The 72089-nt window shown below is 36.1% G+C and overlaps 2 protein-coding genes across 2 annotated transcripts in view; one reads left to right on the top strand and one right to left on the bottom strand.

The window, feature by feature from the left end:
* LOC145044271 (uncharacterized) overlaps positions 1–4142 on the bottom strand; it is a 6192-nt gene extending 2050 nt beyond the window's left edge. The window contains exons 1-3 of the mRNA XM_078993151.1: positions 3965–4142; positions 3823–3903; positions 1–95 (exon numbers count right to left, since the gene is read on the bottom strand). The exon at positions 1–95 is cut by the window's left edge and continues 1088 nt beyond it. Of these exons, the coding sequence (XP_078849277.1) occupies positions 1–95; positions 3823–3903; positions 3965–4142 (354 nt within the window). The remainder of the gene's footprint in view (positions 96–3822; positions 3904–3964) is intronic.
* Positions 4143–36845: 32703 nt separating this feature from the next.
* Positions 36846–39790, top strand: LOC145041015 (hydroxyproline-rich glycoprotein family protein). Its single transcript, XM_078988902.1, has 8 exons — positions 36846–37193; positions 37564–37636; positions 37713–37787; positions 37850–37911; positions 37982–38050; positions 38130–38158; positions 38265–38739; positions 38851–39790. The coding sequence occupies exons 1-8, from the start codon at positions 37095–37097 to the stop codon at positions 39637–39639; spliced, it is 1671 nt and encodes a 556-aa protein (XP_078845028.1). The 5' UTR covers positions 36846–37094; the 3' UTR covers positions 39640–39790.
* The last annotated feature ends 32299 nt before the right edge of the window (positions 39791–72089 follow it).

Here is a 72089-nt window from a genome sequence, read left to right as displayed (position 1 = left end):
ATACATAGGCAATATAGAAGCATCTACAAGAAGCAACTTCCTACGTGATCGGCAAGAACCTGATGCACCATAAGTGGATTCCCCCCCTACGCTTACTAGGAAACATTGTATGAAAAACAATAGACACAACGAACACAACAGAAACCCAACATTCGACACAACAGAAATCCAACAACCGGAAAACAACTAACTTAAAAGTGAAATCGACAAATGCTTCGAAGAACAACAACAAGTATATACAATCACCTATGACAGAAAAATATTCCCACTTACCCACCTCTGTAATCGAAAATATACAATCACATATCACAGAAAAAATATTCCCACTTACTCACCTTTGTAATCGAAAATACACAAAATCAATAGTTCGAGACTAATGTCTGTTCCAGCGTACTCATGTCCCCCAAATCCTTAGAATGAAAGAAGAAGAACATAAGGAATAAGAAATTAAGAGGGACACAAAGCAAAACTTAAATAATGATGAAGTAACCGGTGACATAGACACATAATGGAGACGACGTCTGTCTGATTAACGGAGGAAAAATATAGAAATGTCAAAATATTATGATGACCTAAGATGTATGTAGGAAAAAAGGATACGGGGATACGGTGCCAATTTTAACAATTAAAAACTCATGAGGAGTCAACGTGTTAAACAGAAAAGTTAATTTGGCCATACTTGAAAAATGGGAAAAAAACACTGTTCACAGCTGCCTTAAGAATTAATATAGTATATAATTGGAGGAAATAATGTTCTCATAATTATAACATAGTGTTAAGAGGAGAGAGATATAGAAAGATATATATGTGCAACCAATGAGAGGAAAAGAAGATTCTCGTTGCAATATATTATCACTATAACATCTTTTAACATAACACTAAATAACATGAAAGGGGAGCGGTGTTCCTCATGTTATAACGTCGTTATTTGATGCCACATAAGCATAACGTCACATTCGCTCATATTGCCCAGTGCGTGCACTCTAAGCAAAAATGAGAAAGAGGATAATTTATGAATAAAAGAAAAAAAATAAAATAAAGGACCGTTGTTGTAACTTTTATATTTAAGAAACATATAATATCACTAGTCAAATATCAATTATCAAATTTGAACAAAACAACACCAAAATAAATAAATATTTTTTAAATAACTATCTTTTGTTTCAAGTCAAATATATAATCAATAGAAAACATAATTCAGTGGAGTTTTAAATATTGTGTTATAATATCTGGCGACGAATCATATTACGATATCCCTCTGTTAATCGTTTTGAAAAAAACAACTAATTTAATTTAAGAACTCGTATGAAACTAAATTAACATTACAAATTTTGTTAACATTTAAATACTCCAACATTATAAATTATATATTAAGAAATATATAAAAGTGTTGTGTAGTTTGAATCTTAATTTTTGCAAAATTAAATTAGTTAATATTTTAATTTGAAGTATATTTGTTATTGGGATATATATATATATATATATATATATATATATATATATATATATATATATATATATATATATATATATATATATATATATATATATATATATATATATATATATATATTAGTGGTGGACCCGCGCAAAGCTACAGGGGCGCATAATTTCTTTCGGCGATATGTTTCATTTACAAAAATATTATGTCCAAAAGAAAATACATGTCGAAGACAAATAGAATCCAACTTTGATTTTAGTAGTTGTAGGGAAAATGTTTCATTAGTGTATAATTCCTTAATATACATGTCTACAAATGAATTTTTATACCAAAAAATCTAATAGGAATTGAAACATAAACCTTTTATTTGGTGTGATTCTCAGTTCTTCCAAATCTATTATTTTTTATTTTCGGTTATTTTCTGGTTAGTAATTAAAACCGAGTAGGGGTATCTTGATTCTCCAAATTCATCGCTTTCGGTTATCAATTATTTCGGTCCGAGGGCGGTTTCAGAACTGAACATACGTCTAGAAATTTATTTGCATTTTGTTGTTAATTATCAAAATAATAAAAAAAAAACAATTGTGTCGTACAACTTTTAACATTTTTATTCAAATATTAATTATATTTGACAATTGTGAAGTAATCATATTTGTTAATTGTTGTAACATCCTAAAAATTCAAGCCAATTTAAAACTTTTTAAAACATTTAAAACCATTAAGTTATTAAAGTTTGTTTTCAAAATAGTTTAATTATCAGAGTATTTCCAGAATCAAATCATAAAATCATGAGATATGAGGATCTATACAATCACGTCTTCGTCTTCCCGCGATCATCAGAAGTACCTGAAACATAATCAACAACTGTAAGCCCGGAGCTTTGTGATTTTCCCCCAAAGTACCAACGCCATACAAATATAACCATATCATATAACAAATACAAAACAACATGCATAATGAGCCTTCAGCCTGATTGGACCGCCTCGCATGGCCTACAACCTATCTGGAGCGCTCCCGAGCCTTCGACATGACTGGACCGCCTTGCAGGGCCTACAGCCTGTCCGGGCCGCTCACCGGGTATGTTGGCCTACAACACAAAGCAGGACCACCTCAACCCAACCCCCAATCAAACAAACATGTGCACATAAATATCATACACTAACTCATATCATATAACAGTCAAACCGATCTTTACAGATCACTAATCATAGCAACATCCCAATAACCGGGATACAAACCTAACCGGTCACTAACATAGCATCATCCTATAACCAGGACACTGACCTAACCATGTCACTAAGCATAAGCATATCACCATCCTAACTACTAGGATGTAATCGTCAAACATATCATGCTATAATCTGAATACAAATTCATAAAGGGCCGACCTTGGTGCCTTAGACCCTATTGATATAGTGAGGATAACTCACCTGACACTGCTGAAGTCCCGCGGATGAAACTCCAGCTACTAGTTAACAGGTTTCCGAACTGCCAACATCAAACAATACCCAATTAATAATCGGGTTCCAAGCCCAAGGTCCATCTCACACTCCAAGGACCCAAAAGTCATGTAATGGGCCAAATCCCAACATATGGCCCAAATTTCCAAATTGGGCCCATACCTCTACATGGTCTTTCCTTAAGGCCCATTCAATTATACTAGTCCAAACTCTTGGTATTATCATGGCCCAATATCACATAATCATAAAGGTCCAGTTATGGCCCATCTATGGCTTAGTTTTCTAAATTGGGCACAAGTCCTTCACATGGGCCTTATCCTAAGGCCCATCTAATTATTTTAGTCTATTTACTTATTCTTGGAAAGCCCATAATAGTCCAATCACTAACACCCAATAGATAGGCCCAACTCAAGGCCCAAGTGAACTTAGGGTTTTCACATGAAATGACAATTAGGGTTAAGTGTTCCTACTTAACTCATTAAGGAATTAATCCATTAAGTCCATTATTGTCTTAGATTTATTTTCCAATGATTTTAATTTAATATTTCAAGTTTATTAATTAACTCTGATGCGGTCCCGATAAACCTCAAAATTAGGGTTTCATGGCATTAGGAGTTTCCAAACCCTAATTAGGGTTTCTAATCCAACACTAGCCCATTAACAAAATGGTTGAGATTTTAGGCCAATTAGGGCTTCATTGGGACCACTAGGGTCTCATTGGGCCCATTTGACCAAACATCCCAAACGAGTCCCAAAATGCAAAGGAGGCAAACTGCCACCCAACACGGCGACCGGTAGCGGTAGCCACCACCCTACGGTGGTGGTTTGAGTTTTAATTTCATTATTCTTATCTCTAATTACATGCTACAAGGCTTTAATCAAGAAAGTAACACACACACAAATTAATAATCACACACACACAACCACCCTTGTGGCGGCCGGTGGTGGTATACGGCGACAGCCACCACCTCACGGTGGTTCTTGGTTTTCCAGCCAAACAAACTACACACACAACACACACTATAGCAGAAACAAACACCTACACATTTTCTTTCTTGCAAACAGATCCAACCACCCTCCTGGTGGCGGTTGGCGATGACATTCATCGGAAATAGCGAATGATAGCGACTTTGATGGTGGCAGCCACCATGGCCGACCGCCATGGTGGTTTTTCGTGACTCTATATCGACAGAATCCATAACAACAACATTCCTCTTGCAAGCCACAAACACAGCCACCATTTCACGGTGGCATGTGGCAGGCGGCAACTAGAGGACATTGAATGAGACAGCCGCTCAGAACGGTGGTCTTCATCGGCTTCGTACGACGTGAAATAGCATCCAAAACACAGCCACCCCCGCAGTGACTCATGGCACTTGGAGGGAAGAAACGATGAAGCAGCCTCCTTAGTTGGTGGTTCAAGCGGCGGCGGCTGAGAGGAGTTCTCATGAGCAACGACGACTACAATGCAAGCAAGATTGATTTCCCGATGCTAGGATGGACAGGATGTGGTTGCTCCGGTGGTTGGGGCTTCGACCCATCGGAGAGACAAGAGAGAGTTGGGGTGGTGATGGTGGCTAGAGGGATAGTGGCATAAGGTGGCGGCTAGAGCTTACACCATTAGGGTTAGGGTTACCGGTTGTAACTGTTATATACCCACTTCACAAAACTTTGCCTCATAATACCATATTTGGTCCCCCCTTCTTCCTTTTCTTTCAAAATGAATCCAAACGTTACTAAAAGCCCCCTCCATGACAGATTCTTCTCAAATTAAGTCCACATTTACTCTTTAACCCCTGTTTCCACAAATTCTTTCCATAGTGAGTCCGAAAGTTACCAATTACACCCTTCCTTCTACAACCCTCTTCAAAATAAATCCTAAAATTACACTTTAACCCCCACAACTCTAAATCATGACATTTGGCTATAAAATAATAATAAATTTACATTTTAGGGTTCCAGATTTATTATTTACTTATTTTATTTTAAATGGGATGTTACAATTGTAAAGTAGGTAATGTTCTATGAAAACAAAATAACCAAATGCAAGATTGGTTTGTTCGAAGATTATAGTCAAGACCCACAATTTGTCATAAGTGTGGGGTGCATATTGATTTCAGTTTTATTTCGACGCAAGGAAGAAGTATCATCCCGACTGTCATGACATGGTTGACACTTTCCTATGTTGTGGGGGAGTTTTTCATCGCGAGAAGAGGATGTCATTATTGACGAGACAACGCGGTCGACATTTTCCCACGTCATGATTACTATACATTGCATTTGTTTGCAATATTTTGCACCACATTTTTGAAGACGGCGATCTTGATTTTATTTTTCGGCAAATTCTGAAGTAGCAGTTCCAGTTTTCAGTCTTTCAGCAATATTTGAAGCAACTTCTAGCAGCCCCATTCGATCTCGCCACAACTACCCAGGGGAGTCTGTTCCTTTTTTTCCCTTTTTATGTTCTTAATTTGTTTTAGCATACAATGAGGGCATTGTATGAAATAAGTGTGGGGTAGGGGGTCGGTAAAAGTAAATTATAAAAATGAAATAATAGTTTGGAAAGTGCTAGATTTAGAAAATTTAAAAATTAAAAAAAAAAACTTGAAATAATAGTTTAATTTAGAAAAATCTAGTGATAATTTAAAATTTTGCTAATATTGTATGAAATGATCCGATGAGAACTCAAATGTTTAGTTGAGCCAATACACATTATAGTGCATTTGTGGCCTCCCTTATTTTAGTGAAATCATGGAACAAAAACATAACCCCGCTTGGTTTGAGGGATGCAATATGTTTAGCAGCCTAAACCTGAAATGTATCAGGAAAATTATTATCATTAACCAATAAAGGTTGAGGTTGAGCGACTCTGCCTAAGCATGTAGGTTTTGAGTGAAAAAAGAGAGGTACATGTAATAAAAAAAAAGAGAGAGAATTGCAAGAAAAGTTTGAAGAATTTTGGAGCAAATAAAGTGAAGATCAAAAGATCAAAATTCCAAGAAATTCAAAAAAATTGAAGATACCAAGAAATTAAATCAAATAAGGTGGTGAATTCAAAGAAATAAAAGATCAAATTATCAAGAAAGTGAAGAATTCCTAAAAATCTCCATAGTGGTATCATAAATTGTAATCCTAGATTTTGTATGTTTAGGTTGCTCAACTAAAAATACCTTGAGGTTAGGAGGTTTTCTGCCGATGGATTCGGAGGGTTGCATAAAATGAGCATTGATCGGAAAAAGTGGGCAAATGTTTATGAAGATTGTGAGTATTTAAAGTATGGGGGGGTACTTTAGGAAAATTTTAGACACAAATGCATGCGTTGCGGTCTTGGCATAATGGCTGAGTTTTAAATGGATTGTTTAGTGTGATATTGGTAAAGTAAAAGTAAATTTGCTTGGGGGCAAGCAAAGGCTAAGTGTGGGGTATTTTGATATGTGTATTTTTATATATATTTTTATGCACTTTATCTTAATATTTTGGCCTTATTTATTCTCTTTTAGAACTAAAAAGCACTCATAATGCTTTTAATTATGTTTTGCAGCTATTCGTTGTCGATAAAGCACAAAAGAAAAGACTGAAGCGGAAACTGGGCATAGAAGCTAAAAGAAATTAAAAGTGCTGGAGGAACGATTACGCCCCGCGTAGCGACCAAAATCATATTACGCCCAGCGTAATTCTAGGGTACGCCCCGCGTAATGGCTGGCCTTGGATAAGTTCAATCACGTAGAAATCTTCAGTACGCCCAGCATAATCCGACTTACGCCCAGCGTACGTAAGTCAGCTACAAAGGTTATAAAAGTCGATTTTCAGCTAACCAGAAGGGGGGATTCGACTTACAACTTAATTTAGTCGATATTAAACTTCTGTTAAGCTGTTTTGGGGGTCTAGAAGGCGGCCGGAAGGCCGTTAAGCTAACGGGAGCGGAGATCGGAAGGGTTGGAGAACGGATACGTGTCGGTAATCATATGGGTTGTTATGTGACCATGTTTAGCATTCCATTGTGTTACTATTCTGTATTTAGTTTCTGATTTGGGTGTAAAAACCTTTTACTTTGTGTTTATGATTGAATGAAGCTTTGATTATTAGACTAATTGCTATATTAAATAGTTTGTTTGTGTTTAATTTATCTTGCCAAGCTTGTTAAAAGATCCTTACGTGTAATGATAATTATTTGCTGTTAATTGTTAAGTGAATTGAGCTGCATGAACATCTGCTTGATTGCTTGTCTCTTATGATTTTGATGACCATCAAGATTATAAGTCTAGAAATAACGAATGTGAAACTCGGATTAACTTGAGAATAAGTAAGTTAATGTGTGAGCCTTGTTTGATGACCATCAACAAGTGGTTAATTGAATGTCTAATTTGATTAACTATATTTACAAGTCTTGCTTGATACGAACTGAACACTAGGAAGCATGTTAGTTTAATCAACTGATCACTGTTTGAATTGACTTGTTTGCTAAAGGATTAGTTATAGTGGACGCGAATCTAATCATTTTAGGAATCAGTGAACATGAATAAATGAATTTGTGTATGCAATTGTCTATGTTTTTAAGGTGTAATTTGTCTAAACCAAAGTACCTGTAGAGATTTGCTATCCTGTTAGTTTATCGAGAGTTGTTAATTAATTGTTAGTTTGAGATTTATTAAACTATTTCTTTAATTCTTTTCGTGTGACCTATAACTGATAATCAAATATTTTAAATTAATTCACTACCGTTCCCTGTGATCGACACCCGACTTACCTAAGCTATACTGTAATCTGACTAGGTACACTGCCTATAAGTGCATAGTTATTCTAAGTTTGTTAGGTTATAAATATTAAAATTAGTGGGTACTTTCGTGCACATCAGCCCCTCTTCGTTACATTCGTAACACACCTTTTTGTTGAATATACATCCATCAGTGTAGTGCCCATGCTTTCCACACTTGAAACATGTCACCTCCACGCCACATTTTCCCGAGTGCTTATTCTTTCACTTATCGCACCACCTTGCTTCATCTCTTCCTCCTCCTCCAAACTTCAAGAATTTTGTTTTCTCATTAGAACCTGAAGTTCCTTCTAACTTTCTCTTCTCGCCAACTTTAACCTTGATGGCGGTCCTCCCCTTGATCATATTCTCAACAGACTTGGCAGCCCAAATAGCTGCCTCTATAGTAGGTGCCTAACGCACTGGCACCGCATACTCCCATGGGAGTCCCTTTGCGTATTGGTCGAATTTTGTCAGATCGTCTGGGACGATGCGCAAAGCAAACTCCATCTTGTCTGTGAAGGCATTAGTGTATTCATCCACTGACATGCTATCTTTCTTCAGTATCAGAAATTTGTTCTCCAACTCTAGTAGGTTTTGGGTCGAGCAGAACTTGCGCTTGAATTGCACAAGAACTCTGCCAAAGACAATTGCAGTGGCTCGTTAGGGCTTAGAGTATTCCCCAGAGTGTTCCAGCATCGAACAACACCACCTCTGAATTGACGCACTGTAAATATGGTTTGTAACTTGCCTTGCAACCACATGTCATAAAGGCTAATTCCATTTCCGAAATCCAATCCATGACTCCAATCGGATCCTCCTTCCCAGTGGGTCGATGGTTTGCAAGTCAAAAAGTCTTTGTACTTGTATCCAAGTCCATCAATTCTTCCCTCCTGATGGTTTTGTCTAACTAATGGTGGGTTGGCTTGACCAATAGTCCCACTAAAGTTACCTCCCTTCGAATGCCCTCCATTCACTTCGGGCTCTTCTATTTGAATTGACAGTTCTTCACGATTCTGCCTAAGCAAACGTCTTGTTTCTTCCATCTGACGATCCAACATTGTTTGAATCATCATTTTTACACCGGCCATTGTTATTGGCTCCGGTGTTGCTGCTACAATAGCCACTCGCTCAATCACAGGTGGTTGATTCCTGTTTTCATTTGCGTTTCTAGCTCCACTTCTGATTCTTGCCATTTTTGATCTATACACCGAATAAGGTGAATTTAGATCCTCATTCATAGTAGATATTTAAATCATCCTTATCACTCCGAAACGCTTACATGCTAGTTCTAATATCGTAATCATACGCTTAGAATCCTACACTCATAAAGTTTCCAGATCCGATTGGCAACAGACCATAGATCAGAACAAATAATATCATATATGGCAAACATATAACATTTAGCAGATAAAAGCATTTTAGGCATCATTCCTAAAATATACTAGTGCTTGTGTCAATTTAGGTGTACTACCTAACATATTTTAGACACACTCCTCACGATCATTACTTAGCATTCTAAGTTTAAATCTAGAAATAAATCCATATTCCTAGTTCTCTTAAACTAATGCTTTGATACCAACTGTGACATCCCCAATTTCACGCCCCACAAAAGACCGATTTGTTTATGCTTTGTTTTTAAAATCAGAGTAATCATTTAAAGAAAACTGATGCGAAATTTGTTCCCAAAACAAATATGATAAGAATTTATCAAAGCATTTCTTAAAGAAATGTATTTTCATTATATAACAAAATCTCGGGATGTCATGTTTCGATACAGACACATAAGCATAAAAAGAAACTTACATTTATTTACACTAATGATTTACATCTCCTTTAATCTCTTAGTGAAATATGTCTTCGTATTAATACCTGTGATACAAAGAAAACTGAGTGGGTCAGGCTTGGGATCCTGGTGAGCATATATGGTTTTCAACCTGTAACAGCCGAATTTTTATCAGGTATCTTGTTTATTATATTTTGTTGATTTGTGGGGGGACTCGGCGAGTTGGAGCTCAGACTCGCCGAGTAGGGACGCGGATCTGGATGCGGGATCGCGCCTGGACTCGACGAGTCCAGGATATGGACTCGACGATTCAGCGCTGTGTAATGAAACCCTAATTTCTCGGGTTTGAGACTTATTTAAAGGGCCTAATGGCCGTCATTTGTGTTCACCAGCCCCTTGAGTGAAACCCTAATCGAGTGTGAGCATTTGGAGCTAAGTAGGAGGCCATTATTGACCTTGGAGGTGCCATTGTTGCAAGGAAGGAGAAGAGCTAGCCAAGGGAAAGCAAGAGGAGCCACTTCTGTGGGTTTGGAGTCCAGAGCATCACTTTTGTGGTAATAAATCCGAGTTACCTTCTTGTTTGTTGTTTTTTATCTTGATTTAGGGTTTGTTGAACCCTTTTATGGCAAGATTTAGTGTCCTCTTGGTCCCTTATGAGGTTGGAACCATAGATCTGGACCCTTAGAGGTCCAGAGTGTCCCTTTACCCAAGCTTTTTGAGAATCAATGGAGGCTTTGGATTGGAATCCTCATGCCTTAGGTCAAAAACTCCATTTATGAGCTATAGGGTGTGTTATGAGCACCAAGATAGGAGCTTTACGTGATGAATCAGTCGAGGGAGGCCAGATCTATAGTTTTTGGAAGCAGATCTGACCTTAGAAGCGAGTTGGAGTGGTTGCATGGCATGGACTCGCCGAGTCTGTTCATCCGACTCGGCGAGTAGCTTGAAGATTGCCTTGGGACTGCTCAGCGAGTGGTCCAATCGAGTCATGGGTAGACTCAGTGAGTCAGGGTGAGTTGGAGAGGGATGACGAGTGGACTGAGTCAAACTTGGACTCGCCGAGTTGTCCTTGAGACTCGGCGAGTTGAGTCGGGGTGGCCCCGCGATTCATTCAGGTGAAACTCGTCCAGTAAAGGGGGGAATACTCGACGTGTAGTAAGGGGATTTCAGAGGGTTTGTGAAAACGTCTAGACTCGCCGAGTCGGGATGGTACTTGCCGAGTCCGGTCAGAGTTGACCGTTGACCGTTGACCAGAGTTGACCTGTGATTGACTTCTTATGGATAGTCAACCTTAGAGATATAAAGTGTTAATTAGAAACATATAATGTTATAGGAGGATTAGAGCTCGGAGGATCGAGCACGAGGGATTGCCAGGATTCGTGAGATACCGAGATACGCAAGGTGAGTCTTCTCACTATACTATATTACCTTGAGTAGGTAACTAGAGTTATGTGATAGAGTATTTGTATGCTATGTATGTTATGTGTTGTACTGCATTATTTCTATGTGATTTATGTAGTGCATGTTTATCAGAGCTAGAACCTGAGGGTTCACAGAGTTTGGGTGCACGGACCCACAGAGTTATAGCCTCGAGTCGCTAAGATGTGTTATATGTGGTATTTTGGGGAACTCACTAAGCCTTGTGCTTACAGTGTTTGATGTTATTGTTTCAGGTACTAGTGACGACCGCGGGAAGGCGCCGGCTTGATCTGTACACACACACTCGAAGTTTTTACATTGTGATCTTGGGATTTTGTATTAACCTATATTGGATAATTAATATGGTTGTTTGATGAATATTAATCGAATTATGTTTTATCAGAAAATTGAAAAAATTTGTTATGAAATTTACGGTGTTACACAACCCACAATAATATAATTATTATATTCAACCATCAAACAATCAACCCAATTAACCATCCCCATTATCTTCTTTATTTCTTAGGATTTTACCCTCAGAATTCAACTACCCACCATTCATTCATTCCTAAGGATTGACCTAAGGAATTGGCACAAAATCTATTGCTACATAAGGCGCATCTACCAACATCATCCTTTAAGCGCCTCTGCCAGGATTACATCATACACTATGAGGCGTGACTGCCAGGTTTATGACATTCTCTTTTGGGCGCATCTGCCGACATTATCCTATAAGCGCATCTGCTAGGATTATCCTGTAAGCGCATCTGCTAGTATTATGACATTTTCTATTTGGTGTATCTACCAATATTATTCTCAAGCGCATCTGCTAGTATTATGACATTCTCTACTTGGTGCATCTACCAATATTATTCTTTAAGCATCTTACATACCTCGTCATTTACCTCATCATTTTATCACATACCAACTATCTCATCTATCCATGTTCTACCCAACATATTAGTAGATATAAAATACATATACGGTTTAACTCATTTAAAAACCATATAAAACATTCATTCCACACTTATCTCAAATAAACAATAGTATATAAACACATAACATGCATTTCAAAGCAAATACTTCATATTTATGTGTTAGAAGAAAGTAACCACACACTCACTTGATCAGAAGATGATCGGATAGCACTACGACTTGTAGAAGTAATATTCTTCGGTAGATCTGGAAGATCTTCACAAAAACTGGGCTCCTCGCGGGCAGAGCTTCGGCTCGGAAATTTTACTCCTTGGGATTTTCGAGGCTTCAGGACTTGCTTCGAGGCTTGGGATTAATACTGCGGCTTCGGGATATTTCTTGTACGAAAAACGAGGTAAAATGGGAGAGAGAGAGAGGAGAGGAATTGAGCAAGGAAATCGGCTGCCCTCGCACCCTTTATATAGGGGCTGATTCTTCGAATTAGGTTGGGCGTAAATCCAGGTACGCTAGGCGTAACCCGGATAAGCCCGGTGACTCCCCCCCTTTGGATAATATCCGAATTTATATTTAAATTAAATACTTTAATTATTTAATAAAATTCAAAAATTCATATCGTCCTCATACGAGATCCGTTTTCGACGTGTTTTATATCCCTGCGTAGGTGAGACTACGATCTACAACTTTCGTTTAGACTCCGTCGGCTAATTTTTACTTTATTTTTATTATATTATTTTAGTAGGCCGAGACAGGAAAACTTTGTTATAAATTCATAACTTCTTCATCCGACGTCCGTTTTCATCTGTCTTTTTACCGTTGCACTACTATCAACAAGATCTTCGATTCTCGTTTAGATTGTTTCGGCTAAAAACCGCTCGATCTCAAATCGAGTATTCGGGCTGCATACCGCTAAGTCGAAACTTAGAAAAATCATAACTTCATCATACGAAGTCATATCCGGACATTATTTTTATGCACGCTCATGGTTTAACGAACTCTACGACTGTAGTTTAGATCGCTAAGGCTAAATGTGACATCCACATTTTCACGGCCAGAAAAGACCGATTATTGTTTATGCTTTATAAAAAAAATCAGAGTATCTCTTTTAATAAAAATGTTGCGGATTTTGTTCCCAGAAAAACATGATAATTTCATTATCAAAGCATTTATGAAGAAATGTATTTTTAGTCATTTCAAAACATTTGCGATGTCATCGTCAATACATAAACATAAACATAAACAGAACTTACATTCATTTACACTAGTGATCTATATCTCCTTAATCTTTCAGTGTAATGTAACTTCACATCGTCACCTGTGATACAAGTAAACTGAGTGGGTCAGGTTGGGAAACCTGGTGAGTACATAGGCTTTTCAACCCACAATAATATAATTATTATGTTTAATCAACAAACAATTAACCCAATTACACATCCCCATTATCTTCTTTATTCCTAAGTACCTTCCCTAAGGATTTATCCTAAGGGTCGTCTCCTATATCGCATTTCCTTATATGTTTGTTCCTAAGGAATCTCCTTAAGGATCATCACCTACATCACATAGACAGTATTGATTCAAGGATTACTCCCTCAATACGTGCCTAACAAGGGTTAGGGTATCATCACATGAACACGTAGTTACAACATTGTCTGAACTCGTAATTCATAGTAAGGGGTTAGAGTATCATCGCATAAATACATAGTTACAACATCGCCTAAACTCGTAATTCATCACCTACATGTTATGAGCCTGCTAGTGTTTCCACAGGGTTGTCTAGAATAGTCCGTGGTCGCCATCTATACTCTGGTAGATGACTACATCTCCAAATTGTCGGATAAGGCTGTAGTATCCTACACCACTGATTCATCATCACCTATCTATCCTCACGTAATTATCATCACCTTCCTATCATCACCTATCTCTCATTATTTTATTTCATCACACACCAACTATTTCATCTACCCATGTTTTATCCCAACATATTTGTAGATATAAAATAAATATACAGTTTAAATCATTTAAAACATGTATAAAATCATTCATCCAGCATAGACAACAAGTATTCAGATAATATGCACACATAGCACGTAATTTATGTAAAATACTTCATATCTATGTGTAAGATGAAAGTAACTATGCACTCACCTGAGTAGGTGGTGACTCGGTTCTCGGACAGTACTTCGTAACTCTTAAAACCATTTTCCTCGACAAAACCTAGTATCAATACCACTAGGGTTTAGTCTAACGTTAACCGCGACTAATTAATAGTCTAACTGTTATTATTATTATTATTATTATTATTATTATTATTATTATTATTATTATTATTATTATTATTATTATTATTATTATTATTATTATAAGCGTTTAACAACACTATATAAATCATAATAATAGCCCAAATAATTATTTTAAGGTCCTAATAATGTTACTATAATTAATTAGAAGCTATATTAAAAATAGCGTAGGTGTAGCTCACTTACAACAGATTTTAAAGAAAACCGGGCTTTGCTGGAGCAGCGTTTCGTAACCGAAAGACTTTTTTTCTCGGGACTTCGGGAGCCTTGGGGATTCCTTAGGGTGCTAGGGGATCACCTAGGCTTAGGGTAGGGTTAAAATCCTTAGAGAGAGAAAGTTTAGAGAGAAGAAATGAAGAAAGGTGTGAGATTTTCGGAATGGCTCGCATGCTATTTGTAGTAAGTTTTTATGACACTCACGTCGTGAGTGTTAGAAGACTCACGTCGTGAATCTCATGATTCACTCCGTAGACTTGCCATTTGCGTCCCTAGCTTAGGAATGGTGGCCATGACACCTCACGTCGTGAGTGTCATAAAGCTCACGTCGTGAATTGGATCTTATCCTCTTGCAGCTTCTAGATTCCGAATTATGACAGAGTGTCGTGAGCGTCATAATTATCACGTCGTGAATTGGATCTTATCCTCTCGCAGCTTCTAGATTCCGAATTATGACAGAACTTCGTGAGCGTCATAATTCTCACGTCGTGAATTAGCTAGTTTAGGGTTTTTAAAAGCTTTTGCATACGAACTCCGTTTTTGACGTTATTTATATCCACGCATAGGTGGAGACGTATTCTACAACTTTCATTTAGATCACTAAGGCTAAAAAGTCCTCTATCTTAAATTCACTATTTACGTCTCCCGGTGTCGTGCCGGTTTTACCGAAAAACTTCGACGGGCCATAACTTCTTCGTTATAACTCAGATTTTGGCGTTCTTTATATGTACAGAACCCTTGAGACATATTCTACAACTTGGTTAAGATTATTTATTATAAATAATCTTTTGTCGAAAAGTTGTTTTCAACACTTATTACCTCTAAATTAACTAGCCCGGATCTACTGGCGTTACACTAAATATCACTCTAATGTAAATTCACATTTTACGTCATTCAACGTCGTGCCAGCTCTGTTGCGAAACTTCGACAGGTCATAATTTCTTCGTTATAACTCGGATTTTGGTGTTCTTTATATGTACGGAATCCTTGTAACATATACTACAACTTAGTTAACATTATTCCTTCAAATTAATATTCCATCAAAAAGTCATTTTTGACGCTTAACGTCTCTAAATTGACTAGTCCTGATCTACGGGCGTTACATTTCGTCCACCTGGTTCTAATATCATGGGTTCCTTAACACCTGCATATTAAAAATACAATTTTAAACAACCAAAATTAACAAAAATTTCAATTTATAATGGAATTTAAAAGATCAAACCCTCTTATTTTGGTTTATTTCTTAAGGAAATAAAGAATTTCAAAACCAATCTTTGACATTTCAACACTAATAGTTTGTAGATTTATGATTTCATATACCAAAATGAAACCAATTAATCTTCCATTCAATGTTAAAGATCAATGAATCTTCAGAATGATATATGCCATTTTGAGATAATATTTACCTGGTAAAAAAGAAAAACCCAAATTGATATAGTAGGAATGTTAGGAGAAGAAGCCCTAATCGACACACCAAAGACATCATTGATAATTCGTTGTGGTGACAGATATTGGGGGAAGAAGAAACCCAAATTGACATACCATAAACATCATCAATAAGCCGATTTAGGGTTGGAAAACATAAATCGGTAGAATACCCGAAGATGGTGAGATGGTGAACACATGAAATGAGTTTTACTTGCAAATCAACGACATTAAATGTAACACCGTGAATTTCAAAACAAATTTTTTTCAAATGTTCGTAAAACATAATTCATTTAATATTCATAAAACAACCATATTAATTATCCAATTCAAGTCAATACAAAATCCCAAGATCACAAATGTATAATCTCCGTGTGTGTGTACGGATCAAGCCGGCGCCTTCCCGCGGTCGTCACTAGTACCTGAAACAATAACATCAAACACTGTAAGCACAAAGCTTAGTGAGTTCCCCAAATACCACATATAACCCATATTAGCCACTCGAGGCTATAACTCTGTGGGTCCGTGCACCCAAACTCTGTGAACCCTCAGGTTCTAACTCTGTATACATGCACAACATAAATCACATAGAAATAATGCAGTACAACACATAACATACATAGCATACAGATACTCTATCACATAACTCTGGTTACCTACTCAAGGTAAAGTATAGTGAGAAGACTCACCTCGTGTATCTCGATAAGTCGTAAGTCCTAAAATCACTAGCGCTCGATCTCCCGAGCTATAGTCCTCCTAAATCACAATACCACTATAATTAACACTTTCCCAACTAAGGTTGGCTACTCCTTGATAAGTCAACAAAAGTCAACCCTGGTCAACGGTCAACGGTCAACTTTGACCGGACTCGGCAAGTGCATATAGCGACTCGGCGAGTCTGAGCGTATACACTAATTTCCCTAAAATCATCCCTTGACACGTCGAGTATTCCCCTAACACGACGAGTCCCTCCTGGCATGAGTTGTGGGGCCACCACGACTCAACTCGCCGAGTCTCAAGAACAACTCGGCGAGTCCAACTTGACTCAGTCCACCTGTCCACTCTGATTTCCCCCATGACTCACTGAGTCAACCCTTCCCAACTCGTCAAGACCACACGCTATATGATCGGGCAACATTCATACTACTCGCCGAGTCTGTTCTTTGGACTCGGCGAGTCCGTGCCATGCAATTACTAAAACTTGATCATGAGGTCAGATCCGGTCCATTAACTCATAGATCCAGTCCCTCCAAGCTTATTTAGCACGTAAAGTCACTATCTTGATGCACATACAATCTCTATATGACCCTAAATGATGTTTTTGTCTCAATTTCAATATCTCAAGGCCATGAACTCAATTGCTATACATAAAGTTGGAAGAGGGAGGCTCTCTGGACCTCTATGGATCCAGATCCAGAGTCTCAACACAAAAAGGGGACTATTTGACATCAAATCATTCCATAAATGTCCATAAGAAACCCTAGATCTCCCTATACTCCACAACTCAGAAAATAGATCGAATTCATACCTCTAGATCGATGCTCTAAGCTTCAAATCCACTGAATAGTAGCCTCATTTGCTTCCTTTTGCTTAGATCCTCCTCCTTCTTTGCTAGATCACACACACAAGTTCAATAAGGCTCCCTTTCTCTCTCAAAACGTTCTAGCTCTCAAGGGTTTGTCTCTAAGGGTTGGGTGAGCAAAAATGACGACCATAAGGCCCTTTAAATAGGCCGCAAACCCCGGAAATTAGGGTTTCATCACATAGCGTGGACTCGCCGAGTCCACTCTTGGACTCGTCGAGTTCGGACGCGAACCCGCACCTAAATCCGTGATCCTACTTGGCGAGTCTGGGCTCCGACTCGCCGAGTCCACTCACAATTTCCATAATCAAGTCCAAAATAAATACCTGAAAATTCCGAGCTGTTACATTAAATCAAACAATTAGGAATTTCAAACTGAAAATCAAACGAAAACAAAAGTTTATGGATTAGAAAGAGATGGAAGAAGAATGAGGTTTACCTGAAATCGATTCGATTGATACTCTAGAGAAAAGGAGGGGAGATGAGGAAATTTCAAAAAAGTTCAAATCCCTTTATCCTCAAGTCATGCTAGTTGATTGAAGATATAATTTAATTAATAAAACATTTTGATTTGAAAATTTGAATTGATTAAAAGAAAACCATGTAGGACGTTAATCGAATCTTTATCATACATACTTATAAAGCTAGCATTTTTTCTTGAATCTCATGCATTTGAAACCCTCATAAAAATTTTAAACACCTCATGCAATTGAAACCCCCACACCCTTTCACCTTCAAAGTAATTAATCACACATAATCACATTCCAAGAAAATCATACACTCTATAAGTTCAACATCTCATGCATTTGAAACCCCACACCCTTTAACCTTCATTATATATGTAGTTATATTAGTACATTTTTCTTACAAAAGTTGTCATTTGGCTGAAGATATTATGATTCAAAAGTTTTCATATGGTTGAAGCATTCACAATCCAAATATGATGATTTGAAGAAACGGGTTATGTTGCATCGATGGTAATTGTAATATGATTTTTTTCTTTCAACCAAAACAAATGAAGCTTTTATATTCTTTCTTTATATTCAATTTCTTATTTGATCTTTATATGTGATTTGTATGTATTACTCAATCTTGAATGTGACTCTCCAAACATCAATGTTTTGCTTGGAATATCTTTCTCATTCTTCTTTTTCAAGAAAAAAACATTTGATTGTAGGTTAGTGAAGAATTGTCATCAAGTTTCTATGGATGAATGGTGTTAAATAAATAAAGAAGATTCAGAAAACAGATATAAGTTTTTTTTTGTTTGTTTGAGCAAAGTAGACAAATGTTAGTTTTTTCTTTTGATTTAAACGTATATTTATGTAATATTTTTTATATATATACTCAACCACTCAATGTTCTAATTTATTTTATTGTAGTTTTTCTATTTTGATTATGTATATTTTCTATTATTTTTTTTGTTGGGTTATCCTACACAATATATTTACAAGACAATGTTTAAAAGATAACATAATTGCTAACATTTGATATGTAATTATAATGACTTATCATGATATGTTCTTCATATGAAAGTAATTTATTCATATTACTACGACATGAATTACATGACATTTACGAAAATATATATTATATGTGATTTGTTTAACATATATATATGCACCATGTTATAAATTTATAATTAAATATCTTTATGATTAATAATTGAAGGGATTAAAATGTTGCATCAAAACCAATTATTAAGACGAATATAATAATAATAATAATAATAATAATAATAATAATAATAATAATAATAATAATAAATACACATTTCCAAGTACCATATTCATTTATTTGAAACTCACACTACAACTCAAGAGTTTTCTAATTTATGTATATTTATTAGTTACAACTCAAGAGTTTTTAACTTATGATTATTAATCGCTAATAACTTTTTATTTTAATTTCTTTTATAAGGTTGTAAAGTTTTGCTCATTAAAAACATTAATGTATTTGAAGAGATTTGTGATTTAAATAAGAAAAGTTAATATAAATGTTTTAGTGTTTTTATGTTATTAAAAGTTGTAGTGTTTATTTTACATATTTTTTTATTATTCGTTGTATACATATCTTTTTTAATACAAATGTTATAATAGATGTTTTTGTATTTTTATGTTACTAAAAGTTATAGTTCATATTTTTGTTCATACATTTTATTACCTGTTATATATAGATTATCATACATTTGATATATAATTTACATAATTTTAAACGGTTTTTAAAATTATCAAATAATTGTATATATTACAATGACTTACAAATTAAAACTATAATTATCATATCATACTATATTATAAAGGAAACATTTTTTTTCTTTCACCACATTAATTTGAAACTTCCAACTTTTAATATTTCCATACAATATACTTAATTTATTAACTTAAATATGCTTTTAGTTGTAAACATTATCATAGAAGAATTTGTGACTTATCCATATGATATACTTAATTTGTTAACTTCAATATATAGTTAAATAAATAACCTACATTAATATATCAAATAAGCTTAAAATTTTAGTGTAAAATTTAAAACCTAAAGTAAAATATCAAATAATGTTTAAAAAAAATTCAATATATATTTTTTAACATAGTTAAAAGGAAAACATTAAATATAATAATAATAAAAGAAGCTAAATTGATGAATCCAATTAACTAAAATGTGTTTGAAAACTATATTATAACAATATGTTTTTAATTTGTGCCACGCAAATGTGTCTGAAAACTATATTCTAACAATATATTTTTAATCTGTGCCACACAACGCGCGAGAATACGTCTAGTATATTTATTAAGGAAGCATTTTTCCTTTCATCACATTCATTTGAAACTCCCATGTATTTTTCCTTTTACCACATTCATTTGAAACTCCCGTGACTTTTCAATTTCATTTAATAATAATTATAAGTTGTTTAATAAGGTTAAATAAATATCAAACCTAAAGTGTAATCATATATAAACTAAATTTTAATATTTAAATAGTATCTTTACTTCTACTCATAAAGTTATGTTTGTTAACTTTTAACATATTATACTTAATTTATTAGTTGTAAAATATTGTTCAATGTAAACCATGATCATTTTAAAGATACAATTTTGGAACAATTTATATAAAATACTTAAATTATTAATTTAAGTTTAACATTACAAGGTCAACTTAAATATAGATTTTAGTTTAACTTAAACAACCCAAGAATATATTTTGTAAATAGTTAAAGTGATATTGTAGCGTCTTTCTAATAATGATTGTAAGTTGATTAATAAGGTTAAATAAATATCAAACCTAAAGTGTAATTATAAATAAACTAAATTTCAATTTTAAAATAATATATTTACTTCTATTTATAAAATTATATATGTTACTTTTAACATATTATACTTAATTTATTAGATTTAAAATGTTGTATTATGTAAACCATTATCAACTTAAAACTATAACTTTTGAAAAGTTTTGACAAAATACTTAAATTATTAATTTAAATATAACATTACAATGTCAACTTAAATATAAATTTTAGTTCCACTTAAAAAACAAAAAAATATGTTGCAAATAGTTAAAAGTGATAAATTGTAGTGATAAATACAAAACCTAAATTGTAATCTCAATTTAACTAAAATATTTCCAAAAGATATTTTTATAATCGTCAATAGGTTTCAAATAAGTAGCTTAAAATAAATTAAAATAATAATAGTTAAAAATAACTCTATGTAAATGATTATATTGTTACCTTTAAAATAAAAAAAACAATGTCTGATGTTTTAAATAATTATAATGACAGACATTAAAACATTAAGTAGATAAATTTTAAAAAAATAGTTAACAATAACAACAACTGTAAATAATATTAAGTCATATATTATATTTAATTTTATTCATTTGTAACTCATAGATAGAAGTCATTCAAATGATTGAGATTATGCAGTTTTAGTATATATATATATATATATATATATATATATATATATATATATATATATATTATAATATAATTCAAAATAATCAATATATTATATCAATTCAGTATACGAATTATTATATCAAATTTAACAACAATGTTATTGTTATATTAAAAAAAACATATATTTGTAAAAACTTTAACTATATAGGTGTTTCTGCGCAACACACGAACATTCACCTAGTATACTTATAAATGAAACATTTTTCCTTTCACCACATTAATTTGAAACTCCCATGTATTTTTTCTTTCACTACATTCATTTGAAACTCCCATGGCTTTTCAATTTCTTTCTAATAATGATTATAAATTGGTTAATAAGAGTAAATAAATATCAAACCTAAAGTGTAATCAAATATAAACTAATTTTCAATATTAAGAGGGTGTTTGGGAGTGTTTTTTAACTAGAAACATACTTTTAGATAAAAGTGCTTATTTGCTTATAATGGTGGTAATAAGAGTTTTTTAAAAAGTGTTTGGATAAGGTTTTATAGTGAAAAAGCTAATAAGTCAATAAGTTCAAAAGTGTTTGGCTTAAAAAGTGCTTTTTGTAGTTATTTTGGCTGACAAGCCATAAGCTGTTTCAGAAAGCCACGTTTTCCATGCTTATTAAAAAGTGCTTATTGAAGCTTATGGAAAAAGCTATTCTGAAAAGTGCTTTTGAGTTTGCCAGTTTTTATTTTTTTTATTTTTTTTTATAACTTTTTTAGTTTTAATATATTGTTGGGTATAAACTATTATCATTATAAAACTAATTTTTTTGAACAATTTGTATAAAATACTTAAATTTTAAATTTTAATATATTACATGATCAACTTAACTATTAATTTTAGTTTAACTTAAACAACCCAAATAATATTTTGTAAATAGTTATAAGTGATAAATTATAGTGTCTTTGTAATAATGATTATAAGTGGGTTAATAAGGTTAAATAAATATCAAACCTAAAGTGTAATCATAAATAAACTAAATTTCAATATTGAAATAACATCTTTACTTCTACTTATAAAGTTATGTCTTTAACTTTTAATTATACTTAATTTATTAGATTTAATATGTTGTATGTAAACCATTATCATTTTAAAGCTACAACTTTTGAAAAGTTTGGACAAAATATTTAAATTGTTAATTTAAATATAACATTACAGTTGTTACACCCCGATTCTCAGGTATTGATTTAAATAAGAATTCTTTTGTTTCCAAGGTCTACTCGACGAGTTGGTTGCCGTCTACTCGTCGAGTAGCAGCGGGTTGGTTCGCGAAGTTAGTGGCCTACTCGCCGAGTCCAAGGAGGGACTCGACGAGTAGGAGCTGACAGATGAAACCCTAAATCTTGGGGTTTTGGTACCCTATTTAAAGATCATATATTCTCCCTAGCCTCTCTTACTGCCTATTTTGAATCCAGAAACCCTAATTCGTGTTTACCCTCTTTTGTGTGTGCTTTCTACCTTGAAGGAAGATCCTTTGGGGAGTTAAGAGCTTGGAGTTCAAGAAGTTGGAGCTAGTGGTTGTTGTAGATCCCGATTCCTCTTTGGTTTGGCATCATTTTGAAGGTAACAATTTATTACCTTGACTCTCCTTTGATTAGAACCCCTCATGGTTGGGTTTAGAGCCCTTTTAAGGGTTTTGGTGGTGATTCTATGTGTTGGGTCAAGATCTGAGGTTGCAACCTCAGATCCAGGCTCCTTTAGCTTCTCTTTATCATAAATTTCAATATTTGCCAAGCTATGATCTATCCCATTGCCCTAAACCACTCCTTTTAGCTTGTTTTGGGTCATATCATCTTGCATGCACGTAAAGTTTGCAAATTTACGTGATAATCATGCCCTAGAAGCTTAGAATTGTAGTTTGGAGCCTTTGCATGACTTAAAAAGCTTCTGTATGGACGGAGGATTTAAGGTACAGCGAGTCGCATGGTCAACTCGACGAGTCGCATGGTCGACTCGGCGAGTCGTATGAAGATAAGCATTGAACTCGACGAGTTGGATGAACAACTCGGCGAGTCCGATGAAGATTGTCGTAGACTCGACGAGTGGGATGAATAACTTGACGATTCGGTTAAGGTTTCCTTATATTGATGAATGCGTGTGAACCTGTCGAGTTGCAAGAAGGAAAAACTCGACGGGTGGCCTTAGGGCTTTGATCGCGAATCTTAGGAACTCGACGAGTCACTCTATGGACTCGGCGAGTGGACGAGTATCTCGAGGAAATCGACGAGTAGCCGAGGGTACTCGACGAGAAAGGGTCAACATGGATTGTTGTCCTTGATTGTTGACTTTGACATTGACCAGGGGTTGACTAGTTGACTTATGGGGTACCTTGTGTAACACCGTAAATTTCAAAAAAAAAATTTCAAATTTTTATAAAACATGATTCATTTAATATTCGGAAAACAACCATTTTCAATCGTTCAATCCAAGTAATACAAAATCCCAAGATCTCAAAATCATAAATCCCGTGCGTGTGTACTGATCAAGCCGGCGCCTTCCCGCGGTCGTCACTAGTACCTGAAACAATCAACATCAAACACTGTAAGCACAAAGCTTAGTGAGTTCCCCAAAATACCACATAAAACACATATTAGCCACTCGAGGCTATAACTCTGTGGGTCCGTGCACCCAGACTCTGTGAACCCTCAGGTTCTAACTCTATGAACCTTCCGGTTCTAACTCCGTAAACATGCACAACATAAATCACATAGAAATAATGCAATACAACACATAACATACATAGCATACAAATACTCTATCATATAACTCTGGTTACCTACTCAAGGTAAAGTATAGTGAGAAGACTCACCTCGCGTATCTCGGAATCACTAGCGCTTGATCTCCCCAGCTATCGTTCTCCTACAACACAAGCATATCTCTATTTAATACCACCTTGATCCTGGCTGACTAACACTACAAAGTCAAACTAGTCAACTCTGGACAACGGTCAAAGTCAACCCCTGACTGACTCTACTCGCCGAGTCAACCCGGTGACTCGCCGAGTCCCCAAGCTCAGAACTTCCCTCAGTCCGCGACCTGACTCGGCGAGTCACCCCGAGACTCGCCGAGTCCAACAACTCTGAGTCCACTCGCACCCAACTCACTGAGTCATCCCTTGACTCACCGATTCTCGACTCAACCAGAAAATATTGGGATTCTTCGACAAGACTCGCCGAGTCTAAGGCTATCTTCAACCTACTCGCCGAGTTGTTCATCCAACTCGTCGAGTTCCAGCTCATCTTCAAGCAACTCGTCGAGTCCACCCATGTGACTTGCCGAGTACCACCGGTCTGAATCCATAGAGAAGCATTCCAGGCCATGCAATTGATCCAAAACATAGATCTAGCCTCCTACAACCCATCCATCACGTAAAGTGGCAAACTTTACGTGAATCTAAAGAGATCTAGGCCTTATACACTTTAGGGCTAGGGTTTGGGACATGATGGCTTCACTAAGCACTCAAACACAGGGACTTTAATGCACTCTAGACCTTCCCATTCCAGATCTGCGGTAGCAACCTCAGATCTAACTTCCAAACTCCAAAACATCCCAAGATAAGCTCCCCATAAACCCCAAAATGATGAATCCATATGAGTAACAGCCCAAGAACGAGATATTACCTCAAAAGAACGCCCCAACTGCAATGAAACTCGAATCCAAGCAAAGCCCCTTGCTCCAAGCCTCCAAACTCCCAAGATTTCTTTAGCAAATACCCTTCAAGCTCTCAAATGCACTTTGATCCACACACACACGAATGCTAAGGGTTTCTGGACTTGAGGATGAGCAAAGAGGCTAGGGGAATGGATGTTAAGTTCTTTATATAGGGCTCAACCCCGAGAATTAGGGTTCTCTCCACTCAGCACCTACTCGCCGAGTCCATCTTTGGACTCGCCGAGTAGGCCACTTGACACGCGACCAAAGTCGCGACCCTACTCGCCAAGTCCATCCATGGACTCGCCGAGTTGCCCTTCAAGATTTACACTTTTAGCCCTTCAACTCTACTCTTGATATTTCGGGGTGTTACAATTCCCCCCCACTTAAATTAGGCTTCGTCCTCGAAGCCTACGACAACTCATCTCCAAAAATACTCCCACAACACGCCACCTGGCCTTAACCGGACCAGGTCCCTCAAGGCATACCCATCGAAACTTGAACTCACTTTCTCTTTCCTTGCGGTGTCCTGACCACCGTCTCAACCTGGGCACCGGCTTTACCCTCTGATATCCACACACAACAATTGAGTACTTCCCATGATGCATCACTGCTCCAAATCTCAACAATCACTCGACCCATAAGAGCTAGAAAACCATGAACCACCGGATCCCTGATCCGAAACCCACTCAATCCATTCCATGCTGACCGAAAGACCCATTCTTCAATCTCAGAGTAACTCCCACGAGTCCTATTTTTGCAATCACACGCACATGCTGCACCAATCCTCGCACTCTCAAGTTAGGAAAACCCGTCACACTGACGACATCTCCAACATCCCCAGGGGAAACCACCACTACACACACGACTCCCTGATCAGAATCAATCTGGGAGTCCCAAACTCCATCCCTGCATCCATCCTGAGACTCTTGGCTCTACACCCGCGGAATCCCTTCCGCGTCCTCAACAGTCACCCCAACATGATGTCATTCCATACCACCACCGCAATCACACTGCTCAATGACTACCGATCTAACGACACCTCCTCCCATACAACAACTCAAAGGGTGGCACAGTGGTGCTCAACTGATGGCTGTTGTTGCAGGAAAGCTCTGCCAAGGGCAAATACGTGTCACAACTCTCTCTGAAATCTATTATATATATGCCTGAAGTATGTCCTCGAGCGTCTGAATCGTTCGCTTGCTCTGCAGTGTCCTCAGACATCACCAAGGTAAACTCTACCTCATTTCTCATATCCCTCTTCGATACTGAATACCAGATCAGCTTTTGACCCCACGGTTGAACCTCCAAAGGTCACACATATCATGACCCAAGATATCACACCAACTTCCTCCCTTTGACAAATATTCCTGCCCAGTGACACACAAGTCACTAAATTCTCTTCTCCTCATACAAAAATACAATCCGATCGAAGCTTGAATCAACTCTGACCTCTGGAGTCTGCTGCGCATATCTCCTGCGCACCTTGCTGAATCTCTCGACAGAGGCGGAGGCCCCAGCCTCGCCCCGGTTTAACCACTAGGCTCCAAAACTCAATATTAGGGCTACGCAAGCCTAAAACTCCTCTGCATCGTACACTGATCAGAGAACACTCCATCATCACACTCTCTTGCTGTCTAGCGAGTTCTATGGCTTCTTGCAATATCACGATAGACTCTGACTAGTGAGTACTACGATTCCTTGTAGCACCACAACGCCAACCGACTAGTGAGTACTACGGCTCCCCACAGTCTCACGACTCCCACTCTCTGACTTGTGAGTACTACAGCTCCCTGTAGCATCACAACACCCTCTGACTGGCGAATACTACGACTCCCCGTAGTATGACGACTCTCTCTCTCTGGCTTGCGAGTACTACGGCTCCCCGTAACATCACAACACCCTCTGACTGGCGAATACTACGATCCCCCCGTAGTATCACCCTATACCCTCATTCTCATTACAACGCCACACTATGCTCACTAACTCATGCACCGAAGACTATCATAGGTGGTTACACACTTGTCCCAATATGCATTACAGACTCTAGCGGCAACCGCTATACGCAGAACCCATCTCTTCAGAGATCCGCTTCTCTAAATAATTCCCTCTTGATGACAATACGTGAAGGGCTCCCACTGGAACCCTAGATACATGATACATCAATAGTCGCTTCAAACTCAAGACTCTAAATAACTCCGAAATCAAGACGCTATACGTGGAAACCACGGAACACCATCACCGAACATCACAATGTCCTGCCTCTACCACTGGTTCTCCTACTCCCAGCACCATACATGTACAACAATACATTCCTCCGAGCCTCATAATAATTCTTCATTATACCCAATGCGCAACTTCGGTGTATCCAGACACTCACTTGGAATACACGAAAGCATTGATGCTTCAGAACACACTGATGATCCTCCGGAATCCTTTCCTCTACTGCTCAGAATCCACGCAAGAATACACATACCGGCCCGGAAGTTGGCTGCTCGATGATCTTCTAGCCACCCCAAAAAGGCATAAACAATCCATACTTCGACCCAGAAGTTCTCGACTGCCCATACTGTCATCATGAACCTTCCACTAGAAACGACCCTGACCACCTCCAGATTCCTATCCATTCGCCACCTGCCGTGGAGACGCGCATCTCTCTCTCAGACATATACCTCCTGCATTTTCTCGCCCTGCAACTTTCCCTGATCACCAATGACCCTGATCCCATGAATTCAAGCCGCAGGTTCCTGTATTCAACCCCTAACCGCTCTTGCACAAATCTCTGGTTCCCTCAATAAAATACCCGGTTCTCCCCCACTAAGGTTCAAACCATCCCCAATTGGCATACAACCATCCTGCGAATTTTTTTTTTACTAGCAGAATCGCACCTGCCCCTGGAAAGTGTTGTGCAACGCTTGAAAATCCCTTTTAAGGAAATCAATCGATCTCAAGGACTCTAAACCTCAGATGAAATCCTCAAGAACTTCTTGTCACGATGGCCTTTAGTCGTCTAGGTCTCATACCAATCCAATACCATGATGGGTTTTGGTCATAAGACATCCTATGTGCTCATACAAACCCTAATGCTTGGATCTAGGTTTCTCTATTGTACATGCTTTGAATCCAAGATTTCAAACCCTAATTCTAGCATATGGAAATCGATATTAACATATAATAAGGTTTAAGAACATACCTTGATTGTTATATAGCAACAACAATCCTAATTCCTCCTAGAATTGACTTTGGAATGCTTAGAGTCACAAGTGTCACTCCTCTAATGGTTCACAAACACCATAAGCAAATGGAGAAGGTATAAAGAGAGAGGAGAGAGGTTAGAATTTGTCCTTAGGACTTCTTGGGAAGGGATACACGAATTCATGTGCCAAGGGGTGTTTATATAGGTGTTCAGATAGGGTTTCAGTCATTATCCTTATCTAGATGCTTATCCACAAAGCAACCCATAAGATAATCTTTGAATCCTTATCATAGTCGAATTCTAAGGCCTTATCACCTCAAATTCGTTCACCCTAATAATAAGATAATCCTTACCTTATTTTGTAACTATCACATAATTACAAATCAACCCCTCTAGTTTAATTAATTACACTTGATCACAAAATTAATTCCTAATTAATTATTGACCAATATTAATTAAACAAATATGATTTCTCCTTTAATATATATTATTCTTATAACATATTAATAAATCATAATAACCTCTCTCTCTTTATTTATTTCTCCAATCATGTTGCTTTGGTGAAGGCAACCCAAAAGGACCATGCACCATCGGGTCAAGTACATACCAAAATAGTTATGGACTTAGACACTAATCCAACAGTCTCCCACTTGGATAAGTCTAATAACTATTCTGCGTATGACTTCAGATCCTGATCTGCAATCGTAGCTTTCCAAAGCCGCTGTCAACTCTGATCATATCAGATACGCGTGTCCTTAGATAAGGGATCATATATTCCTCCATTATAGATATCATATTAGATATGATTTTTAATCATTCTCTTTGTACTATATCTCGATTCCTGATTTATGACGACTGACTAATTGAACAAATCAAATTAGCCCTAGCCTGGTCGAGCATTTACGTTTGTCATCACTAAACCATCGAGGGGCCCAAAAGATATCGCTTTTATTCTTTGAATAAAAGGAACGGATAAACTTTGATACAATGCTTGCTTGCACTTACTAACCAAATCACACACAACAATATGTTTTATAACACCAAGTTACTAGTGCGTTTTCATATTATCAATGTGCAACCGATTAGCAAGATACAACTCACACATCTCGGTTTCAAGAATATAAGATGTTATCGTCTCACCAATCACTCGTGATACAATTCATGGAGTGATCCAAGTGAGCGTGGGTTTAATCCAATGCTCAAATCATATTCATAAGCACTCATGAACGTTGCAGCAAACATTTGCTTATGTCTAATAATCTTCTAGACAATCCACACACCAATTCACGACAGTCTTCATTCATATCTACTTCCAACATATGAACGATTGTGGCCCGTTTGAATAATTCGATTATTCTTAATAAACTCAATTATTCTGGAAGTCAAAACATGCAGAGTGAAATACAAGAATAATACTAATCCCATATGGCCTCAAACCTTTGAGTATAAATAAAACCCCTTTTATTTATCACCATATCGATTACTCATTATTTGTCGTTTCGGGTAATTAGCTTCTTACTTGAATTATTACACTTGTCCCATGCTCCTAGCATGCACACAATGTTTACCTATGGTTCTTACTTTTGTGAAATAGACAAATTGAACACATTTCCAATCATTCTCATTTTACAACTCCAAATCCTTTTTCATAAGTGTAAGAATATCAAATTCTTGCTACTTATAGAATATGCTAGATTCTAACACTTTATGCAACGATCCTTTCGTAATGTCACTGCACCAAAGTCACAAAGACTATTGCCAATGATATTACAAAGTCCTCTATCGGAGATTGTTACAAGAAAATTCCTTAGATATGATGTCTCTCTCTCTCAAAGTACATTCCTTTGAACATCCTTTTGCATAAAAGTTTCTAATCTAGACATAGATTTTCAATATTTACTTCCTAATATGAACACGCTTCCATATTTTCCTCATGACAACTCATTCTTAATATAATCTTTTCTATTTGTAATAATGTCGATATGGTCCATCCAATACCATGCTTCCAACTACTCACAAGCAACCAATCCTCGTCGAACTTTGGATTGTTCTTTGATAGTTGTTTAATTATTTTAGTCAAAACCGATTCTAGTCCCTTTTCTATCTAAATGCGCTAGACATTTGGAAAATTTAAGAATGGTCAAACATTAAAGCATTTGCAATCGATCTTATACCTGAAGCGTATGGGACACGATGCACAATGTTTTATTTGCTATGTTCTCAAAATTCGAATTGTGAAGAGGAATGCCGTAATCATAATCGAAATTTTAAGAACACACTATGTACCTTTGACTAAATCTATTAACGTTTCACAACCTAATCCTTTAGATTTGAAATGAAGCATAATATTCTCTCCCTTAATTATAGCAAAACAACTATACAACCCTTACGACTTTGCAAGGTATAACTCTTGTTTTTCTATAATTAATATTGCCAACTTGCAAAACTTTCCATAATAATCATACAATCATAACTTTTATGTTCCCACTATCATGATGATTACTATAAAACATAACATTTATGCTCCCACTAGCTTCGACATGTATTCATAAACATCTTAACTTTCAGAAAGACAATACCTACTGAATTTCTTAAGTCCATGTTTCTAATACTTAGTGCTTTGATAATCTTTTATCAAGGCTTCTTGAACTTATACACCTTTGCCTTAGATAGTTCATATGTGTGTCTTAAACGATTAAGACTAATTGCCAAACCTCACAATTCAAATCATGGAAAGGGATACCGTAACCATAATTGAATTCGAGAATGCAATTTTACAATCACTATCTGTTTAAAATCTTTCTTAGTGAAAGCATTTCCTCACAATCATTTTCATGATGGAGGACAACTTATGACACTTAGATTTAAATGGTGTATTTGTTCCTATCCATGTGAATTTGTTAAAACCAAGGTTTACAACAAATTCAAACTCATATGGACCGAACTTTCTTAATCTTGATTTCTTGCCTTATGGTAGTACAGCTGCCCACCACGTCTTCCAAGTAGTTAAGCAGCTCACCTTTTCCTATCAATGTACCTTTCATTGATTAAGGTTCTTTACCTTTTATGCGTTCAAAATGGGAACTCATAGAACTCACATGCATAATTAACTCAATTTGAATGGCATAGAAACAAAATAACGTCAACACGGTAGGTTGTAAACCTCAACTCGTGTGCTAGTGATGATCAATAAGGTTTATTTGATTTGTTCTTGAAACCTTTCGAGACCATTAAGACTCCCACTGACTCCTTGACATATAAGATTCTCTTGTCAATAACCATTTCTTGACAAACAAATATTCAAGAGTTAGTGTAGTTTTTATCAAAACACTTCATAAATTGGTCTTAGTTGGTCTTTGTCTTATCCAAGACACCACAACTTTCCACATTTGATGAATGTTATAAACCTTTAATACTTTTCACTCATTGTCACAATCTTAACTTTAAGACTTGTTATTGGAACGAAGTATGATAGACTTCTTGATTTCTCCATTTCTTCAATTCTTGATTCCTCTTCTCAAACATACAATTGTACTAAGACTTACTTAGAGGATCAATTGAGATATGGTTCTTAATCATTAAGACCTATCATAAAGCATAAAAGGTACACTCCCTTCTTCTTAGAATGGAGAAACTTTTATCTTTCTGCCTACTTGACTCTTCTTATTCGTTCTGCTATTGATTTAAACATTTTCAATCAATTCAGAATTACACTTAATCATATTTACTAAACCTTTAGTAAATCATGACGAATGTCTTTGTTACTCATATGGTGGACTTTGATCAACACACAACTTTTTGTACTTGATCTCCTAGTCCTTCACTTGACACTTTGTCAATGAATTAGTCTAATTTCCAAAATATGAAATTTCTCATTCATCGTGCAACCAAGTTGCATGATTCCAAATTTCTGTCCAATTGAAACTTGGGCGATGAGAAACTCTCCCTATTTGGTAAATTCTTGACTTTTCCATAAATAACATAACTAAGAATCATATCCATTCGTTGTAGAAATATGCAAACATCAATTTTCATAACGATTTCATTGCAAGGAAGTAAACAAATAAGTCAAACAAAATTTATTTTATTTATAAAAGCAGCGGAAAAACATTTGTCCTTACAATGCAAAATCTATTTAAAACTATGTAAAAGGAAAATTTCTAACAACTCTATCATAACTATCTAAGCTCAAAATCCAATCTTCAAGTCCATGCGATCAAGATCCATCTCTTGTGATTAGATTCATCTTGCTCTCTTATCAAGCTTCCTTTCTTTTCACCGATCCTTCAAAACATTCAAATGCAATCTTATCACATCATGTATTAAGAATCAATGAATATGAACTTAACGGAGTTAGATAATGGATTTTACCTGAAGCGTAGTCATACTTTTGACTCTCCCATCTCTTAGATCTCTTAGCTAAATAGGGTAACTTCGTATCTAATGCCCCTTCTCTTGGCAATAAAAGCAAATTGACTCTTTTGGAACAACACATGGAACTACTTCAGACATCACCTTTCTCTTATGATCAAACTTTTCGATCATTGCATGTCTTTCATTGCCATTGTCTATATCCATAGAGGTCTTGAAGGCAGATTCACCAATCAACTTTGCTTTTCTATTGCGCCAAACCATTTCTGATTCAGCAGCAATAAGCATATAGGTGAGATCAATAAGGGTCACGTCGTGGTTCATCATATAGTACTGTCTTACGAACTCACTATACGAGTTAGGAAGTGACTGAAGAACCCAATCAACAACCATCTCTTCACCAACAACGGATCCCATCATTCTTAACCTATCAATGTGTGACTTCATCCCTAAGATGTGTGCACACACCGACTTTCCTTCTTTATGTTTACTTGCCAAAAGGGCTTGAGTGACATTGAACCTTTCAATTTTACAATCTTGTGGGTTAGGGAGAATAATTGGAGGAGGAGGAGGAAGTGAAGCATGATTTCTTGTTCCTCGATTGAATCGTGGAATATCATCTTCATGTGGAATGCTTGTTCCACGGGATTTGGGAAGACCATAGTTGTCGAACTTTGACATCTACAAAACGGGAGAAAACAAATTCACGTTAGTTGATCGATTGAGTCCTTAGTAAATCACCCAAATGAAATACTAAGGCTAGGACCCAACACAATATTCTACAACTCGGGAGAGGGATGCCGTAACCCTAATTGCAGAATATTTGAAGGTAAGTGAATGACGATTCACTAATTTCCACCACGAAAAACGAAAAAGAAATTTAAGTTTTAAATCTATGAAAACTCCTAGATCCTTTGAGATTCATTGAACTTTCAATGGCATGTTTAAATCTCGATATGCCCCTCTTGTTTGTGACTGGGATGCCGAGGATCACAAAGCGGGTGTGAATAACCATGCAAAATTACATGGTGCCCTCACATGTTACAGTCACCCATTCGATGTGCCGGTAAACCACACACACTCCACCGAACTATGACAAACATTGAGTCACGCTTTGCAACCTTTGCTTAGAACCATTTAGTGTACCGGTAAACCACACACGCTCCACTAACGTCTTCACAAGGGCACAAAGTGTAATTTCATGGAATTGCATCAATTCACTTTTGCCTAAGTAACTAAGATTGGGAATTAGAAAAATATTTAGTTACTTTCTATTTCATTATACTTATAATGGAAGGTTTCGTCCTATCCTACCCGTTCGGCTAACGACCCTCCACTAGTCAAGAGTGCGGTGGGTAAGAGTGGATACCCATTCAATCGCCATTTTATAGGCAATTTCCTTAAACACCCCTTATAGACCAGCTTCGTGAATGAGGCCTACTAACGGTAAGACTGACTTTTACTCATACATATATATAATGTTAGACTTTTAATATTATATATATAATATAGGGTGCATTTTACACTTTTAAAATATTAGGTGATCAAATTTAACAATTATACTTTTAATTCAATTAAATTGTAAACCTAAACTTTTATGGATTTATTAAACTTCTTTTAATTATACACCTTAATTGATTAATAAAACCATAAGGGTGTGATTTGAACTTTTCAAAACATTACTAGGGTTTTAGAATTTAACATTCCTAATTAAACTTTTAATCAACTTTTAAATTCCAAAACTTGAGGGCAAGTTTTGAAACATTTCAAAACAATTTAGTTTTAATCTATCTTAAAATTCCGAATTTATGACATTTAAATTAAAATTTTAAATATTAAAACTCTTGATTTAATAATTATCTTGAATTAGACTATTAATTTAATTATTAAATCATAAGGGATTATCCAAATAATGAGGATAATTACCATTTAGACATTTAAGTTATCCTAATCCCTTAAATATCTATATAGATTTCGAAAATATGGATGGATAATGCAAGATCTTGAATTACCATATATAACAATTAGAGGATAATTACAAGATATGGGATATTCCAAATCCCTAAAAATTAGGACCTTATCTTGGGGAGGAGGCAAATTTCAAAAATCAAGGGATTATAACAAACCCTAGATTTCGAAATTTAAGGGTTTAAGGAAAGGATTTGAAGATCTTATTCAAACTCTTGCAAATTAGGGTTTGCAAACCCTAATCTCGAAAAACCCTAGCCTCTTAGGGTTTATTGGCAATAAACCCTAATATATCAAGTTCATACAGTTGAAACCAAACCAATGGCTCTGATACCACTGATGGGTTTTGGTCATAAGACATCCTATGTGCTCATACAAACCCTAATGCTTGGATCTAGGTTTCTCTATTGTACATGCTTTGAATCCAAGATTTCAAACCCTAATTCTAGCATATGGAAATCGATATTAACATATAATAAGGTTTAAGAACATACCTTGATTGTTATATAGCAACAAAAATCCTAATTCCTCCTTGAATTGACTTTGGAATGCTTAGAGTCACAAGTGTCACTCCTATAATGGTTCACAAACACCATAAGCAAATGGAGAAGGTATAAAGAGAGAGAGGAGAGAGGTTCGAATTCGTCCTTAGGACTTCTTGGGAAGGGATACACGAATTCATGTGCCAAGGGGTGTTTATATAGGTGTTCAGATAGGGTTTCAGTCATTATCCTTATCTAGATGCTTATCCACAAAGCAACCCATAAGATAATCTTTGAATCCTTATCATAGTCGAATTCTAAGGCCTTATCACCTCAAATTCATTCACCCTAATAATAAGATAATCCTTACCTTATTTTGTAACTATCACATAATTACAAATCAGCCCCTCTAGTTTAATTAATTACACTTGATCACAAAATTAATTCATAATTAATTATTGACCAATATTAATTAAACAAATATGATTTCTCCTTTAATATATATTATTCTTATAACATATTAATAAATCATAATAACCTCTCTCTCTTTATTTATTTCTCCAATCAAGTTGCTTTGGTGAAGGCAACCCAAAAGGACCATGCACCATCGGGTCAAGTACATACCAAAATAGTTATGGACTTAGACACTAATCCAACATACCAAACAACTCAACTGTCCAATAACATCACTGACCCATAGACTGAACCACGAATCATCATACTCCCCCACCTCGATTCATCAACCAATGATCCAACACATGGATCGTCCCAAGAACAGGGACCTACTCCCATATTCAATACCCAACATAGATCGAAAACCACTGCTCTGATAAATTCTACTGGACTCCCCACTGATACCACTACAATACGCCCTATTATACTCAAATAGGTGTAACGTGGTCCTCGACTATCTCAGTCCTAACTGACTATCTTTCATGATAATCACTGCCTCGCGGCACACATGCTACCTGATACTCTAGAGGGAAAATCATCATCAATGACAACCTGCAGGGTTTACCCCCAAACCCAAAACTTAAACATCATGCCTCTCATGTTTCACACACGAACATAAATAACACCACTCAGGTCATAGAAGGTGACATCTCCTCTATCGATTGATTGCTCCACTCAGACCGAAATTCTCCCCTCTCTCTGACTCCTTACCAAAATATACTGAAATTAAAACGTTAAACAAATAAATTTTAAAAAATTAATTAACAATAACAACAACTAGAAAATAACATTAAACCATATATTATATATAATTTTATTAATGAGTAACTCGCGGGTAAAAGTCATTCAAACAGTTGAACTTATGCAGTTATAATAGATGTATATATTATCATATAATTCAAAACAATTAATATATTATATCAATTTAACAGCAACATTATTTTTATATTAAATAAAACATATATTTGTAAAATTACAACTACTTAAATATGTATTTGCAAGGTAGGAACATTCCTCTGTTAAGAGAGCATATTAAGATCACTTTGCAAACTTTTGGACGAGAAAAAAATTTAGAGAGGAGCGGATCAATTGACACGTAGCTATAATAATACTCTTTTATTAAAGTAGGTCGTACTAACATAAAATATAAAATGTAAAACTAACATGGTACACTTTATGCTTAATGAAATACAAATCAATGCTAGTTTTTTTTTTAGAGAATCTTGATGGGTACCACGTGTAAGATTCCCTTTTATAAGACCACATAAATGGGTAGGATCCGTCCGACCTCATGTCCGAAACAACTCATCTAAAAACGCAAAAAATTAGTTTTATTTATTCATTTATTTATTTATTTTATGATATACTAACAAAGAAATTATCATTTTTGTTAATATCTCCGTTTTAATTTTTAATTTTTTTTGGTAGTTAACCATATATTCATAAAAAAACAATTTCCAAATTACGTGACGAATAGTGAAGTATTGCGCGTTAGCGTGACAAACACAGGCGACTTCTCCTCAACATGAAGTTAAGATGACGATCGACAGTTGAACAAACATCGCATTTGATCTCTCCCTTTGACTTTTGACCTTTGAATTCACGATCATCATCTTCTTCATTTGCCCCCCTCCATAATTTTATGCCAATCTTTGCAGAAAACCTGTACCCCATTATCTCTGCATAATTTTCCATTCATTCACCCAACACAACAAATGAAAACTCCCTTTAAAAAACTGCGTGGGTTAGGGCTACACCGGCATAATACTCATCGACCTCCCGCTCAATTGGATGAGCTTTCGCAGGCTTCCCAGGTTTAATTTCTATTTTCGCTTTCCGTCGATAGGAATTTCAAACCAACAAATTTTGATTTTGAGGATAATTTCCGTTTTCCCCTCGCAATTCGTTTTTAGGTTTTTATCAATTGATTTTCCAAAGGGGCTAGTTTTTAGTGCTCGTCGATCATAAATTTATGCTAGGCTTTTTGTAATTGAATTAGATCTTATTCAGACTTGATATTGACTTTCAGTCAACGGCTTCATCGATTATCTTAGTCTATGCTGAAAGCTAAAATTAAGGAACAGCCTTATTAAGATCAATATCTCGTATCGTAAATTGGCGAAGCAAACGTATAATTGCGATTGTAGATTATTATGATTTCTTTACTATTTTTGTGTTTTGCAGGACATGCATGACATGAAAGATTGCTATGACAGTTTACTTTCTGCAGCAGCAGCCACAGCGAACAGTGCTTACGGTATTTGACTGACACCTTTTCTGAACAAATAAAAATTATGCGTGGATTGATACGTGATGCTGATAATCTGTTTCAGAGTTCTCGGAATCATTACGGGAAATGGGAGATTGTCTTCTCGAAAAAACCTCATTAAACGATGATGAAGACAGCGGTGAGTTTGAAGCTTATGAGCTTCATTATATTCTAAAATCCTAAAACCCAATGATTTTGCAGGTAGAGTCTTGCTAATGCTGGGAAAGGTGCAGTTTGAAATCCAGAAGCTGGTGGATAATTATGTGAGTTGCTATTTAGTGATTTTAGGATCATAGAATTTTTAGTGACGGTTGCAAGATGTTCCTTTTTCAGCGTGCACATATTTCTCGCACAATCACAGCCCCTTCAGAGTCCCTTCTCAGTGAATTGCGTGTTGTTGAGGTTTGTAGACTTGTAGTTGATTTTTTATGACATGAAAAGGGTAGGCTAGCTATCTGAATGCTGATGATTTTTGTTTCAGGAAATGAAAAGGCAGTGCGACGAGAAGAGGTTTGATTCTGAAACTTATTCATTCAAACTTAAATGTTTAACGTTTGTGAAAAGAAAAAGAATGTATAGTAAGCTATTGCGATTGTATGGATAATAATTGTACCAGGATGACGTATGATGAGATGAAAATACGACACAAAGACAAGAGAAAATCAGGAGGAGAATACGTGTCTTCCAATCAGCTGCGAGCAGCTCAAGAAGAATTTGATGAGGACGCCACTTTATTTGTTTTCCGCATGAAGTCTTTGAAAAAGGGTCAGTCCCGTAGCCTTCTAACACAGGCTGCTCGCCACCATGCTGCTCAGATGTGTTTTTTCAGGAAGTCTCTCAGATCTCTTGAAGCGATCGAGCCGCATGTTATGTTAGTGACCCAACAGCAGCATATCGATTACCAGTTCAGCGGCCTTGAAGAAGAAGAAGACGACGATGCCGATGACGATGATAGAAACTCTGTTTTTCTTACTGATGATGACACTGAAGATGACAGCGAAGAAGACATGCATCAAGATGGTGAATTGAGCTTTGAGTACCAGAGGGGCGATCCGAAAAATGAAGCTTCTAGCTCAGAAAACTCCATGGAGGTGAATCTGATGCTTCTCTAATTACAGGCTGTTGTTGGTTGTTTTTTTTTTTTTTTTTTTCTCTCTCTCACCAAACCTGTTTGTTTGTTTTTTTCTTTCTACAATACGCAGTTGGATAGCGCAGCAGACATTACCTTTCCACAAGTTGCAGTAAAGGCAAACATGGCGGAGCAGAGGAAACCCCTGTGGAGCTCATCTACATTTGGTGTAGAGGTGAATGCAGGCAGCAAATGCAAATCAGCACCGCTTTCTGCTTCTGCTGCGAGCAGTAATATGAATATGGAGCGGGACCCAAGACAGATGAGGCAGTCATCTGCTCGAAAGCTGAATACATATGTTCTCCCAACGCCAACATCACAAAAAACAAATAATAATAACAATAATTTGTGGCATTCATCACCTTTAGTATCCAGCAGCAGCAGCTCAGGACCAATTCATCCATCAGTACTCAGCAAACCCACTCCGCTACCCTCTCCAACAGCAAGTCAAATTGAGCAGCATCCAAGTGTTAGTGCCAAAAAAATCAAAATATATGCTTTCTCTGGTCCTTTGGCTGGAAGTAGTAGTAGTAGAAACAGGACTCCTTTATCTGCGACTGTGAGTGGTCCTATTCCTATCACACACACACCATTGGCCTCAACTACAAAACTATCCGGTGGTAATACTAATACTAATAGTAACAGTTTTGTTTCATCACCTAAAATCAGTGAACTCCATGAGCTCCCCAGACCTCCTGCAAACTTAGCCTCTATAAAAGTCAAACCGCCTTTAAAACCTGCCTTCTCTGCTCCTTTGGTTACAATTACAAACAAGCCCCTTGGCCTCCATGCATCTTCTCAACGAATGCTTTCACCTTCGCCCCCTCGGACACCCATCTCCATCTCCATAAGGAACAGCTAAGCCAGTCGCTGCGTTATTACTTATATATAGCATATAGGTACTTCATCTTTCTTTCCTTTGCAAATCTATGCATGATCAAACTGTGGGTATATATATATTTTTGACTTATATGTAATTCATTTATGGAGTATTAGATTTAAGTTTGGTAGTATTTTGGCATCTTGCTTTTTGTTGAGATATATATAATTGAGTGTGCAAGGATGAAAACGGATGATGATTGATTGATTGATTGATTTGAGCAAATGTTGCAACTGTTTGTGTAGTCAACTGTGAACCTACATCTTTTGCAATTGAAAAAAAACAAAAAAACATTTAGATTTAGCACTAGAATGTAAAGTCCTAGATAAAGCGACGCATGGGCCAGCCCGGTTGATCGCGTACCGGCTTCATGACAGAGCATCCGGCGGCGGTGGAAGAAGAAGCAAGGCCAAGAGGAAGAGGAAGATGGTGATGGAAACATGTTTTGCGGAGATTTTTGTGGTTCCTGAGAATACAACAGGAGTTGATCCTGCGGTTTAACTTTAGTCTTACAGGAATTGGCATTGCATCGAGTCCCATCAGGCGACCCACGGGACCCGGTGTGCACCAGATGACCCTCTCCCCTGCAACTTTTGCAGGCAAACAGCTTCTCAGATCCACTGCTACGGATGTTGGGTTTCGAAAGGAAGATCGATACATGGCGTCCTTCCCATCAAGAGAAAACCTCGGGTACTGATTCAGTGCGTTTCGGGCACACCGTAAGATGTCTGAGCTGTTGACACACGACATCCTATGCTCTTCCTGTAGCTTTGCTCTTGCTGCCATTTTCTCCTCCAAGTCCAACCGCATGATCATCTCCTCCAGTGTCGCCTGCTGCTGGCTGTTTCCCCCGGCCATGGGAGGAGACTTTTGCTGCTTCAGAGTGGAGGTGGAGGTGTCCCCCGTGCACAGGTTCTTCAACCCCTTGTTCATCTTCAAACCAAGGGAGTTGTGGAGGCCAAGGAACGACAGGTCTTTCATCACACAATGGAGGGAGGTACAGGTGGTGTTGTTGACTGTTGAGATATAGATAGATACATTGGTTGGAAAGACATTAAGGCAATCACATGAGACGGAGTAAAGAGGGAGGGAGGGAGGAGGCTTCACAAGATGTTTGCATGGAATTACTGATATCACAATTACTAACCAACCAACCAACCAACCTACCAACCAATTCATGTTCTCAAAAGCTTGCTAAATCTTTGTTGGAAAAATACTACCACCAATTAATAAACGGAACTGAAAATAATCACAACCAATTGGATTAAAACCCAACTAAGTTACTACAACTAGGGTCGGATAACATCTACAAAAACGGTAAGAGCCGTTGGAATAAAAATTTCGTCATATTCAGTTGAATTTATCATATAACATATTATGAGACGATGACATGATATTTGGTCATTGTTTGTGAGATTTTGAAATTTTACAAAAGATGTAAAAAATGTTTACAGGGTAAAAAAGTAAAAAAAAAAATCGAATATTTTAGGTTACTTTGCGCTCCAGCCCACATTCAATGCTATATGTTTATTTTGTTAATTGATTGTTTTTTTTCCATGCACATTTTTTTTTAATAACTATTATTATTATTTTCTTTTTGTAGAAATGGAAGTTTTTAAAATTTGAATATATATACAAAATAAGCATAGAATGTTTGAAGAATAACTTAAAAATGTTTAATTTTCTAATAATAAAAAAAACTAAAGTTATCTCCAAATGTCAAGAATATGTAATGAATACAAAAAGTTTTTATTTTATTTTATTTTTTATTTTTTTAAAGACCACATTCTAATTAAAATCATTTTTATTTATAAAAATATAATCAAAAAAATCGTCTTCAAATTTAAATAAAAATTAAAAGGTTTTTTTTTTTTTTTTTTTTTTTACTCTCACACACACACACAGGGCCGTTCCAAACATATTTTGGGCCCAGGGCGAGAGAAAAAAATAGGCCCCTAAAATACATAAATGTCATCAAGTTTTTTATAATAACTCAATAATTGAAAGAAAATTACCTGTGTTATCTTCTAAATATAACCATTTCCATAAAAAAAATTTGGACCCTTTTGAAAGATGGGCCCTGGACGGTCGCTCCTATCGCCCACCCTCTGGGACGGGCCTGCACACACACACACACACACACACACACACACACATATATATATATATATATATATATATATATATATATATGTTCATGTGAGACAACCTAATTTTGTGAGACCGTGAGACACATTTTTTTTATTTATTATTTTTTACTTTTTTTTTTAAATTTTTTTTAGTTAATTCAAGTTCCGAAAATAATATTTAAAAAAAGAATTTTTTGATTTTTCCATTTATTTTGCATTTTAAAATTATTTTTAGAATATGTACAGTGTAATATTGTATTTAGAATATTTCACGTATTTTTCAAAAAAAAAAATAGAATTTTTTTATATATTTTTTTTAGTTAATTCAAGTTACGAAAATAATATTTAAAAAAAGAATTTTTAGATTTTTCCATTTATTTTGCATTTTAAAATTATTTTTAGATTTGGTCTCACGATCTCACAAAATTAGAATGGTTTCAAATGAACCTGAACCTATATATATATATATATATATATATATATATATATATATATATATATATATATATATATATATATATATATATATATATATATATATATATATATATAAGGTTCTTATGTACAATATATTATGATTTTACACAGAGATTTTTTTTTTCAAAAATTAAGTAGTTTAGATATCACATTTATTTTATACCATTGTATGTTCAAAAAAAATATTAAAAATTCTATGATCCAAAATAAGATAATTCAAAATATTTATGATAAAAAAATTATAATTTAATAGGTTTATGATTCTTAATTTGTTATGATAAATATTATGATTCAAAATCATTAATATCTATACTTGTATCTTTTATGATTTAAATTATATGATTCAAAAAATAATATGAGACAAAATTTTATTAATCTCAAATTATATATCCAAAATGTTATGAACCAAATTTGTTTTTAAAAAAAGTCTATGTGAAAAATTTATTTGGTTGGATATGTTATCATTCATGAACACCGTTCTATCTTTGTGGTACCATACATGATACGAGTTGAGTGGGTTCATGAACCTACTCCTCCCAACACTCTTTATTGTTCCACCATCAACCCCTCAATCATAACCCACAAACGCATCATATAATCAAATAATAAATATACAAAAGACTATTCTAATCTACTTGTTTAATCACATACTTGATGAGTTTTATAAATAACAAAAATCATATTTTAGGTGGAAAAATAAAAAACTTTAAGTATGCATACACCCTAAGAATCTTAGTTTTCAGTATTGAATGCAACAATCAATTTGAATATCAAGAACCCTATTGTTACCCTAGTATTTTCGAAATTAATGAAAGAGTATAGAAAACATACCTTTTGATTATGCTAGTAGATAATCAAAACAAAAACCTTTCTTGAAATTGTTTGGAAGCTAGCACCATAAATCTCATGCATTTGATGGTTCACACCCAACCCTAGTAACAAGGAGCCTTAAAGAGAGAGGATAGGGGAGCTCAAAATCTCAGCCTTGGCTTGTTATAAAGGAGTGAATAAATTATGAAGCTAGGGATGTGTTTATATAGTTGAAGGAAACTTTGGGCCATATCTAGGGTTTTTGGGATAAGACCTAGATTAATTAATATAATAATCAAGCTGCCTTATCTTCTTATCCTAACCCTATGGACGAAAATTCTAGGCTATTCCTACCCAATTTTCATCCCACCCAATCCCGTGGGATTCTAGATCCTTCCTGCTTCAACTTTCAATAAATAACCAAACAATCATTGTACTTTTAATTAATCCAATTAATCCCAAAACTAATTCTAATTAATTTTTGATTAATTATTAATTAAACAATACAATTTCTAATTAATATATTATTTTCAAAACATATTAATAAATTCATTTTGATTTCTAATTAATTTATTGATCACATAATAAATTAATAAACCAGTCTCTCTATCTCTTTCTCTCTCTCTCTCTCTCTCTCTCTCTCTCTCTCTTTCTATCTCTTTTTCTCTCTTTCTCTCTCTCTCTCTCTCTCTCTCTCTCTTCTCTCTCTCTCTCTCTCCCCTCTCTCTCTCTCTCTCTCTCTCTCCAAAAGTCATCCTTTTCAATTACTAGGTTTGAGGGCAACCTAAACGAACTTTGCTAATAATTCACGACTATATTAATTTAGTTATTAGCTTAGACATCTAATCCAAGAATACTAACAATACAACTACATCATATCACACAAAGGATATATAGATTGTCACACATAGTATATTGAAAAAACTCACTTGAAAGAAGAACTGAATATCATACATATGTGAATCCTTAAAGAGATCAACTACTAATACCACCTAAATTAGACAGAGGCCAAACCTAACTCTATCATTCAAGTTTAGAAAAGTTTGACTAAAAATAAAACTAGTTAAAAAGTTAATGGTCAAAGGGTCAAAGGGTCAAAATCAACAATGAACGATCATGCGCTATGACCCAACTTCTGGCCACGTTGCAATCACTATGTGATAAGGTAGTCACCACCCAGTTCCAAAACTCGTGTCGTGATCCTTCCTTGATTGCGTCATGTTTTCGAGGCATAAGTCACCTTTCCATTAAGAACTTAATCCTTTAAGACCAAGGCTCATACTTCCATATATGAAACAAACAAGGGTCTTAATGGATAAAGTTTCCAACTTTTTCCAGATCTAAGACTTAATAAAAAATAATGACAAAGCCTAACTCTAAAGGAGTCCAAAATGACCAAAATCGTGTGCATGGCTCAAAAAGAGTCCATGCACACTCCAATTTCCACCATTAAAAGTCCAAAAATCATTCCATAACAAGTCTAAGGTTCCAAAGTTTCCCAAACTCCAAGAACATCAAGCCAAATGGACTAAAAATGACAAAAAATTAACCAAAAGCCTTAGGAATCTTTGTTATGTACAATGGTCTAGAAACAAGTGAGAAGGTTGGATTTTCATTGGAGAAACCTCATATTGGCACTAAATGACTAACTTTTTTTCAAGGATCACCAAAAGCTCCAAAAACATAACAACACACACACACACACAAAGGTGTAACATTTGATTTTAATAAGTAGTTTTGTATGGATTCTTGGATATGAAGATGGATGGGTTTTGGGAAATAATGTAACACTGTAAATTTTCAAACAACATTTTCATTTAAAATCACATTAATCACATTTACAGAATCACAAAAATTCCCAAAAATATCAAGTTATCAAAAACACATGTTTATAAATTGGTTAAAACACAATCCATGATCCTCCAAAACATATCTCTAACTCGTGTGTGTATAATCAAGCCGGTGCCTTTCCGTGATCCTGAAAAGTACCTGAAACACATAACACATAACACGGTAAGCATGAAGCTTAGTGAGTTCCCCAAAATACCACACATATATCTTTAGCATCTCATGGCTATGCTCAAATAAGACCCTCCGATCAACGTGTCTTAATGGGACCCTCAAGTCCTACGACTCGGGTGGACCCTCCGATCCTAACTCAGTAAGCTCAAAATAATACAAATCATAAATCACAAATACATAATGCAGGATATCACAATACTCAATATAAGCACATAAGACCCTTCGGTCACACAAAGATTACCATTCTAGGTAAGTATAGTGAGAAGACTCACCTCATAAGCAAGCAAGCAATTAACCTCGTACACGAATCTCGAACTAGCCTCCACCTAACACATAGGATAATTATCTCTAATTAACACTTAAATCACGACTCTAAATAAACTAAGTTATTTTCTCTCTCAAACTCTTGGAATGGGTAAAAGACCATTTTACCCCTCCATGGTCCCCATAATCCCTGTCTTGACTAACCCTAAAGTCAATGAAAGTCAACAGTCCATGTTGATCCAACTCGCCGAGTGCATCTATACGACTCGTTGAGTCCCCTCGTTTCCTCTGGAATGTCGCGAAAATCCAACTTAACTCGTCAAGTTGTCTTATCAACTCGCCGAGTTACTTATGTCCATACTCATCGAGGAAAACCCTAGCCAACTCGTCGAATCAGCTCATTGACTCGGCGAGTCCATTCAGTATATATTCTTATTCAGATGTTTTAAGGAAAATCTACAACTCCAAACTCTAGATCTAGCCTCCCAAGGATCGAATGTCACGTAAATCTACGAGCTTTTACGTTCATGCATGGCATATTAGGCTCATAATGCCAATACAAACTCCAACAAGGGTTAGATGCACAAAAGCTTGTCTCTGGCTCAATAAAGCTCGGATCTTTGGGTTCTTAAGTCCTCGTACAGTCCAGATCTAAGGTTTCAACCTCATGATATGCTCAAATAACTCATTGTCAAAAGATGGATGGGAGAAAACCCTAAAAACCTCCCTAAATTAAGATCTCAGAAAGGAAAGATCAAGATAGAAGCTTTTTACCTTTGCACTGAAGCTAATCACTGAATAACTATGGATCTACATACCCTCCCTGATCAAACACGCCAAGCTCTCCAAATCTCATTTCAAAGATGCATAAAACCACTCAATTTAACCTCTCTCTCTATCTCTCTCTCTGTCTCTCTCTATCACAAATCAATATGATCGATTAGGGTTTCACACAGGGGAGTTGGGTGGATGGTGAGGCGAAAATGAGGGCTTAAGGCCCTTTAAATAGGACATAAACCCATAAGATTAGGGTTTCCACTCACAACGCCAACTCTCCGATTTGGTCTCTCCGACTCATCGAGTTGGTTGAAAAACCCACGTGGTCAATTCGTCTCTACTCGACAAGTTGGGGCACCCACTTGTTGAGTTCCTCAGTTTACTCATAAATAATTATATAAATGTTATATCTGAGAGTTGGGATGTTACAAATAACCTAGCTCATGGCACATATAATTAATGGTTGTGGCCCATGCTATGTCATTACTTAGCGACATGATCTCAAGTTTGTCGCGACGTGACACCGTCTCAATCTAAAACCTTAGATCTCGATCCTTAAGCTCTATTTAAGTAATATAATGTTTAGGGTTTGCCTTAATTGTCATCCACCACCTCCAGAAACATTCATTCCCCCAAACCCTAGTCTCCATAAAGATTTTTGAGCCTTATTCTTATCTTTGTGAAGATTGGAAAAAAAAAGAGATCACTCTTGGTGCAAGGAAGCTCAGGAACAACCTATATCCAACATTCTGATCTCATATCTAGACCATTGTAAGTAAAAAGTTCCAAGCTTGATACTTTTCCTTTCCGATAGGGATTTATGGGGTTTCAGGTAGCTTTTGGTCCTTTTCTTGGTGTTCTTAGAGTTTGGAGAACTCTAGAACCTTATGTATGCCTTATTTTTTCTTCTGGAATTGTTAAGAAGTTAGAAAAATAGAAATGAATGCACTTATCTTTCTCCCATGCTTGAGTTTTATTTATTATAGAGTTAGGTTTAGAGTTTGAAATGACCGAGCCTTGGGAATGGTTAATGTTGGAAACTTTATTCGTTAGGTCACTTAGAAAGACTAGGTATGAAAGTATGAGCTTTTTTTGGAAAAGATTAAGAACTTAATGGAATAAGTGCATGAGACTGAAAAGCACGACATGACCAAGGAAGCATTACGCTAAGAATATAGGACTGGCGTGTTGAGTTCGAAAGTTATTGTGAGGTGTCGAAATATGTATGAGTCTGTTTTAGTGTCGAAGCATGTTTGTATGTTGTTTATTATAAGGGAATTATGTTTTAAAAGTTAAGAGTCTTAGTCCCTTATATTTTTTTGATGCTTTCCTGGTTCCTATGTATATGGGATGAATGCTAGAGTTATAGAGGAACTTTTGCTTTCCGTATTGTTCTCTCTAAAACATCTTTGTATTCCTTGAAAGCATAATTGAGACAAACAGACTTTTTATTTAGATCTTGTGCTCCTAATTCTTACATAAGTCGATTAAATCACAACTGCATTTGGTAGTAGAGCAGTATTCATACAGTTTTTGATGTGAAAGTTTTGAATCTCGTTCTAGATTCAAAATTTTCTGCTCTTTTGATTTTGAAATCTTTGTAGATTATCTATTTTGATTCAATTCTACATTTTATTGTTCAAATCGAGTATTTGTTGTCGATTTCTGATAGTTTTCATTGTTAGATCTCAATTTTTTAAACTTTCTTCAAAAATGTTTCGTACAACAATGATGAATTTTAACATGAACACCATGACTTCTTACTCTCATCTTCTTGGTTCTTCAACTAAGATTCCTATGTTGATTCCTGAGTTCTACAATCAATGGGTTGATCGTATGGAGGACTATTTGAATGGAATTGATGAAGATCACTGGAAGTGCATAATCAGTGATGTTCGTCCTCCTGTTGCTGTACAAAGTATTGAAACTTCTTCTAATAATCAAAATGTTATAGAACAAGCTGAGAAATTGTTAAAAAATGAAAATAAATGTATGCGTGACCTTCGTGGTACCCTTCCACCAATCATATATAATGATATGCGCAATTGTAAAACTTCAAAGGAGATTTGGGATACACAAAAAGAAAAGTATCAAGGAAGCGAGAAAACAAAGATCAGTTCAGTCAAACAATGTCTGTTGGAGATAGTAGAGTTTAAGTAGAAGGAAGGAGAATCAATTGAGTCTTATTATGACCGTCTGAATGAGCTCATATCCAAGTGTAATAGATATGGTGTAATAAGGTCAAGAATGGAGTTCAATCTCACTTTTATTATGGGCTTTTGAAAAAATGGAGAAATGTCAACCTTATGATAAAGACACAATAAAGTTTTGATTATTTTTCCTTGAATGATCTTTACAATGTGTTAAAAGCACATGAATTTGAAGTGAACGAGATTGCTGAGGAATCAAAGATCAGTCTAGGTGGTCCACTTGCTCTTGTTTCGAAAGTTGCTAGAAGAGAAGTTGAAAAAGAAATAGCTAAGAAGGAGAATTTGGAAGATGAAGGCCTGATCGTCAACTCTGATGACGAAGCTGTAGCTTTTTACACAAACAACCGAGTAAAGAAAATTTTCAAAAATCCTTTTAATGCGAAGTCACAAGCAAGTGATGTGAAAGGAGGTTTTGCTAGAAATTCAGTAAGTGAAGAGAAGAAAGTAGAGAAGAAGGAGATCAAGTATGAAGATGCAAAAATGGAGAAAAAGCTTAAAGGTGACTATAGATTCGACTGCCATCACTTTAATGGAGCGAATCATATGCTAACGATTGCATGTTGCGAGAAAGGGATGAAAAGAAGAACATGGTCAAATACGAAGTATATTATATTGAAAGATTGGAGGAGGTAAGAGCAAAAACAAAGGGGATATCACTTGTGGCCAGGGGTATGGATAGCGATGAAGGAACCTACCAAATCTGGCCATCTAGTTCTGATGATGAAGAAATGCGAAACCCTACACATGGGGCTATGTTCGCAAAGCTTGAGGAAGAGGAGGAAGAGAAATTAAATGGGAAGTGTTTTGTTTTGACATCTACTTACAAATCTCCCATGAATTCGCAGATACATTCTCTTCTACAATATTTTAATATTCCATTTAGTGCATATGATTGGATGTTATCTGAGTTTGATAAAGCTATTACTTATGTTAATGATCTTCTTAATTATGATAGTAGTGATGCGGAAAAGTTCAATAAACAACCACTACAAACTCAGAGGATATGGGAGTCGAAGAAATCTAAAATAGATCACTTAGCATTGCAAGTTGTAGATGTCGAATATAGTTGTGAGGTGTCGAAGGGCATAGATAGTTTCGTAACTTTGTTATTTTATTATAAGGGCACTTTATTTATCAAATCTTTTAGTGTTCAGTCCCTTATATTTTTTGTGTGCTTTCATGATTCCTATAAATATGAGATATTGTCACACCCCAAAACCAAGAACGGCGGAAACGTTCCGGGGTGTAACACGTCATGTGAAGTATCATAACAGTGTAAAGTAGAAAACAAGCAACAACATCATCCATTGCATTAAAAGTAAAGTTTTAATACATGTGTGTTCTTTCATAATGTACAGTAATAAAATGAATAATCAAAATAAGATGAGTCTTGTCTGAGCTCCGTCTTCTCAAAACTTGGCCATCGTACCTATCTAACCGGTGGCCTGAGAATACAAGTTATTTTGAAAGCGAGTATCAGCCTAAAGCTGGTGAATTCATAAGTATTTAAGTGTCATTGTCTTGTTTTGGAAATCTGTTATGAATGCCATGTAAATCTTTAAATGAAACAGTTGATATAAGTATGAAAACCCTAGAAAATCCATTATTTCCTACTAGTATGAAATGTAGTCTTCTACCAAGACCCGAATGTTTTGTAAGTAAAATGATAGTTTTTCCTTTCTTCTGACTGTTACTAAAAGTACTTATTCTAACTCATTGTTTATGCGAATGTATCACAAAATAAAGTAATAGGAAAATGTACTAATGTAATTGTTATCCTTTTGTATTAGGATTAACACGACATCGCGAAAAGCATAATGTATAACCTAATGAACATCCGAAGATTATCCAATTTTCCTCTCTAGCAGCAGCAGGGAGGAGGTAGGGTTAGTCCCGTAATCCATTTCCTAATATAAGTATTAACCGTAGGCATCCGTAGATGTTCATCAACCTCTGTAGCGAACAGTAGGCCCAAGGAATGGTTAGTCCCGTAAAGGTACTCCTAGTATAAGTAATAACTGTAGGCATCTGTAGATGTTCATCAACCACTGGTGCTAATCAGCTGGGATTCGGAATGGTTAGTCCCGTCTAGATATCCCGTTGAGCAGGGATAAGCAGGACAATTTACACAGAAGGTACTAATAAATCATCCTCGTGAATCGAGATACAAGTATTCATGTGAGGTGTTCGTGTAAAGTATTCATGTATCATGTAAGCATATGTAAGCGTACTCATGTATCATGTAAGCATATGTAAATGTACTCGTGTATCATGTAATGTACTGGTATAGACTCATGAATGAACTAACTCTTGTGTGATTCCTTGTAATAGGAATAATGTTTTGTATCTTCTAACTATCCCTATGAGAATTAATTGGAAGGTAATTGGTTGTTCAAGTTGGTTAATACACCCTTGCTACACAAGAGTGTGGGAAACTAAATGAAGGATGAAAACTATAACCTCAATACATATATAAGAACATACGTGTGTAAGTATAGTTTTATTCAAAAAGGTAAAAATGGTTTTGTAAGACATCTAAGAGTTTTAAACAATAATAAAGAGTGACTTGATGTCATTTTAAATAAACATTGCAAAAGTAATACATTTGATAACAAAGTATTTTTAAGATAGAAAACCCTTTCATGCATCACATTTTGTAGTATGTGAAATCTGCTGGATGGAAACACAGTTATAAAATACATATGAGTGATTTAATAACATGCTGTTTTCTACTTGTATTCCCCCCACTAAAGCATTTAAAATCTTTTAAAACATTGATTAAGGGGTATGAACTCACCTATAGATGGTGGTTTGGATGTACTAAACGGTGCCGGATTGTAAGGTGTCAAGTGAGGACTTGTACACACACTATGACCCTAATGAACATATAATCACACATGTATGCACCCAATTAGTCTTAAACTACTAATTGTAAATGTGAAGACATCCTATAACATAATAACCACTTTATATAAGTGTTATAAGCCTTAAGGATTGCATCTAAGTTGTTGTGGGACAAGGCAATTGGGTTTAGGGTTCCAAAAGACCGTATACATGAGTTTACACTTCCATAAACATCACACAAGGAGTTTACGATCGTAAACCCTTGAGTTTACGGTCGCGAACTCCTAAGCTTGGTGTTATTTTGTGTTTTGAAGTTCTAAATGATCCCTAGAAGCATTCCAACTTGGTGGATTAATTCTTGGAAGGGTTTAGGACACTAATAACCTCCTTTGAGGAGTTTACGGCCCCAAGGCCAATTCCTTTGGAGTTTACTACCGTAAACTCTCATGGAAGGGGTGTTTTTATGCTTTTCAAGTCCAATGCACATGTAGGATAGGTTCTAGACATTTATCTAAGGCAAATGAAGGCCTTAGGCACACTTTGGTGCCCTTGTTTGATGTTCACGGCCCATGAACCATATTAGGGCCGTAAACTCACTTTAGGAGGGGTTTTTGATGTTTTAAAGAGCTTAAATTAACTAGGAGTAAATATAGGTAATTGTCTAAAGCTTTAGGAGTGTTAAAAGCACTCTTTGGACCTTGTTTTTGGAGTTGACGGTCCAAAAATTTCTTGGGCCGTGAACACCTAAACTTTGGTGTTCTTTAGGTGATTTCAAGTCATATACACACTATCATACGAGCCTAAGGTAGTTACAAATCACGGGGGAAGGACTAGGCATCTTTTTAGGAGTTTACTCCCCAAGGTGTTCTTGGGCGGTAAACTCCCGAATCTAGTTGTTTTGTTATGAAATTGATGTTATTAAGCACATTATAAGCCATATAATACAACTAGAGAAAGGTACTCACGATTTGGGATGAAAACCCGAAGATCCGCGAGAGAGAATTGGATTTTCCCTAGTTGGAAATGCAACATATGAATGATTATGGCTCAAAATTCTATATATAGTCCTGAGATTTTTGGAAGAAAATATTTCATTCTCGGAATGAACGCTAATATCATAGAGTATTGGAATAACATTGTTGCACAAAACCCTAGTGCATCCACTCTCCTGATATCTCCTTAAGTGCTACACCTGAAATACTCAAACTTATACCCAAAGTCTGGAGTTTCACTGTAACTGTTCTAACTTCTATTGGCTTGATATGTTTTGTTCAGAATGGAAATTTTGGGTTGTCACATCATCCCTCTGTTATAGGGAATTTCGTCCCAAAATTAGAATTTAGATAAGGAAGTAGGTATGAATGATCGAGTCGTGAGGAGGAAACTTCCTAATCGATTGGTTCTAACGCTCCTAAGTGAAATCGGGTTCTCGGTTGGTATCCCAACGAACCCTCACTAACTGGCGACGACATTGCTTCGTCCGCTTGACCTCTCGATCGATGGTTACTACGGTTCTAATACGAAGGCGAGGATCTCGACGAGTGGCCTTACAAGAGTCCTAACGGAAAATGTATGGTTTCACGATCGAGACGCAAAGAGTAGAATGTACGTTACTGAGTTCACAAAGTAGATCTAGTCTGTGAGATACAAGACCGATTCTGGTAAGAATCTCAGAGGTCCTATCTATCATGGATTTAGCTTTCCACGCTTTACGAAGCGTATTAAGTCGTTCCCAGAGTGAGACTTCCTAAAGAACTTGGTCTCTAATTTGGAACCTCCAAGGTTTCCTTTTCTTGTTTAACTTCCCAGTCAAGGGCCACTCCTTGTTGGGTCAAAGTCGAAGGGTTTCTGTAATTTGCGAGGAGTTTTGAACTACGATAGTAGGTCTACACGACCTAAAATTTGGCGGATTTCTATAGGCGTCTCTGGCGTTGACAAATTCTCAAGGGTTTTGAAAAATTGAAAGAGTACTAAAAAATTCCCACATTACTAACAATGTGTCTCAGGAATCTGACTCTTCAATTTCAGAACTCGGGTTTTAGAGAACTTCACGAAAGTTCCTTTGAAGGTAATGTTTCTATGGGTTCTTTCTTACTACGAGGGTAGATAAGTAAGTCATTACAAGGAGAATGACGAACTGATCCCAGTAAGAAAGATGTACCCTACTCATTTAGCTCATGAATACTATGGGCGTATTGGTCCCATCCGAGGGGTATCATTACGGACTCAAAGTGTCCGTATCGAGTTTGGAGGGTAGTCTTTAGGACATCTTTCCCTAACACTCGAACTAGCGATATTCGGATCTCAGGTCCATTTATGAAAGTAGTTATTTCCCTGCGTTTGCTAAATCGACTCATCTATGCGAGGCAGAGATAACGATTTCTAACGGAAAATCATAATGGAGTCCCTGATCGTCAAGGTACATATGATGAAATCCGTCGACTTCTGGAAGAATAAGACCGGAGATCTCAAGTGTGAGGAGCCTGGTCTTCCAATCCTACTGTTGAGTAGTTCGCTGTGTTGTCCGGGTTGTTCTTGTATCTCTGTAGGTGTTTAGACTGTGAAGCGATCTGGTTATAAGAGTCATACTGGGTTCTAAGTTTGTTCACATGCCAATGTAATTACTCAAAGTCTTGGGCAGTCTCCGTCCTGAAGTTCATATTAAAATTCATACATGGTTCAATAATCACAATCTCGTGTATACGAGTCGTATATATTTAAGATTGAAAAGGTAGTCGAATAACTAATTCCTCCTTAAGCTCACATCCCATCGAGGGAAAAGAAGTTAAAGTGGAATCATCAATTCTAAACCTGTAGAACATTGATTATATATCACTCTTATGTATACATTCTTTAGTGATAGCTCAACCGTATGAATCTTTGGATTGAACTTGACGTACTGCACGAGTGATACTGCGAGGATTCCTTCGAAAAGGAAAAGAACTATGCGATACTCCATGCATGAGTACTTCGATGTTCTGATATGACGGCTTCGCTAAAAGACGTTTACTGAGAAAGAGATGTACTTATGAAGCAGGTATTGCGAGGATCGAATTTACTCGAGTTATATGATAAAGTTGGAATCATATGGAAACTAAAGACATTAGATTTGAGCATAAGGCATTATAGACAAAACAGAACAGTGAAACTTTTAACTGGGTTACAATACTTTTAGAGTAACTATAGGAATACTGCTGCGAACAAAGTATACTACAAAAGACTAGTATACGCAGCACGAGAGTCCCTTAACTGACAGGATCTTGCAAAAGATAAGACTCGAGTTGCACTAGTTTTGGATGGTTCATAAGTCTGTTACAAAGAAACGCCAAATTTACATTAACATGGGTCCAGAGTAGCCTCTCCTGCGGTGGTGGTCGGTAGTATACTTCCGTCTGTACCAGCATTTGCTGCCTCAGAGCAGTTCCTTTTGTAGTGACCCACCTTGCCACAACCGTAGCAAGCCTGGTTCACACCGTTGATGGGCACTTGGTTGATCGGCCTTGTTAGCCTTTTGCAGTAACGTATGGTGTGCCCCTTTCTGTTGAAGTTTGAGCATTGCATCTCCCGACAAGGTCCATGGTGGTGATAACTGCATTTGATGCATTTTGGGAGATTTCTAGCGTTTTGTCTGGCTGGGTTAGGTACAATTGGGATGCCCGAAGGGATGGTAGTAGGAGGTACTGATGTCGTGGTTATGAAGGTTGTTACTGGTGGTTGTTTCCTGTTTGCCCTTCGAAGCGATTTGTCCTTAGATTTACCCTAAGACTTCTGTTTGTTACACTTGGTCTTGGGACTCGGGGAGTCGTGGTAGTTTGCTGCTCATTGAGGTGCTTGATTGTTACTCGGATTGGAATTTGTGTTAACAATCTCGCTAACGTTTGCGTTGTTAGCGTTAAGGTGGGTCAGAATAGCTGACACGGCAGCCAAAACTGCATCTTGAAAGGTAGCTGCATCAATCTGAAGAGTTGGTGGTTGGTTGATGGGCTGATCGTTTTTCTTCGGTGACATGATTCTATTACACGGAAAGAAAATGAATTTGTGAGCGAGAATGGTTGAACCTAGACGTAGTTCGACTGTTATGTAAAAGAAGTATGTTTTCGTGAGTTTGACCTGCATCCCTATGATGCAGTCCTAATACGGATTGGAAGTGTGTTCGTGAAGGTTTGACCTACATCCCTATGATGCAGTCCTAGAAATGAGTAGATGTAAGTTCGTAGAATGGTCTCAAGACGTTTTTCGTTCAATCCGAGGTATCGATGGTTGGTGAATAATAGGATCCAATAATAAAAAAGACTTGGAAATGTCTCCGGATCTAACATGCTATAGTCCAATTACTTGACTAAAGCATGTTTCAGATAGACTCTTATGAGATTATGATAAGAGTACTTGAATAAAGAAGGACGCAAAAGTTAGCCGAATGTCAATATTTTTGATATTCATGACGTAAAAGTTCGGGAAAATTGACCTTTGTAAAAGGTCTTACATCATATCTAGAGAAGATAGTCCTTGACAGCATAAAGACCTAACCAAAAGTACTTACAGTACAAGGTAATTTCATAGAAAATGCCACATCGGGCATAGATAGAAAACAATTCCTTTTTAACAAGGAAAAATAAAGTAAAGCGTCTACCACCGGCGACGGTCATCCCTCTGGTGAGCTCTCAGTTCATCCAGTTGACGTTCCATATCAAGTAGGTATCTTTCGTATACCCTTTGACGTACTCGGAGCTCAATGACTTCGGCTCGGGTTTCAGCTAGTGCTTGCAGCAGGGTTTCGTGGTATCTCTCAGATCTCTCCTGAGTATGTTCAAGGCTGTTGGTGCGAAGGATATGCATCCCTCCATTGGTGTCAACTTCCTCGATACGACGTAGAGCTGTCCCGCCCTAAATTTCATTTCGGGTAACTCTACGGATCAGGATTGGTAGAGCTCTATCTGCTGTGCTCCCTTCATTTACGTTGTAGAAGCTTCGGTCTCCATTAAACGGAATAGGTTGATATTGATCTTCGCTCCATGCTTCCAAACATTCAAACCATGGAGGCGTTGGGCCATGAAAAGCCGGATGAGGGTTAGCAATTGGAACGGGAGCTGCCTGGGGTAGGCTCTCAACCTCGGGTTCGGAGTTAGCCCCATCCGAAAGGTCTTCATCATGGTGATCATTCAAAGGAATCGGATGATCATTCTCTGGTTCTTCTCCAAACCATCCAGCAATGACTTCGTTTGGAAGGTACTGGTTGCCGTGGGGATGGAGTTCAGCCATGTTATCTACGCGAGAATTGGGGTAAGAAAATAAGTATTAGACGAAACTATCTAGATAATTATTTAGAAAATCTTCATTAGTTACATCGCTATTTGTGAAGTGCATAGTAGTTATATGTAATCGAAATAGGGTAGGCCTTCGAATAAGTGATATTAACTCCAAATTCACACAGAATAGGGGTAAAGTAAAAATTTTCACAGATTCTAAGCCTATAACATCCTAATTACATATAGCCTTAGTGTATCCACTTAGAAACTATCAACTTAGAAATGAAGATCCCGTTTTAGTTCTTAAGTATAAAGTACTCATAGTAACATCAAATACTCCTATAGTATTTTAAGTTTAATGTTATGTTCTACTGTTCTCATTGTGGTAGGGTTGGTAAGATTTTAGACTTGTTTAAACCACACAACTACACTTAGGCACATGCTAGTCAATCCTTGGATAATATAGGTGATCAGGCTATATCTTCCCAGTTTTTACTATATGTCTCTAAGTCCACCTGTGTTGCCCAACAATTGTAATTCTTTTGTACTGTCCTAGTGACACTGATTTTAGTATGAATGCAGCACGTATACTTTATTAAAAAATTTATTATTTAAAGTATAAATTCTTGGTCAGAGTATTTTTAATCCCTTATGTATTTATAGTTAGTATATCTTTTATGGGTTGATATACTCAATTCACTATAAACAATGCTCTGATACCAATCTGTCACACCCCAAAACCAAGAACGAAAGAAACGTTCTGGGGTGGAGGACGTCATGTGAAGTATCATAACAGTGTAAAGTAGCAAACAAGCAACAACATTATCCATTGCATTAAAAGTAAAGTTTTAATACATGTGTGTTCTTTCATAATGTACCACAATAAAATGAATAATCAAAATAAGACGAGTCTTGTCTGAGCTCCGTCTTCTCAAAACCTGGCCATCGTACCTGTCTAACCGGTGACCTGAGAATACAAGTTATTTTAAAAGCGAGTATCAGCCTAAAGCTGGTGAATTTATAAGTATTTAAGTGTCATTGTCTTTTGGAAATCTGTTATGAATGCCATGTAAATATTTAAATGAAATAGTTGATATAAGTATGAAAAACCCTAGAAAATCCCTTATTTCCTACTAGTATGAAATGTAGTCTTCTACCAAGACCCGAATGTTTTGTAATTAAAATGATAGTTTTTCCTTTCTTCTGACTATTACTAAAAGTACTTAGTCTAACTCATTGTTTATGCGAATGTATCACAAAATAAAGTAATAGGAAAATGTACTAATGTAATTGTTATCCTTTTGTATTAGGATTAACACGACATCGCAAAAAGCGAAATGTATAACCAAATGAACATCCGAAGATTATCCAATTGTCCTTTGTAGCAGCATCAGGGAGGAGGAAGGGTTAGTCCCGTAATCGATTTCCTAATATAAGTATTAACCGTAGGCATCCGTAGATTTCATCAACCTCTGTAGCGAACAGTAGGCCCAAGGAATGGTTAGTCCCGTAAAGGTACTCCTAGTATAAGTAATAACTGTAGGCATCTGTAGATGTTCATCAACCACTGGTGCTAATCAGCTGGGATTCGGAATGGTTAGTCCCGTCTAGATATCCCGTTGAGCAGGGATAAGCAGGACAATTTACACAGAAGGTACTAGTAAATCATCCTCGTGAATCGAGATACAAGTATTCATGTAAAGTATTCATGTAAGGTGTTCGTGTAAAGTATTCATGTATCATGTAAGCATATGTAAGCGTACTCATGTATCATGTAAGCATATGTAAATGTACTCGTGTATCATGTAATGTACTGGTATAGACTCATGATTGAACTGACTCTTGTGTGATTCCTTGTAATAGGAATAATGTTTTGTATCTTCTAACTATCCCTATGATAATTAATTGGAAGGTAATTGGTTGTTCAAGTTGGTTAATACACCCTTGCTACACAAGAGTGTGGGAAACTAAATGAAGGATGAAAACTATAACCTCAATACATATATAAGAACATACGTGTATAAGTATAGTTTTATTCAAGAAGGTAAAAATGGTTTTGTAAGACATCTAAGAGTTTTGAACAATACTAAAGAGTGACTTGATGTCATTTTAAATAAACATTTTAAAAGTAATACATTTGATAACAAAGTATTTTTAAGATAGAAAACCATTTCATGCATCACATTTTGTAGTATGTGAAATCTGCCGGATGGAAACACAATTATAACATACATATGAGTGATTTAATAACATCTGCCGGATGGAAACACAATTATAACATACATATGAGTGATTTAATAACATGCTGTTTTCTACTTGTATTCCCCCCATTAAAGCATTTAAAATCTTTAAATCGTTGATTAAGGTGTATGAACTCACCTGTAGATGGTGGTTTGGATGTACTGAACGGTGCCAGATTGTTAGGTGTCAAGTGAGGACTTGTACACACACTATGACCCTAATGAACATATAATCACACATATATGCACCCAATTAGTCTTAAACTACTAATTGTAAATGTTAAGACATCCTAGAACATAATAACCACTTTATATAAGTGTTATAAGCCTTAAGGATTGCATCTAAGTTGTTGTGGGACAAGGCAATTGGGTTTAGGGTTCCAAAAGACCGTATACATGAGTTTACACTTCCATAAACATCACACAAGGAGTTTACGATCGTAAACCCTTGAGTTTACGGTCGCGAACTCCTAAGCTTGGTGTCATTTTGTGTTTTGAAGTTCTAAATGATCCATAGAAGCATTCCAACTTGGTGGATTAATTCTTGGAAGGGTTTAGGACACTAATAACCTCCTTTGAGGAGTTTACGGACCCAAGGCCAATTCCTTTGGAGTTTACTACTGTAAACTCTCATGGAAGGGGAGTTTTTATGCTTTTCAAGTCCAATGCACATGTAGGATAGGTTCTAGACATTTATCTAAGGCAAATGAAGGCCTTAGGCACACTTTGGTGCCCTTGTTTGATGTTCACGGCCCATGAACCATATTAGGGCCGTAAACTCACTTTAGGAGGGGTTTTTGATGTTTTAAAGAGCTTAAATTAACTAGGAGTAAATATAGGTAATTGTCCAAAGCTTTAGGAGTGTTAAAAGCACTCTTTGGTCCTTGTTTTTGGAGTTGATGGTCCAAAAATTTCTTGGGCCGTGAAAACCTAAACTTTGGTGTTCTTTGGGTGATTTCAAGTCATATACACACTAGCATACGAGCCTAAGGTAGTTACAAATCACGGGGGAAGGACTAGGCATCTTTTTAGGAGTTTACTCCCTAAGGTGTTATTGGGCGGTAAACTCCCGAATTTAGTTGTTTTGTTATGAAATTGATGTTATTAAGCACATTATAAGCCATATAATACAACTAGAGAAAGGTACTCACGATTTGGGATGAAAACCCGAAGATCCGCGAGAGAGAATTGGATTTTCCCTAGTTGGAAATGCAACATATGAATGATTATGGCTCAAAATTCTATATATAGTCCTGAGATTTTTGGAAGAAAATATTTCATTCCCGGAATGAACTCTAATATCATAGAGTATTGGAATAACATTGTTGCACAAAACCCTAGTGTATCCACTCTCCTGATATCTCCTTAAGTGCTAAACCTGAAATACTCAAACTTATACCCCAAGTCTGAAATTTGACTGTAACTGTTCTAACTTCTATTGGCTTGATATGTTTTGTTCAGAATGGAAATTTCGGGTTGTCACAGATATGTACTAGAGATTGATAAGAATATTCATCATTTTCTGTCTGAATACTCTCTGTACTTCTGAAAGCATAATTGAGCCAAACAAATATTATTTAGATGTCGTGTTTATCAATCTTACTTTACCCTGATCTTTTCATTCGTACTCGATTTCATTATAACTACATTTGGTATTAGAGCAGGATTCATAAAGAATTACTCTAATTTTATAATTTTTTGTAAAAGTATTGAGTCTCGTTTTAGATTTCAATTTTCCGCCCTTTTACTTCCGAAAATCATCTTAGATTGTCTGTTGTGAATCAATTATGCGTTCTAATTGTATAATCGAGTGTTCGATTGCCGAATTATGAGTGTTTTAGCTGTTTGATATCAATTTGATTTGAGCTTTTGTCAAAATTTTCCGTACAATAATGGAAAACTTTAATGTGAACACGACGACATCTTACTCTCATCTCCTTGGATCATCAACGAAGATTTCGATGCTAATTCCTATGTTCTATGATCAATAGGCTAATCGAATGGAGGATTATTTGAATGGAATCGATGAAAAACTTTGGAAGTGTATCTTAGTGATGTTCATCCTCCTGCTGCAGTTCAAAGTATTGGAACTTAATACACAATAAATTTTTGATTACTTCTCTCTGAATGATCTTTAGAACGTGATGAAAGCACATGAATCCGAAGTAAATGAAATTACTGAGGAATCAAAGTTCAATTTAGGTGGTACACTTGCACTTGTTTCGAAAGTTAATAGGAAAGATGCAGAGAAATAGGTTGCTGAAAAATAAAGTTCGGATGATGTAGGCCAAATCATCAACTCTGAAGATGAAGTTGTGGCATTTTACTCTAACAATTGAGTAAATAATTATTTCAAGAAGCCGTTCAATACAAAGTCTAAAACAAGTGAAGTGATGGGAAGTTTTGTTGGAAAGTCTGGGAATGATGAGAAGAAAGTTGAGAAAAAGGAAGTTCATGTTGAGGAGGATAAGAAAGAGAAAAATTTGAAAGGTGATTCTGGATTTGACTGCCATTACTGCAATGGGGCGAATCATATGGCCAGTGACTGTATGCTGTGAAAGTGTGATGAAAAGAAAATCAAGGTCAAAGATGAAGCTTACTATGTTGAGATATTGGAAGAGGTTAGTGCTAAGACAAAGGGAATGTCTCTGGTGGCTAAAAGGTATGGATGAAGAAGATGGAACATACCAAATTTGGTCATCTGGTTATGATAATGATGAGATGTGAAACCCCACACATGGGGCTCTGTTCGCGATGCATGAGGAAGAAGATGAGGAGAAAATAACTAGGAAGTGATTTGTTTTGACTTCTTCACACAAATCACCAATGACTTCTCGGGGAGGTTCTCTTTTACAATCTTTTAATATCCCTTCAAGTGCATATAATTTAATTCTATCTAAGTTTGATGTAGCAATTACTTATGTTAATGATCTACTTATTTCTGCTAGTAATGATGCTAAGAATTCGAAAACACTACTTTTAGAAGCTCAGAGGATGTTAGATTCGTAGAAAGAAAAAATAGAATACTTAGATTTACAAATAAGGAATCTCATGTGTGATAGGGATAGTTTGAGTACTGATGTTAAGCTTTTATTAAAACAAAGAAATATCTACTGTAATTCAGCCAAACGTTTATATGGTAAATTGACAGCATTTCATCATTCATCGAATATTAGCAAAGAACAACATAGGAAACTTTTTCCCTTTTTAGCATTTGAAAGGGAGAAATTGACTATATTTCTTATGATTGTGAAAAGACAATTGCTGAATTCGATAGGGTTCCAAATAATAAATATGTATATGGTATAGTCAAAATTGATGAATGTCTGGATGCTAATGAATCAGTTAATATTGTAAATGAAACCTTGACCAAGAATGAACCAATGAAGATTTTGAAAAGAATTGAGAATTCGAAAACTAACTCACAAACTAATTTTGCTGTTATCGAAGATGATTCTAATGATATTAGTGAAATTGAAGAAGAGGTAGTTATTGATTGTTCTTAGTTGTCTGTCATTAATTTCACATCAATGGCTGAAGGCAAAGAAAAATGTAATGATTCTATGTTTAAAATTGACACTTCTTTACTATCAACTTCGAAAGTTCATGATCTTGCCCATGTGGCTGTCGAGATTGTCAAACAGACAGTGATGATGACAATGATGATGTTCCGAAAGAAACAACAATTCCAAGGGTTGTAGTTAATCAAGTTTTTGACGAAACTGAGAAATTCAAAACCATAATGAAGGAAAAAGGTTCTCATTACCTTGAATCAAACACAATTGTGTATCCAAATTTTAAGGGCTCAGACCAGGTTATCTTTCCGAATCAGGTTTTTGTCACAACAAGGAATTATGATATATTAAACCGGAGTTTAATAAAATGGTTGAAGAAGATAACAAGAAGGCATCCAAAAAAGGATTTTTCTCAAACCAAAGTACTATCGAAAACAATCTAACAAAGAATTCTTACACTTTTCAAAGACAAAAACCACAACGAACTTGGGTTGAAAAATCTGAAAAATAAAACGATGTTTCCAAACAAGTTGACATTGTTTCACAACATGTCAAAATTAATTCTCAAGAGTTTAAGGAATAAATTGAAATTTTTTTGAAAGAAAATGATATTTCAAAGAGACAAGCAAGAAAGAAAGTTTTTTTTGGCAAATCATTGAGTCTCGAAAGAAGTCAAATGTTATTCTAAATATAATGTGTCTAAATCGGTTCAGACTTCTTCTCAAAATAAGAGAAATCCCGCTCTAACTCAAAAAGATTTTGTCTCTAAATAAACCACAAAATGATTTTTCAAAGTCTAAAACTCGAGAGTCAAAATTAGATTTTCAATCAAATGGTCAAACATCAAATGCAAAAAAGTTTACAAATTATCAACCATCAAGGAATTTGAATTCAACTCAAGAAACAAGGTTTTTCCAAAATCATTTTTCAAGTCAAAACCGATTTTTGAATAATTCAAAAAAATGTTCAAAATCGTTTTTCATCTCAAACAAAACTGGTGTTTTCAAATCAAAAGTTTGATAAATTTCACTCTAAGAGAAATGTGACTTTCACACCAAAACAATCAAAATTTCACAATCCTCCTACGAAACAAGTTTCCAAAGTTTTGTATGTCAAAGGAAAGTCATATGTGAAAAACATTAACCATTGGCTCAAAGTAAAAGGGAAATCATTTCAATCAGGAAAATTTTCTCAACAACAAATCAAGGATGCTTATTAAACATATTTGAATGAATCTTCGAATGAAAGTTCTTCATCCAAGGAATTGAATCCTTCAGTCAAGCAATGGAGAGCTATTCCGAAAGCAACAGTTAATGAGAAATGAACTGAAAAGCAAAAGTCAGTGAAAATTCTAAACATACGAATTATTACATTTTTGTGCCTTCAACTAACGAAGTTGACATAATTGATAGTCTCAAATCTAAAGTTTGTAATTGGATTTTAGGATCTTCATTTCACATTTTTTTTAATCTAATCACCAAGGACCCAAACAACCTTGGGGACCTAATTTCTTCCACTCATTGCATGTTTTGCGTAATGAACAATATTATGACAAATGGTATATTGATAGTGGTTGCTCTCATCACATGACTGGAAGAAAGGAAAATCTTCATGATTATCGAAATTTGGAGAATGTTGGAATAGTGAAATTTTGTAACAATAAGAAATGTCATGTCAGAGGATATGGAAAATTAATGAATGAGAAATTCACAGTTAACAGGGTAGCTTATGTCGAAGATCTTCAACATAACTTGATAAATGTTTTGTAACTGCTTGTGGGCATTGGCAATCAAGTGTTATTTAATGAAAAAGGAAGCGTGATTTCGAACATACACACAAAGGAAGTATTGCTCAAATCCAAAAGAAAGGAAATATGTTTACTCTCGACATCAAACCAATAGTTGGGATTCCCTCGGTCTGCTTGCTTTCAAAAGCTTCATCTGATGTTAGTTGGCATTGGCATAGAAGACTTTCTTATTTGAATTTTCGAAACCTTAATAAATTGGTGGTAAATGATCTTGTTAAAGAGTTACTTATGTTAAAATTTGATAATGATACTTTATGTGCAGCTTACGAACAAGGAAAGCAACATAGACAAGGTCATCTGATTGTCATCGATTCTAAGAGTGTTGAGCCTTTGGAACTTCTTCACATTGATCTTTGTAGACCCTCGACTGTTGAAACCCTCAATAAGAATAGATACATATTGGTCATTGTTGATGATTTTTCAAGGTTTACTTGGGTATATTTTCTAAGAATGAAATCAGAAACTGCTCAAGCAATGATCAACTTCATCAAGCATATTGAACTTAGTTTGAAGAAAAAGGTTCGAAAGATCAAGAGTGAAAATGGTTCGGAATTTAAGAACAATGTTATTGATTCGTTCTTAACCGACAAAGGAATTTTACATAATTTACCTTCACCTTACACTCCTCAACAAAATAGTGTTGTAGAGAGGAGAAATCCTTCACTTTGCGAAGAAGTGAGAACAATGTCCACATATGCGAATCTTCCTCAATATCTATGGGCCGAAGCAGTTTCTATTGCATGTTTTACTCAAAATCGATCTTTTATTCATCGTCATTTTAACATCACCCCTTATGAAATTATTAATAATCGAATACCAAATGTTAATTTTTTCATGTTTTTGGATGCAGGTGCTTCATTATGAATCTCAAGGATAATCTTTCAAAATTTTAGTCAAAAGATGATGAAGGGATATTCTTGGGGTATTCACATAATTTGGTTGCTTACAGGGTGTTAAACACACGAATAAGGAAAAATGAAGAAACATATAATTTTACTTTTGATTATTATTATGTTAAATAAGTTGAAATGACCTCTGAACAACAACCAATCATGAATGAATCAAATAATGAATCTCAAACATTGAATTCGTTGATTATGATTTGATTTTTGGTGTTCCAGATTGGGTTATTGATGCAGAAGTACATGCTGATGACAATCGATTGCCTGAAGCATCGCCACAATTCTGATGATTCCACTCTTACTTAGGATAACAAGGATTCGTATTCATAAATAAATTCTTCCAGATATAATGAAAGTCTGCCTGTTGTATCGAATGTTCAAGTGGAGGGGGAGCACTTGAATTTGTCTGATCAAGTTGAGGGGGAGTACACTTTCGAGGGGGAGAGAGAAAAATTGGATGTTGATGTTGAGGGGGATCATTATAATAATAATACAATTGTTGGGGGGGGGGGGGGGGGGGGGAAGATACAAATAATACAAATGCTTTAAATGTTCAAAATGATGAATTTCTCGATATGAATGATAATTTGTCCAATGCAGGTGAAGGATCTGAAACTGAAGAAATGTTCGATGATGTACCATTGGATTTTGATACTGCATATCCTCCGATGGAAATATGGACTCAAAGTCATCCTCAAGAACAGATTCTTGGTGATACACATGCTGGAGTATTGACTACAGCTCAGATTTGTGAGAATAATAAGGTACTTAATACTCACTTGAATTTTGTGTAACGCCCGTGTTTCTGGACTAAGCATTAATGATGATGTAATAGTCTAGGTCGATAATTGTAACTCGTTCTGAAGTAATAAAGATGAATTATTTGTGTATTATGTGAATTTATGTGCTTTATACTTAATTATGATGATATAATAAATTAAGAATGAAAGTAAGCATCAAAAATAAAATGTTAGATAAACCTGATATATATGGAGAAACTTGTAGTGGCTGTGACAAAAATTCCGGAGATATAATGAACACCGAAATCCTAGTTATAACGAAGAAGTTATGGCCTGTCGAAGTTTCGCGACAGAACCGGCACAACATTATGTGATGTAAAAAGTGAATTTATGATAAATTGCTTTTTAGACTTAGCGATATAAATTAAAGTCTTAATGTCTGTTAAACCAAGAGAATGCATAAAAAGAACGTTCAAATCTGACTTCGTATGAGGAAGTTATGAATTTTCTAAGATTCGACATACTAGTGTGCAGCCCGGGATTCGAATTATAGATTGAGTGATTTTTAGCCGAAAAAACCTAAACGAGAATCGAATATATCGTCAATAGTAGTTCAACGGTAAAAAGATAGATGAAAACGGACGTCGTATGAAGAAGTTATGAATTTTTAACGAACTTTTCATGTCTTGGCCTATTAAAAATATAACTTTAAAAATAAAGTCAAAATTAGCCGACGGAGTCTAAATAAAAGTTGCAGAGAACAGTCCTGCCTATGCATGAATAAAGAATGTCAAAAACAGAGCTTGTATGCGAAAGTTATGAATTTTTGAAGTTCGAGGCACACATTTCGAAGCTTATCCGAAGGAACCCCCAACGCAATGGAGCACTAGGCCTCGTGTTCGCATACTCAGTCAGGACAAGGCCACTTCACCCTAGCTAGCTTCGGACAAACGCCCCCTCGGAACTCGCTGTGTTGATAGGAACGTGTTGTGCACCCGAAACACACTGCATCCCTCCGAGGAACGCCCTGTGCAGCCGAGGCCAGCCTCCTATAAATATGATGTGAGACTGCCTGAATTACTTTGCAAATTCACAATTTCTTTCACTCTCTACACTCTCTCAAGCCACTCTAATCCCCCGAAGCCTAGGGAACCTCCCTATCACTAGAAGAAATCCACAGAGTGCCAAAGACTCCAAGAAAAAGAGTTTTTCGGTTCGGAACTCCACTCGCACAGAACCTGGTTTTCAAGAAAACCTCCGAGTTTCATCAAAGAAGATTTTTTAAGAAATGAACTCCTGTCCAAATCATCACCTTATCGTGTGAGTATATAGCCACTTTCATCTTACACATAGATATGAAGTATTTTATATAAATTATGTGCTATGTGTATGTATATTATCTATTTACCTGAGATGTGTGTTGGATGAAAGATCTGAACTTTTTCTTTTCAGATCTAAGCTTTTTCTCTTCAGATCTAGATTATCTCTTCAGACCTAAACTATATATATATATATATATATATATATATATATATATATATATATATATATAAAATACTTTGAGATCTATATTGGATGAAAGATTTAGACTTCGTTTTCAGATATGAACTGTATGTGTATTTTATATCTACGAATATGTTGGGTAAAACATGGGTAGATGAAATAGTTGGTGTGTGATGAAGTACAATAATGAGAGGCCTCGATGTTGACGATGATCCAGTCATCTAGCAGAATATGGGTGACCACCACAAACATTTCTAGGAAGTCCAGTGGAACGCTAGCAGGCTTGCAACCTATAGGTGTTTATTTTAACTAAGTGTTCACCAGGTGTACTCCATCCCCCTCATGTTTGCCTTATTTAACATAAACCAGATAGGTATCCCATAAGCGTTCTTGTTACACCGATGATGATCCTTAGGCTAGGTCCCTTTTATTAGATGCTTTAGGGACGTAAAGTGAGGATAACGGGAACGTGTAATAAGGGTTTCTTTGGTTGGATGAAATTAATAAACTTATTTATTGTTTGTTGAAAACCCTATATGCTCACCAGGCTCCCTAGTTTAACCCACTCAGTTCTTTGTATTAAAGGTAGTGGCAAGAGCATAGTTGGATGATCTGACGAGAGATTATGGGTTTAAAGGCCAGTAGAAAATATATGGAATGTTGTAAAGGCCTATATTGTATTCAAGGCCAATTTTTTCTTATGGATTATGATGTTTTGGTTATGCTTTTGATTTGTACTGATGATGACATCCCGAGTTTTGTAATTCAATGGAAATACATTTCTTTAAGAAATGGTATGATAAATTTTTATCATATTTTGTTCTGGGAACAAATTCCGCAACACCTTTCTTAAAAAGTTAGTCTGATTTTATTATAAAAGCATAAACGAAATCGGTCTTTTCTGGCTGTGAAATTGGGGATGTCACATTTTGTATGTTCAATGTATTTATTTCAAAAATTGAACCAAAGTTAGTAAAGATTGCTATGGAATATCCCGATTGGATTGTTTCTATGCAATCTGAATTGGCTGAGTTTGAACGAAACAAGGTCTGGAGACTTGTTTCGAAACCCAAAAAATACTTCTATCATTGGTCTTAAATGGATTTTCAAAAATAAAACTGATAAAGAAGGTAATATAGTGGGAAATAAAGCAATGATAGTTGTTAAAGGTTATTCGCAACAAGAAGGTATAAATTATGAAGAAACCTTTACCCTGTCACGAGACTCGAGGCTGTTCGAATCTATTTAGCCTATGTAGCACATAAAGATTTTGATGTATATAAAATGGATGTTAAATGTGCTTTTCTCAATGGAGTTCTCGAAGAAATGGTTTATGTTGAACAACCACCAGGTTTTGTTAATTCTCAATACCTTGATTATTGTTATATTTTAGACAAACCTGTTTGTGGTCTTAAATAAGCTCCATGTGCTTGGTATGCCACTCTTACTAATTTCTTAAAATCTTCGAAATTTAAACAAGGATCTGTTGATCCCACTCACTTTTGAAAGACAGTTGGGATTTATCTCATGCTTATTCAAATTTGTATCGATGATACTATTTTTGGTTCAACTAATTCTCAATTGTTAATTGAATTTGAAAATATGATGAAAAGTCAGTTTGAGATGAGCGTGATGGGGAGGATAAACAGTTTTCTAGGATTAAATATTCATCAAAGCATAGAAGGAATTTACATAATTCAGGAGAAGTATACAAGAAATCTACTTAAGAAGTTCGGAATGACGAATAGTTCAAAATTGTGAGTAACAATGGTAGTTGGAACAAGACTAAATCCATCATTGGACAAACCAACTGTTGACCTCACATTGTATCGAAGCATGATAGGTTCGCTGCTATACCTTACGGCTAGTAGACTTGATATTATGTTTTCTGTGTGTAATTGTGCAAGGTACCAATCGAATCCTAGAGAACCCCATATTACTGCCGTGAAGAATAATTTTCGCTATCTCAAGGGCACAATTTTGTTAGGTTTATAGTATCCTTCGAAAACAAGGTTTTTCATTCAAGTATTTTCAGATGCTGCTCTTGGTGGGTGTCAACTTGATCGAAAAAAGCACAAGTGATGGATGTCAACTTTTAGATGGGAAGCTTATGAGCTAGCAATCAAAGAAATAGACGTGTTTTGATTTCCACGGTAGAAGCAAAATATGTTGCAGTTGCAACTTGCACTTCTCAAATCATATGGATTCAAAGTCAACTGCAAGATTATGCAATCAACATGAACAAAATTCCGTTGTATTGTGATTCACAAAGTGTCATACGCATTTGTCACAATCCTATGCAACATTCGAAAACAAAACGCATTTCTCTTTGCTATCACTTTATTAAAGATCATGTTGAAGCTGACAACATTGAAGTTCATTTTGTAAAGACAACTGATCAGCTTGCAGATATCTTTACAAAGCCATTAGATGAAAAATCTTTCGTATGAATCCTGACGTGATTAGGAATGATCGAAGCAAATTCAGTTCTAGGACTTATTTCGTTAGAATAACAAGCTAAAGGGGTGGGGAAATGTTGATTCAACGGTTACTGGTCACAGTTAATGCTTCGACATGCTTCGATTTCGACATAATGCACAATGGTTTATCAAAATCTTAGCTACTTTTTTCATTGTCTTATTTTCGCTAGTCAGATACATTTTTATAGTTTGCTATTTTTCATTAAAAATCAAAAACAAAAAAAAAAGATTTTTCATTTTTGTTCTTTGTTCATAAAATTCAAAAATATCAAAAGATTTTCTTATTCTTGTAATTTTCTTTCAAAAATAAAAAAAATCCAAAAATATTTTGTTTTGTTTTGCTCTTTTAATTGTTTCTAGTGTAGCTTTTAGCGAAGATTTTTGATAGCTCATGCTTGCTACTTTCTGGAAAGGTATATGATAACGTGCCCCAGCTAGCACAAAAGGGTTGCGCCCAGCTCAGAAGGCTGGCGCATCCGGCAGACCAGGCCCAACGAGCTTAGAGCCCGCCAACGCCCCTTAGGGCAGGGCGCTCTAGCAAAAGGATAAGCGCCCGTCAAAGACATCCTCACAAGAGGCTCGCGCCCGTCAAAGGCGTCCTCGCAAGAGGCTCGCGCCCACCAAAGGCGCCCCAGAGCTCCACGACAAAAGATGTTGTCAGTGGACAAAGCAAGGGATCAGAGCATTACCGCCAGGACCAATGGATACGCTCTGACAAGTATAGGAGCACGATCCTCCAATCAGCGCCCTTGATCCTGTCGACTGAGCAGATCCTGTCTCGTACGGACGAGAAGGATCGTTGAGAATAAAATGAAAAGCTCATGAACCTGGTAGGTAAGACGCCTTCTCCAAGCTACACACATACAAACTCTCTAAACCCTACTGACTTGACCATCAAAGCGTCTTTCCAGGAGCTCCTTCCCGGGAAACGGCTGACGGCCTCTTTTTCTATGATCTTGTATGAGCAACTCGGGGACTGTTGTCGAAGTCTACTTAGAGTGGAAGCAAGGTTCACTACTAGAAAACAGCCCTTTAATGACGCGCAAACAATGACACGCCGTGATTTACGATACGCAAAAGCGTGTACCCTAAAAATAATTTCATATCTTCTAAAATTTGAAGGATAAAAGACACGCTTTTGTGCACGCCCTAAATTTAATGTCCAACAAAAAAATTAAAAACACGGAGGGCACTTACTTAAAAATGGGCGTCGTCTAGAAATGTCACTTTATATTTTTTTTAATGAAAGGCGCTTTCTCTTCTTTTGCAGCCGGGAGGGGGGGGGGGGGGGGAACAAAAATCCCAAAAGTTTGAAAGGCCGCCATTGTTATCCTCTCCCTTATTTCCATCGTTCTTTTCTCTCTCTCTCTCTCTCTCTCTCTCTCAGTCTCTCTCTCTCTCTCTCACACTCTAATACCCAAAAAAAAACCTAATATTATCACCAATCCTCTTTTCTCCCACAACAAAATCGCAATATCACCAAATCTCTGATCCCGTCTTTTGAACAGATCAAACCGTAGGGGTTCTTGATTTCTCTATGTTGATGTGTGGTGACACGAACAAAAAAAAGAGTGTAGTGCCTCTACCTTTCAATTTCATTTGTCGGTTGCTTCAAATCGACTCTTGCTTTCTCTCCCACAAGAGTTTCTTCCATCTACAATATTTCTTTCCGGCGATGAAGGTTTCTCATGATTTTTTGTTTTACTTACAAGCCCTAGGTCCTGATGCGTGATGCGTGTGTATCTTGCACCTGATGCATCCCCTCTCCCAGTACTGATCAAGCTTTGGAATGATTTTTATCCCTCCGCCTTCCCCTGCGAATACGCTCCCACCTCCCATAATGTCAAACTCCTAAAACTGCCTCCACAATTGATTGAAGTTTTTGGAGAAATCTCGCCGATAAACTCTCACAAGGACCGCAGTTTCGTGTCTCTAGTATGTAAAGATTGTTACAACGCTGAGCGGTGGAGCAAACATCATGTGTTTATCGGAAATTACTACTCGACGCCGCCAAAGATTGTAGCTAAGAGGATTCCTCAGATTCGGAGCGTAACCTTGAAGGGGAAACCGAGGTTTCCAGCTTTCAATTTAGTACCGGATGAGAGGGGAGCTGATGTTCATCCATGGTTGAGTGTTCTCGCCAAAGCGTATCCATTCTTGGAGGAGCTGAGACTGAAGAGAATGGCAGTTTGCTACTCATTGCAGGTAAAATTTCTACTTTTATTCTCTTAAATGTTAAAATTCATATTATAATAATTTCAAGATTGATGTGAATTTAGGGTTTCGGATTGTGATACATCGTTTTTTACTTCTGTTAACAAAAAGATGATGTTGACTTTTCATGGTCAAACATATCAATTTTTTAAGTCTCGAGATTTATGTATCTTTCAAGTTCTTGTACATACAAGTTGTTACGCTTTACCTTATTTTAAATGTTTTATGTTCTGCCTTTTGTTTTCATGGTTA

This window comes from Lactuca saligna, chromosome 4 (assembly GCF_052625555.1).
Source record: "Lactuca saligna cultivar CGN05327 chromosome 4, ASM5262555v1, whole genome shotgun sequence".
Lineage (NCBI taxonomy): Eukaryota > Viridiplantae > Streptophyta > Magnoliopsida > Asterales > Asteraceae > Lactuca > Lactuca saligna.
Note: the sequence above shows the minus strand (reverse complement) of the source record. Positions and strands in the feature narration are given on the sequence as shown.

Bases quoted from the DNA above. Each gene is read 5' to 3' on its own strand.
- LOC145041015 (XM_078988902.1), top strand. From the start codon at position 37,095: ATGAAAACTCCCTTTAAAAAACTGCGTGGGTTAGGGCTACACCGGCAT. The intron at 37,637-37,712 runs GTATTTGACTGA...AATCTGTTTCAG, and splicing joins CACAGCGAACAGTGCTTACG to AGTTCTCGGAATCATTACGG. The intron at 38,051-38,129 runs GTTTGTAGACTT...TTTTTGTTTCAG, and splicing joins GTGAATTGCGTGTTGTTGAG to GAAATGAAAAGGCAGTGCGA.